General features: G+C 50.9%; 1 protein-coding gene across 2 annotated transcripts; it reads left to right on the top strand.

The window, feature by feature from the left end:
- Positions 1 to 27,589: 27,589 nt before the first annotated feature.
- MEOX1 (mesenchyme homeobox 1) lies at positions 27,590 to 48,873 on the top strand. 2 transcript variants are annotated; one of them, XM_072780757.1, is made up of 4 exons: positions 27,590 to 27,608; positions 28,626 to 29,143; positions 45,430 to 45,602; positions 47,231 to 48,873. In XM_072780757.1, the coding sequence occupies exons 2-4, from the start codon at positions 28,675 to 28,677 to the stop codon at positions 47,351 to 47,353; spliced, it is 765 nt and encodes a 254-aa protein (XP_072636858.1). In that variant the 5' UTR covers positions 27,590 to 27,608; positions 28,626 to 28,674; the 3' UTR covers positions 47,354 to 48,873. The 2 variants fall into 2 exon arrangements, with proteins under 2 accessions (XP_072636858.1, XP_072636859.1); XM_072780758.1 differs by lacking the exons at positions 27,590 to 27,608; positions 45,430 to 45,602 and having other exon boundaries at positions 28,229 to 29,143.
- Positions 48,874 to 57,104: the final 8,231 nt, after the last annotated feature.

The raw sequence follows: 57,104 nt of genomic DNA, 5'->3' as shown, positions 1-57,104 counted from the left end.
GAAGCATTTTCCAGGGATGGAGAAGAGAGAAGAGCAAGAGAATTGAGTTCTTCATGCAAAGTGGGCGGGGGGAAAGGGGGTCCCATGGAGAGGAGACCCAGAGTCTGGAAAGTCCAAGAAAGCAGGTTAGAATGAAGAGCAGAACCCTGAAAAGGCCCCAGGAGGCCCCAGCTCCTTCTTCACTTATGAACTGTGTGACCCCAAGCGAGTCTCTTGGCCTCACTGAGTGGCCCTGCTTCCCCCAGGAGAATGGGCACTGCCACACTTTGTAGGGAACAGCAGGCACGACAAGAACCCTTTGTAAACTGTAAAGCTCAACACAAATGGGAGGGTGTGCTGCCCTCCTGTACGAGGCCCTACTCTGATGGCTCACATCTGGTCTAGGCACTGAGCCTCTAGGGGACAAGGACCACATGTATTCATATTTCTCCTCTGTGCCCTCTAGTGCCCAGCACCGAGCAGGACAGCAATACAAACACATTTGTTATGCACCTACTGTGTGTTAGACACCCTGTGGCATCTCAGATGGAAGCCTGGAGCTCAGGTCCGCCCTCCACAGGACAGGGAAAACCCAGGCTCAGGTGACTTGAGCTCCCAGGTAGTGCCAGGGCCAGCACTCACCCGGATGGAGTGAGTGAAACAGGGAATACACGAAGTGAAATGGGGCAACAGTCAGCACGATCAACAGCTAATCTCTGGTGAGCCTTCACTTTGATTCTGCTCAGTGGCCAGAGCAGCACCACTATCTCTCCCTGGCTCTTAGGAATCCCCAAGGGGCCCCCCCAAGGTGCAGGGCATGGAGGGCAGACCCCAGGGCCTGGGTGTGGGGGGTGCTGGTGGGCTGCATAGCTTTGCTACCCCTGCTCCACGGGCTGCAGCCTCTCCCCCAGGGCACAGGACGCCACTCCTGGCCACCCTGGACCAATTTCTTACAGGCTGCTCTGGGATGGCAGCGTCCCAGCTCTGCTATAAATAGTGTCTCTCTTGGGCCCCAGACGGCCAGTTGGCAAACACTGTAATTTGCTGAAAAGTTTGGAATGTGTCTAAAAATGAAGAAGGCAAATGAGACCAGCCTTGAGGGGGTGTGACCGGTGTATCCATTTCAGAGGGGGGCTGAGCAGTTCTCCCTCCCCACGCCAACAGCTCTACGAAGGCACTGCAGGCCAGGCTGTGGGGAGACGGAACAAATGCAGTCTAGGAAATAAATATTATCATTTCCACCACCAGCGGCCAGGTCCTGTATTGGCCCTCACCCCTGACCTTCCTGTCTGAAGAAGGAGAAGGGGTTACTACCTCTGGGAAGGAGCTGCCCGCTGCTTAACCCTTTCTGGGGCTGTGCTAGCGACATTGAAGGGCTTGTGGTGACCATGGAAGGATGGTGAGAGCCAGAAGGAAACTCCCCAATCATTTTATCCAACTCCCCAAATTTGCAGACGAGGAAGGAATTTGACAAAATCTCACCAGCAAATTATGATAGAACCAGAACTCAGCCTAGCTCCCTGGGCTCCCAGTTTGGTGCCAAGTCTTGGTCCCAGAGTCCCCTATGAAGGACCACCTCTCTTAGGAGCTGGGGAAGGGTGCCGTAGCTTTCCAATCACGCTGAGCGCTGACACCTGTCACATCGCTATGCCTTTCCGATGTTCTGACCGGAGCCCCTTTGCACTCCTGGAGACTCAGCCACTGTTCTCCTCATGGCCCCAGGGATTCAGACTCATCCTCACCCACAGGCCAGAGAAAGTGGAACTCACCACTCTGTCCCCAAGCCAGGATCAGGGCTTTTCCCGACTTCGAGTGGAACTCACTGCCTCAAAAGCCATCTTTTACTGTTCTTTATGCTATCTTCTGAGGTTTTGGTGTTCCTAAAGGAAGAATCAGAAAATTGAAAATAGGAGTAGACTAAGAATGAGGAATTCTGAGATGGATCCCAGGATCCAGATTACTCAGATTATTCATATGTGAAACTATAAAAACAACAAAAGCTTCCATTTCCACACATTTGTTCTCTTTGTCCTCCTAACAACTGTCCACACAAGATACAGTCTTATCCCATTTGACAGATGAAATTGAGGCAGAGAGTAAATAACTTGTCCAGGACCATACTATGTTTTTAAAAGTTTGCAGCCCACTGTACTGGATGTTCTAAGGTCCCTTTCAGCCCTAATAATTCTGTCTTTGGTGGTTCCACACACAATAGGAATCAGTAATAGCCCAGTTGGTAGCTTTCGGCTCATGTCTGCTGAGAAGCTTGGTTTGAAGCAAGGACAAGCAGGGAGTAGGGACAGTTCACAACTGTGGAGACACTGTACATCTAGAAGGAGCCAGGATGCCACGGACTTGACCCATCAGCCAGGGCCCATCAGCGACAGCGAAGGCCCAAGCACCTGCCTCCCTGCTGGTCCACCCACTACCTGGCGGGGAACTATGGCTGAAAAGCGACATCTCGTGGTCAATAGCGAAACTGCACCCCAGCAGAACGCCGGGCTTAATTTCTAGCCTGGCTCAGGAGGACGATGAAAAATGGGGGGAAATATTATATTAAATACTCTGGACTTGAATGGTCCTCTAAATTACTTGTAGAGCTTCAAAGACACACAGGCACCAGGGTCTCACCCCAGACCGAGAGACCCAGAACCTCAAGGACAGGAAGGGCGGAATCTGTTTTTTAGGCCAGGGGCTAGCTAAGAATCCCAAATATAGATGGCTTTTAAGGGGGTGCCAGAGTGTTGGTCAGAACCCAGTTGCGGACTGGTGTTTTACTTCTGTAGGAGCTACCAGAACTTTCTAGGCAGCCAACAAAACTAAATCTTTTAGGCATCAGTTACAAAACGAAATTTAGCTGTAACTTCAGTTTGATTTGGTGCTATGTTAAGAAATAAAAGGCAGCTAGCAAAAAAAAAAAAAAAAGAAATGTTAATATGGAAATGGAATTGGTCATTTTAGATCAATGCCAATGAAATTTAGTCCACAAGCAGAGAATACAGAAGTCTCAACTGGCTGCGATTTTGTCCCCCCACCGCCCCCCACCCCCACCCCCAGGACACTTGACAATATCTGAAGACATTTTTGGTTGTCAAGACATGGGGGTGCTACTGGCATCTAGTGAGCAGAGGCCAGGGATGCTGTTGAACATCCTACAATGCACAGGATATGACAAAGAATGATCTGATCCAAAATGTCAGTACTGCAGAGGCTCAGAGTTCTGTTTTAGTTAGCACAAAAGGCTCAGTGGCTTCAGGCTCCTGAAGGTAGGGACTCTCAGACTCCTTCATCCCCCCCCCAGCATGACCTGGGGGCAGGTTGTCAGTACATACTGGAGTGGAGGGACAGTGACTTTGAGGAAAAGTATTTGATGTGGACACATCTGAAAACCTCTTCAATGTGCAATTCTGGGTGCATTGCTACATGACACAGACTTCCTAAAGCTGAAAAATCTCATTCTCTAGTGGGGGCAGTGCCCAACTAGACCAAATACGACCTGGGATATGGGGTAGAGTGGAATGGTAAGGAAAGTTCTGATCCCAGGATCAAGCAGGTTTAATCTCAGTTTGTCCAAGTTGTGTGACCTTGGGCAAGTCACACAACTTCTCTGGGCCTTAGTCTTCTCTAACAAGAGGCTAACACACCTCCTCAAAGAGTTAAATGGCATCGTGTACAAAACACGCTAAGCCTGGAGACTGACCCTGTAAGTGCTCATTAAAGGTTACTTGGTGTTACCATTATTCTTGCCTGGACTTGGCAGTGCGTGGCTATTGCCAGAGACAAGCTGTTACCCACGTTGTATCTGAACATGAGCAACCGTGAAGCATTACTAGCAAACGCAGCAGATAGAAGCAGAAGGCTCCTGGACCCACTGATTCAGAACCTCTGCAGGAGGGGCCTGGGAATATACATTTGTGATAAGCTCCCAGGAGATTCTTACAGCTGGGCACATCTGGGCAATCTGGCTTTAGAAGGACTTTGGAATGAGTCTGCCTGGCTTCACATCTAGGCTCTGCTACTTACTGGTTGGGTGATCTCAGGCAAATCACTTAATCTCTCTGTGCCTCATTTCCCCCAGCACTACTGGAGCATCCGGCAGGACGCAATAGATGACAGCTGCACCCCTCCCCTTCTCTAGCTCCGATGATCACTGATTTCCACCTTTATCTTCTACACAAGGCCTGGCTCCTGGTCCCAACATCTCCCTCGGATTTGTCCTTCTCTCAGCCCCCACTGGCCCAAGATGGGTGTATTTGTCACCTGCTGGCCTCCTCATGGGCCTCCCCAGCTCTCCTCCCCATGCTTCGGTGAGCCCATCGGGCAGTAGCAACAACAGAACCCGCGTTGAGGTTTATGATTTTCAAATCACTTTTCACCCCCTTTGCCTAATTGATTCCTCCCAATTGTCCTGAAGCATCAGCACCATGATCCTCCCGGAAACAAATAAGCCTGAGTCTGAGGCTTGGGGCAGTTTTGAGTGTCCCAGGCCACAAAGCAAGTTAACAGGAACATCTGTGACAGTTTTCTCATGTGAGCTGCAGCCTCTTGCCTCCTCCTCCAAACCCTAGCTGGATTCTCATCCCGCCCTTCTGCTATTCTAGCTCCCCTCCAGCGTGATCAAGTCCAAGTGCACAGGCCTGGTTTCAAGATCCATACAGCATGAAAGCATCTTCGCCTCCTGGCCTCTCCCTTTGCCCTGCTGGGCTCCTCTCTCTCCAGCTCATCCTCTCTGCTTATATTCAAGCTGTTCCCCTGCAGAGCACCCCCTGGAGAGAAAAGATAACACAGGGAGGAATGGAGGCAGAGGACTTGGTGGGTCCCCTTCATAACACCCTCCAACCCACCCCCACCACATCAGGTCTCACTCCTTCAGCCTCTAACAGCCCCTCCACCTCCTCCAGGAAGCCTCCCTGCCTTGGTTGAATATTCACTGCTCAGCAGGGCAGTCACAGGTTCTCTGGGCCTCCTTTCTGCCCCACACAGACACCTCACACAGACACCTGCCATTGGCCCTTTCTGCCCGGCTCCTTCATTTTTTTCTGAGTTATTTCCATTTTCCCATCTGTCACATAAGGGAGTGAGTGGAGAGTGGGTGCCCCGTCCCTCTGTGCTAGAACCTACTCTGAGCCCATGAACAGAACACGCCACCTCCTGCCACCCCACCTGCCAAGGCATTGGCTGAACTCATGGCTGGCTACTCTGACCTCTAGGGGCACTTGTCAGCACTACAGAGTGACCCCAAGGTCTGCTTCCCGGGTCTTGTCACCAGTGTCTCCCTGGGCAAACTGTGAATCCCCAAGTCGGTCCATCTCGTGCCCCCTTAGGATCCGCCCCCAGCCCCCATGGGCAATCAGTGTTAAACACACGGGTAGATCCTGGGGGTGGTGGCCGGCTGCACAGTGCTCCAGTGTGGGAGTCGTAGACTAGATGTGATGCAGGAGCTTGAAAGCTCTGTTTCTCCAATGACAGCTGGCTCTGGTGGCATTGGAGGGCTCCCATCTGTGTCTCCCTCTGCCACGTGGGAGCTCCGCATTTCTGAGCAAGGGGCCTCACAGCTGTGAAGTGGGAGTGACCTCATCAGAGCCCCTCTGAGGTCAGGGGGCCCCCAACTGGGAGTGAGGGGCTGGGGGGAAGGCGCTGAGGAGCCGGGGACATTGCCAAGCGCTGCACTCAAACCAGGCTCTCACAGCGCCGGACCAGATAGTCTTACCCACACCCTCCAGGGGAGAAACTGGTGGGTGGGGGGCCAGAGGCAGGACTGGAACTCACAGGCAGCCCTCCCTGCCTTCACTGCCTGAGCTCGGCCCTGAGGCCAGGGGCTCTTGGCCCTGGCAGCACAACAGAACTAATGGGCAGGATGGGGGGGAGTGGAGAGCTATAAACACCCCAAGTCCTAAGCAGGGGTGGGGCGGGGAGATGGGGACCCAGGTGACAGTATTTTTTTTTTAAGATTTTATTTATTTATTCATTCACGATAGACACAGAGAGAGAGGGGGCAGAGACACAGGCAGAGGGAGAAGCAGGCTCCATGCAGGGAGCCCGACACGGGACTCGATCCCGGGACCCCAGAATCACACCCTGGGCCAAAGGCAGGCGCCAAACCGCTGAGCCACCCAGGGATCCCAGGTGACAGTGTTTTTAAGGGTCCCAGGTGAGTCTGGTGTGCAGCCACAGGGAAGAATGAATGCTGAGAGCTGTGACAGCATTTTGCAAACCATCCCTTCGTGTCATGTGTCATCGTGTAGCTTCTTATCTGCCCGGAGCCTCTTTCCTCATCTGTGAAATGGGGAGAGTTGGGCTGCCCTGAGCTGGTGAGTTCAAGTGCTCCCCTGATTAACATCACAGCCCGGCCCACGCTGTGCCTCTGCTCCCTTCACCCCGCCCTGTTTGCTAAAGCCCCTCCCTCTGCAAATGTACCCCATCTTTTCCTCATTTGTGGTGCTCGTGTTTTCCCGCTTGAGCAGCATCTTCATCTTTGCTTCATTTTGGGTTTTGTGCTGTATCCCAATCAGTAAGCGACACACCCAGCACTTGGCACATAGTAAGTACTCAATAAATATGTGTTGAACTACCGAGTGAGTAAGTGAGTGACTGAGTGAGTGAGTGAATCACTGTACCTGGCACCACAGCAAGCCTCTGAGAAATGTCACTGTTATCGTTGCTGCCACCATGACTGTGGTCCCCAGTCTTTGAGCCTGAACTGCTCACCTCCCAAGCTGTTCAAAAATCTCAGGCTACCCCGAAATCAAGCTGAGCGTTCCTTTCCCCTGGAAACATGCTTCCAGGCCTTGGTCCTCAGGACCTCTCCATCCCGCTGATTCCCCTTGGCCGGACAGTGCCCAGGCACCAGCCAGGAGAAGCAGCAAAGTTTCAAGATACCATTTGTAATTCTTTGCAGATGAAATGTCAGAAATATTGGAAAGGCAGAGTCATAAATCTGATCCTAATATAGCATAGAGCTTATTAATGAAGAATAAATCACAGAGGGAACCCTCCCCGGAGTGCTTCACCAGGGCCTGTGGGGAGGATGGCATATTTATGTGTGAGTCTATGGGGTCTTTTACTTTCTCAGATATATGGCCAAGGCAGATTTGTCAGGGCAGTAGCCTTAACATCAACCAATTATATTTTTTTCTTGTAAAAATTAATCTATTCTAGAGAAATCTCTTAAGCATTTATTGGATTAGGACCATATCCAAATGTAGAGAATTAAACATACACATGCACAGCCTGCAGCACGCGCCACAGTAAGATTTTGCCAGGCTCTGAACTGGAATGACGATACACCCTCCCCCGTGTGCTCCCCCATAAGAAACTTAAGAGCCCCACCGTCGTTGCACAGGTGGATGTCCTTACTCATGCTCACCTGGATTGAAACCAATGGGAGACAAGAGCCCTGGGTTCTTTTTTTTTTTTTTTTTAAGATTTTATTTATTTATTCATGAGAGACAGAGAGAGAGAGAGGCAGAGACACAGGCAGAGAAAGAAGCAGGCTCCGCAGGGAGCCCGATGCGAGACTCAATCCTGGGTCTCCAGGAGCACACCTTGGGCACTAAACCGCTGAGCCATCCAGGGATTCCTGAGCCCTGGGTTCTTATTCCCATCCCCCCAAAGATGACCACATCCGAATCCCCTAAATTCCCTAATGCGAATATGTTACCTCACATGGGAAAAGAGACGGTCCAGGTGTGATTAAATTATGGGCCTGATTTTTTTTTTAAATGATGGGCCTTAAGATAGGTGATTATCCTGGATGGGTCCACTATAATCAAAGTGTCCTTAGAGGGGAAAGAGGGAGGCAGGAGAGCCTGAAGAAGAAGTGACACCAGAACAGAGGCCAGAATGATATGGAGCCCTGGGCCCAGGACTCCGAGAGCCTCTAGTTGCTGGAAGAGGCAAGGAAGTAGATTCTTCCCTAGAGCCTCCAGAAGGAATGCAGCCCGGCTGACACCTGGAGTTTCAGACTGCTTACCCCAAAAGCGTAAGATAGTGTATCTGTGTTGTTTTCAGCCACCAGACTTGAGGTAATTTGTTGCAGCAGCGAGAGGAGAGTACCAGTGTTAGAGAGAAGCTTTGTCACAACAAAATTCACCCGGGAGTGCCTTGCAGGCATTCCTGGGGGGGGGTGGGGACTCCCCACCCTAAAAGTCACCCCACATCATCCCTGGCAAGGGCAGCACCTGCTGTGGGGGTGTGCATGAAACCATTCCTCCCACCTGCTGCCCCCTAGTTTGTGACCCCCTCCCATTTCAAACTGCGCTGTAATGGGATGGGGGTGGTTCTTCCATTTTCTTGGTCCTTTGCAGCTTCTCTGCAGCCTGACCCACCAAGGTCTTAGGAGAAGAAGCCACTCCCCCCAGGGGTTATCACTTCACCCTCACCTCTCCCACTTCTTCCCAAGGACTTCTCTGACCTCAGAGAAGCCACAGAAACAGCAGCCTTGTCCAAGGGCGGGCCCCCCACCCCACCCTCTCCCCTTCTCAGCCACTATCTCCACCACCCCTCATGGCCTCGGGAGCCAGAGAGTGGGGCCACCCGTTCTCAGTTCAACTTTGGGGGTCTGGATTCCTCTCTCCATCCCTGGGCCCGCAGAAGCAGACATGTGGTCAGAGAGCACCCAGGGGGAGCACCTGGGGAGCGACCCAAATGGAAGGGAGGAGGGAATGTGGCCATTTGTGACAAAGAAGCCAGCAGTGGCTGCAGTATAGTCTTTCTCAAAGTTTGGCTGGTGGCCTGCCCAGCCTGGCTGGCAGCTCATTAAAGCACATATTCCTTAATGCCTTACCCCATAAATGCCTTGCCAGAGTGGAGTCTCAGGGAGGTGGGGGGAGGGATGTGCAGCTTAACACACTCCCCGGGTGTGTCTCACTACACAGAAATTATGGAGCAGAGGGGCGCCTGGGTGGCTCAGCCAGTTAAGCATCTGCCTTCAGCTCAGGTCATGATCTCAGGGTCCTGGAATCGAGCCCCGCATTGGGCTCCCCACATGGAGCCTGCTTCTCCCTCTGCCTATGTCTCTGCCTCTCTCTTTCTCTGTCTCTCATGAATAAATAAATAAAATATTTTTTAAAATTATGGATCAGAAAGGGCAAGAATTGTGGAGCACCCTCCTAGCTGGGCTGAACCCTCCTAGTGTGGGGAAGTTATTGAACCTCCCTAAGCCCCGGTCTCTTCCATAAAGCAGGAGCTCTGATATGCACATGATGGGAATTATGAGGATTAACACAAACCCATTCAGCACAGAGGCCGAGGCGGAGGCTGTGGGTGCCTTGCCCATATCCTCAGGACTCCATCCTGTTGGAGCTCACAGGACCAGAAGTCTGACTCCCTGAGGGCCTGGAAATGCCAGAGAACGAATGCCCCCATCCCACTCAGTAGGCTTACCCTGTGACAGAGTAGAGTTGGTCTATAAATCCCCCAGCTCCCTCACCCTTCAGGTGGGATAACTTGGAGGTGTGGCTCCCACACTGGCTCCCTGAGCTTCCCCCTCTACCCCCCACCACCCCATGATGAAGCCCTAATCACCCACGGGAACAACTTGCCTAATATCAGGCCTTTGTAAGATGCCTTCCCTTCCCTGCCACACTTTCTGCTCTCCTCCCAGAGTTTACTGTGAGCACCTCTCAGATAAACAGCTTGCCCTTAAATATTTGTCTCAGGTCAGCTTCTGGGGGACCCCAGGCTCAGGTGAGCCTTCATACAGAGTCTGACAGCCAGGAAGTGAGTCCTCTTTGGCTCTCGATGTGGACACCAGGTTAGCCCAGCCCAGGAAGTCACCACAGGGCCTTGGCTAGTGCTGTGGCCTCATAGAGAGGAACATGCCATCAGTGCTGTCCAGGGCTCAGCAAGGCTGGGCACCCACCTGACTGGAAGGTGGCCATCGTGATCTGATCCCAGGGGAGCCAAGTGGCCCTTTCCTCTCCCAGATCCCCAATACCTGCTAGCTGAGGGCACAGAGCTATATTCCAGCTCTAATAATCCCATCTGCCCTCATCCTGAATGCAATCACCCCAACTTCGACCATCTCTCATCCCATCTCCTCCTCCTAGTTCCTCCAACAAAGCAAACACCCCTTAGAGACACCTCGCCTCTAAATCTTGAAGCTGCCACACCAAGCCCCAGCTGCCTAGGCCCTCCGCCACATGAATTCAAGCCCCCAGGGGCATTGAGGTCACCTCCCAGAGAAATCCCTATGATTTCATCTTCTATTTAATCTTTATTTCTTCTCATACTTTTTAGAACTTCAAATAATTTCTCATTTGTAGTAACTAGGAAGCCATAAATCGCCCCTTTATGTCTGAGGAAAATCAATTGTTATTTGACATTTTACCTTAATATTCCCGACTTCCTTCAACTGTAATAAAGCTTCCATCTGCCTTTTATTTTACAGGCAATTAGTAAGTCACCTTTTAAAAATTTCTCCACATTTTCTATCAAATGAATGCCAGGATCGAAAGGGGAGAGCTGTTTTATGGGATTGAACTCACTGAGTAGAAGGGGTTTATCTGTAGCCTTCGAGGTACCAACACTCATTAATGGGTTTTATTGATTCGGGGGCTTTTTAACCCTTAGCAATAATACAGGTGTCACCCTGGGAGGGGGCGGGGATGTGGGAGGAGCAGGGAGAAAGAAGCCCACAAGGTTCTGAGCTCTGGGCCCACGCTGGAAATGTCGAGAAATGAGTTCTAACCCTTTGAAATGTGATCAACCACACTCTCAGAGGTAAATCACAGTGCAGATACCCTCTTTCTCCCTAGAGAGAAAGGGGGTTTTGTGGGGGTTTTTTGTTTGGTTTGCTTTGGTTTTTCTCAAATTACCCAGGGGAATGTGATACTGTTGCCCTCCCTGCCATGGGATCAAAAGAAAGGCTGGTTTGGGGGTCCAAGGACCTACACGTGGTTCCTAGGTCTGCCTCTTTGAGCCCCGGGGCTTTGGGCAGGTCATGGAAGGAAACTCTGAGGTTCAGTCTCTCTGACTGCAAAGTGGGGGGAAGAATCTCCTCCCTAGCACCCTACAGAGCCCCCGGGTTCTGCCCAGCAGACCACATTTGTGAGGAATGCTTGGAGCCCTTTGTGAGGCATAAGAAACTATGTAAGGAATTAGCTGTAACTCTGGTCACAAGCAGGAATCTCAGTCCACAAACTCTAGAGTGACACCTCCCTTGGTATTCTAGAACTAGCCTAATCTGTTCTGCACCTCCATTCCACAGGGTTGGTAGAGCCTTGGCCCCCGCCTTTCCCCAGCAGGTTCTCCAGAACCTCCAGCAGCCTTCTCTCCTCATCCACAGCACCCCTTCCTGCAGGCCACCATCTGATCCTGGAGCCCGGGAGGCCTTTCTTGGGCCAGAGAGCAGGGCCAGAAGTGTGAGAGCTGTCAGCAAGAGATGTGAGTCCAGTACCTGAGAACAGCCCAGAGTGAGTGCAGGTAAGGTGGCAAAAGCCTCACCATAGATATGCAAGGAAGCAAGTACAGGAAGGGTTCATGGTAGGTCCATGTAGGTAGCAGGTGTACGACGTTGACTCTAAAATTCTTTGGACATTGCTATATCCTTGAACTTTTTAACTAAAATGTTGGTGGGGGAAGAGGCTGGGGCAAATTCCTCACATGGGGGGGCCCTGCATCACATGACAAAAGGGAGCTGGCGTGAGCAGAGGAGGAGGAAGGCAAGGGACCTTCAACATCCAGAGGAATCTGCTCACAGGAACTGCTACATTATTTGCGGGTCCAAGTACGAAATGAAAGCGCAGGGTTCCTTCTTCATTATAAAAAATATCAAGGCGTACTTGGGTGACTCAGTCGGTTGAGCAACAGACTCGTGTGGTTTCTGCTCCAGGTCATGATCTCAGGGTTGTGAGATCAAGCCCCGCCCTGCATACTCCTGGGGGCTCTGAGCTCAGCAGGGAATCTGCTTCCCCTCTGCCCCTCCACTTCTCCCTCCCCGCTTGTGTACACACACTCTCTCACTCAAATAAATAAATGAATCTTTAAAAAAAATCAAGATGGCAACAGCAGAGCATTAAACTAAGTGTGAGGCCCTTCTAGGGTGGGGCCCTGTATGCCTGCACAGGTCCCTACCCATGGAACCAGCCGTGTCTACTTAGATGAGAGATCTATTTTGAGTAGCACTTTCCACCCATCTCTTTATGCCTAATCTTAAAAGAACAATACTCTGAACCTAGCATCTGCTGCAAGTGAACAATAAGTGAGTAGTTGGGGCCTTTTCTAATAACAGTAAGAGCTAATTAATGTTCATGTAGCCCTCACCATGCGCCAGGCACTGATTCAGCTTAATACAACTTGAAGTTGTATTAAGTCATTTAATCCTCCCAGTAACCCCATGACATAGGACTATTATTACTCCCAGCAGGGTGCCAGTGAATATCATCACAAGGTGTGTTAGGGCAGTAGAAGCGACAACTGCAGGTCTAACCATATTAACATGGGATTGAACCAGCACTGATTTTTTTTTTCAAAAGCAATGATTGCTGTTTCCTGGACTCCCTCGCTCAAGGCAGCTGCTTTGGGGACACGACTGACACCTGGTGGCCGTCCATGAAATTGCAGACCCAGTGTCTGGGAGGTGTCAGGCAAAAGCTTCCCATAAAGGCTAGCCAGGAAAAGGACTATAATCCCAACCCAATCATCCCATCTCCCCTAATCCCAAATCTCTCAGGTGAAAACATCCCCTACCTACTACCTTCTCAAGCTCCATCTCCCTTTCCTAGCTCCTCAGATGGTTCCTCAGAGCCATTTTCATTCTTCAGAGTCATCTTGCCTCTAAATCTTAAAGCCACCATACCAAAGGGTCCTAAATGCCATCACGGAAAGAAGCAGGAGCTCATCTGTACTTGGGTGAGTCAGAAAACCCCTTCCCCAACCCCCCCAGGGAGGAGCACGGGTAGGAGTTGCAAAAAGGGTACCCAAAAAGGGTACCCTTTTGCACGGGTAGGAGTTGGCCGGAGAGACAATAGGGGAAAGACATACAGGAAAAGGAACAGAACTTGAGCCACTTTGAAAGGTTGTAAGAAAAGGACACAAGGCGGAGTGCTGGGGTGACTCAGTTGGTTAAGCTTCTGCCTTCAGCTCAGGTCATGATTCCAGAGGTCCAGCTCCCCATATTGGGCTCTCTGCTCAGCGGGAAGCCTGCTTCTCCCTCTCCCTCTGCCTGCCACTCTGCTACTTGTGCACTCTCTCTGTCAAATTAATAAAATCTTAAAAAAGAGAGACAGAAAGGAGAGGACACAAGGCATGCTTTGTACCAGGATACACTCCATGATTATTTCATTTCACCCTCACAAACAACCTTGCCAGGGAGCTGTTGTGGCTCATGCTCTAATCCAGCTAAAGGGCCAGCTTGTCTTATGTGAGTTGTGGAGGATTTGAGCTGGTAAAGGTCAGGAAGATTTCTAGATCACCCACAAAAAATAATAATCAATGTGCAGGATGGCTTTCAAGTGCCTTCCTTGGTACTGAAATCTGCCCAGTCCTCCGAGGCCCTGCCAGGATGGATCAGGGCCCATCAAAGCAGCTGGCACTGGCTGGGCTGTGCTTCCACGCAGGACAGAGAGGGCCGCAGAGACTGAGATTTACGATGGCCATGGCCTTCATGACTTAATGGTCAGGAGTTGAGCTATTTTATCTCATCTTATGGTTCTGCCTAGAAATAGCTGCAAACCTTCATTTCAGGATGGCTTTTGGTCATGAGACGGTGACCTGTGTATCTCCTAAATCATATTAATACTCAGGGAAGCAGGCTTGTGCTTCCTCCCTCTGCAGAGTCTTTCCCCACAAGCCAGCCATTTTCTTCTCTGGAGGGAAGTCTCTCTGGGCAAGTTCTCTGAGCAGCACAGAGGAGGGGCAGGAAGGCCACTCTGGTGGGGCCCAACTCTGAACCATGTGCCCACCCCAGCAGAGCTAGGCTAATGGTGGAGGAGCAGCAAAATTGCCTGACGTGTCCCCACACTCTCTGAAGATTGACATACCTCCACCCCTCTCTCTCCACCTTCCTCCTCTTTTCTCCCCTCTCTTCCCTCCTCACTCTCTCAGCCTCACCCAGCTGCTCCTCCCCATCACCCTCTAGCTCTTCCCTGGAGTGGGAGCAGTTCAGATGAAGGCATGACCCTTCCTTCCTGGGGCTGAACTCTTGAATTAGAGGATTCCCTGTGTTCCCCAGAGACCTCGTCCCAAGTACAAGTGTGGGGACTCCTTCCCACAGCCACAGCTTGCTTTAGGGCTCTAGGGGTCCAGGGAATGGGTGAGAATAGAGCCAATCTCCCAACCTGGACGCAGACTGGACAATTCAATGGCAGGGCCCTGGGTACTGGCAGTGCATGGGACAGTCTCTGCCGTGGGCACTGGCTAGTGATGACTCTTGCAAAAGTGTCTTCACTGGTCCTTCTCACTGTCCACTCACCAGCCATATCTAACTCAGGAAGGGGCCTCATGAGCCACCTGCCCATATCTGTCCCTCAGTCCAGCACCCCACCAGCACCTCATTATTTACTCATTTTCCCCAGAGGTCCCACCCCACACCCTCTTGGCTCTCCACAGAAAAAAACTCCTTTACTCCTCTTTCTTGATGGCCCATTAAAAGCCAAATCCAAATCATTAGCAGCAGACTCTTGCCCTTCCTTAAAACCAGGGAGGGCTGGTCTTCAGACCCTCCCTGGGAGGGTAGATGCATTTGTATCCTATCCCGTTGGAATCGTGCCCTCCTCAAGTCTCCAAATAAGCAGTAAATAAAAGGAAGAAAAACAAGAACAGACCAGTGTCCATAACAAAACAGAGGATGGCTCCTAACAGCCCCCAGAGGGCCCACCGCCTCAGGAAGTATTAGTAACACACCAGCTGCCTTACATCAACATTTGTTTATTTTTTGACCTTTTTAAGAAGTATTCTGGGGCCTCATCTCTTTTACAACCAACACAAGGTGGACATTATTATTAATAGGAGATTAAAAATCACCCATTGGGGGCTAGGCGCTTTCCATATGTTCTGTGTAATTCTCAGGCTGACCCTGAAGAGGTGAAACTCTTATTCCCACTTCGCAGGTAGGGCTCTGAGAGGTCAGTTAGCTTGCCCCAGGTCATGCCCTAGAAAGGAGCAATGGTCCAGGTGGGTCCTCCTTCCGCGACCCGTGACGCTTGCTGATTTCTGCGGGGTTTGCGGCAGACCGAGGTCCGGCGGGGCTGCGGTTCTGAGCTCGGCCAACAGAGGGCGGTCAGGGGCCGTGCGCGGCCGAGGGGCCCGGAGTCCGCCGATTCGCCCTAAAGGCGGCTTTGCCTGGAGCCGCGACCTCCGGGACCTAGGGCTCCCCTGTCGGCGGCCACCATGGAGCCAGTCTCTGGGCACGTGGGGGCCAAACACCGCCAGGGGGTTTCTCCTGCCTCCAGAAACTGGAAGTGCCCTGGACAGCGCCGCCCGCGGCCCCTGGGCGCATCAAGCCAGCTGCAGCAGGTTCTGGTCCCAGTCGGTGATGGAAAGGCTGAGGATTTCTGGGTGCCTCTGTTGCAATCACAGGGTTAGGGCATCCCGGATCCTGAGTCCCTGCAGGCAGTATGTGCGGAGGAGAGGAGGGATTGTCCTCTGCCATTTCAGAAAACCCAATGGAAGGGACACATCCACCCTCTAGAAGTCCACCCTGAGTAACTGAGTGGCCAAGGTTGGGCACCCTGCGGACACTGGTGGCCTCTGATCCAAAACTAAGAGACATCGTAGGTGCCCAGTATGAGGGAAGAAATTAAATGCGAGTATATGCAGCTTCTTTGGTAAATAAGAATGTCAAACCAGAGTCCATGAAAGTTGGGGGTTGGGGTTGGTGGTCAGTAGAGCTGAGGTTCCCTTCCAGCTCCTTCAACCCTGCCAGTCGTTGTTCTGGCTGTCTTCTCTCTCCCCTAAGGAGGAATTGGCAGGTGTTCGGGGTCCTCCCCACTGCCTAAGCCATCAAACCTAATTATTAGAAACAGGGCTTTGTTCAAAGAAGAACATAATGGGGCAGGAAGGTGAAGTCCCTCAGAAGTGGCCTCCACTGGAGGACAATCAGGATGAATGGTTGGGATGTGTCAGCGAGGAGCCCCAGGCATTGACTTCCAACAGCCTCCCCCAGTCAAGGAGGGATTCAAAGTGCAAACTCTTCTCCAGGGGAGAGACAGATGACCCAGGCCTCTTGCAGCTACATGGACAGCGGTGGGGAACCAGAGGGACTTAATGTGGCCTGGGACCCAGGAGCAGTGGCCACGATATCTTCCTCTGGTGGAAGAAAGTAGTTGCAGATGCCCTGGTCACCTCAAATACTTCCTGCCACACCTGGGGACAGCCTCTGCCTTGGCTGCCCAGGGGCCTCCGAGCCTCCCGGGAGCTGCCTGGGAATCTGCCCCTCCACCCCAGGGAAGCAGGAGCAGCTCACCTATTATAGCCTTTCACCTTGACCTTTCACTGCAGCCTGACCCCTCTGAGGCAAGGGTGAGCACAGAAGCACCAGGAAGAAGGTCTCTATCAGGAGAAATGGCTTTTAAACAAGGGAGGTAAAGCCAGCTGGAGAGTGGTAACAGCCCTCTTGGGTTGTGCAGCCTGTGTAGCCTTCAGCGTGTCCTCCAGCCCCAGGCAGCGGGCTCCCAGGAGTCAGGGGGCAGTTGCAGAGCCTGACCCTGGTCACAAAGCCCGTGATAGGCAAAGCTAGGCTTTGAACTTTCTTTTCCTCTTTTTTTTTTCTTTAGGATTTATTTATTTGAAAGAGAGAGAGAAGGGAGGGCCAGAGGGAGAGAGAATCTCAAGCAGACTCCTCTTGCCAAGTGTGAAGCCTGATCCCCCGACCCTGAGATCACGACCTGAGCTGAAATCAAGAGTTCGACGTTTCACCAACTGTGCCACCCAGGCACCCCAGGCTTTGAACTTTCTTTGCTGATTTCCAAGTCAAGAAAGAAAGAAGCGGGGAGGGAGATAGTGAAAAAAGAAAAGCAAGACATGTTAGAGGCCCGAGTAGCACCTACTAGCTGCTTCCATCTCATGCTGGGGGGGGGGCATGGGAATTGACTCTGTCCTCTGTCTGCCTGGGATTTGGTTGCTCTGCTAGTTCAATGACTGTTCTGTTCCTGGAAGGTTCAGAGCAGGCTGGACTTCTCTGGTCCAAATACAGGTGCCCCCCAACCCCTGAAGTTATATAAGACCTAGAGAATAGGGATCCCTGGGTGGCGCGGCGGTTTAGAGCCTGCCTTTGGCCCAGGGCGCAATCCTGGAGACCCGGGATCGAAACCCACGTCGGGCTCCCGGTGCATGGAGCCTGCTTCTCCCTCTGCCTGTGTCTCTGCCTCTCTCTCTCTCTCTCTCTCTCTCTCTCTCTCTCTGTGACTATCATAAATAAATAAAAAAATTTAAGACCTAGAGAATAATTCTAAGAGCTTTCTGCCCGCCCAAGAGCATTCAAGTGCCAGATCCTAGAGACATGTTGAACCTGGAGCCACTTCGCCAGAAAGCATGAAAAGACAGTGTGCTCCAAGCCTCTGTCAGAGTCCTTGGGGTCCCTGGCGTCCCCCCACTGCCTTCTGCTCCCCACCTGCAGCAGCCCACCCCAGGCCACTTCTCTCCCTGATTCCCCAATGGCCTTCTTGACTGGAGGCCCTGCTTCCCCTGCCCCCCCTGGGGCAGCCCAGCACCCTGGGGCAGCCCAGCACCCTTGTGTAAACACTCATCCCTCACCCCCACAAACTCCAGCCCCTTCCACTGCCCTCCAGATTCCTTATCCAAATTCTCCATTCTGCACTCTGGCTCTCAGGGACACTGAACCTTCCCTTCTGGTTTTGTTTCTGTTCCCCTCTGCCTGGACTTCAGGCTGCCCCGTGAGCCTTCTGGCTTTGTTCTTTCCCATCTCTCCCAACACACAGCCCCACCACTTAAAGCTCACAGACTTTCCTCCCTCCCCTGGGCCTCCTGAGTCCTACCCCTCCTTCCCATCCCTGCTCCAGCCACCCCCTCTGGGACCTTCCAAGGCCAGCACTGCCTGGGGAAAACCCGCCACTGGAGACTTTCAGACTCTGAATCTGGTTGGGTCCTGAGACATCTACATCCTGACACACGGAACTCAGCACATGTTGGCTTTCGGCAGCATGACAGTCATTATCAACTTGCTAACACGGAATCCTTGGAATTCCAACTTGCTAACATTCCATCCTTGGAATACTACGAGATTTTTCCAACATGGAGATCTGATCATGCCTCACCCATCCCAACAGCCCTCCAGGAGCTCCCTACAGCCCGGGCCACGCCTGCCCCCCAGACTCCACGCAAGCCACACTGCTGCTCATTCACCTGTTGCCTACAGTGAGGAAGGCTCCCAGTGAGGGGCTGCGGAATCAAGGAATGATGAATCAGAGAATCTCAAACCATCCGCATTGATCAGGGGTTCCTTGGCCAAGCCAACCCTGTACCCAGGGAAGACCAGGACTTCCTCCAGTCCAAGGGTCTGCCCTGGCAGTCATTACCTCGAGATTCAGGGGGAAGATGTGGCCACTCTTTGATGGTCTATCTAAGAAACCCAAGCTCCTTGGGTCACATTGCAGTATTTTAAACCAGAAAAATACATTATCATGTTTCATTCTCAAACTTAGTCCTTGAATTTGGTAGGACAGGAATTCCTTTTTCCATATTAGAGATGCATCTTTATGGTAGGTATTGCTGTAGGAGCTTTCTTTTATGTGGGCATGAACAAGGTGAAGGCAGGCTCTGATAGCATCTGCCTTGCAGCTATACCACTGGGTCTCACTGGCAGGGGACATCGCAGGGCTGTACTGAGGACAGTCAGTCCAGCCCATTGGCTTTCACATGTCTTCCATTTAAAATCCAGAAAATAGAAGCTGGGGCAGACAGAAGTCTGAGGCTGTGTTGGAGGAGAGGGGTTCGCTAACCTGCAGGTAATTCTCTCCCCACCCTCCACGTCTTCATGCAAGTATGAGGCCACAGGGGCCACAGAGGCTTGACCATCCTAGGGTCAGGAGCAGGTCCTCACACTCTGGAAGAGGTTGAAGCTTGGGCCCCGGCTCATTGCAGAATGTGCTGTCATTCTGCCTCGGACCACCAGATGGCGCCTCAGGGCCCATCATTTTGTTTCTAGCGCTAAAATGTTTCAGGCTTAAATTCTGGAACCGGGTTTTCTTCCTCTTCCTCTCAGTGTGGGGGGAAACTCCTCCAGAGGCCATAAGGCAAGACCCTTTGACCGGGAAGTGAGAAGCTTTGAACGTCCAAGAACTGGGACATTGGGCACCAAATGTGGGAGCTGTGATAGTGAGTTAAGCGGACAAATACTGTTGCAGACTAACCCAAGGCTGAGGACGTGCATCAGTGTGTGCAGGCGTGTGTGTGCTGGCACGTGTGAGAGGCCAGAGAGCCTGTATGCCTCAGAGTTTCAGAGCTCATCTCTGTGTCCCACTGTCAGAATTTGAACTGATAAAACTGTACCCCACGGCCCCTGGTAATGGTGAACATCCCTTTGTGTAGAGGGAGAAGGATGTGGGGACACTTCTGTCCTGGTGTGCGTCCTAGCACGTCTATCTGTGTGTGTGTGTGGTTGGGAGGACCTTGATCGAGCATCTGTGGCTATGCTGTGTGTGCACCTGCCCCAGGTGACAGGGGCGTTGCCACAGGGGTGAGTGAGTACTTGCAGCAGCATCCCTGAGAGCTTCTGTCACAGACACACGTGCGGGTGCTGGTGCCCTGAACCTTTCTGCCATTTGATTTTGTGTGACATACAGTCCGAATATCTGGGCTTCAGATAGGGAGACTCGGGGCCCAGGCAGGAGGTGTGTGCATGTGTCCCCGTGCTTCGAGGTGTCGCATACCCCTTGCGACCTGTCTGGCCCGGGGCTCAGGCGAAGCCGACTTGCTCTCCATCTCCTCGGACATGTTACTTCTCCGCAACAGAGTCCTGCCAGGCTGCGCTGCTCCCCTCCTGAACACTGCACCTGCCTTTCTCCGTGGCCGAGCATGCCTTAGGGGGGATTGTTTATTTCTTCAATTAAAAGGAGAGAGGCCCTGGGAGGCTGCACACTCGAAATTACCACATTTTAAAATGCTTCGACATTCATGAAACCATAAACCTCATGGTGGGTTCACCACCTCTCTGGACTTGAACAGCCCCTCTCCTGAGGCCTGGGGCGCTCTGGCCTTCAGCTCTCTGTGGCCGGAGAGCTCCTGGGTGTCCCTGTTTGCACCTGTCACCATGCTAATCTTTCACTTCTCATAGGTCTCTTTGGCCTCAGTATGGTGTTCAGGAAAGTCTAGGAAGCTGGAAACCCAGATTGAAGCAGTGACCTTGGGCTAGACCATAACCTCTCTGGGCCTCAGCCTCCTTGGAAGTAAAATAAAGCTAGTACACATTACGATGGGAAGCTCCTTCCCGCTCTGATACCGGAGATCGGAGGCCCTTTGTTAGGTAGAAGCTTGTATGGTAAGTACAGAAGGAAGTTGGCATTAGCTCCATTTTACAGGAGAAGACGGGGAGGGTTGGCAAGATCCCTGCTGGGACACGGCTCTTGCCACCACATCGCCCTGAAAAAGACAAAGACAGAGCGAGCAGCACAGAGCAGACATGTGCTCTCCGCCCCAAACAGCCAGGGGGGATGGATGAGAGCTTGTCTCCCAGCCCTACGCAGTAATTATTGGTGTTCATAACGATGCCCTGAGGCATTACATTCCGTCAGAATCATCAAAGAAAGATTAAACCATGCCTCGTATAATTGCTCTTTGAAATACCTCCTATTCTCTTGCTTGGAAAATTGATAACCTATGGATTTTCAATTAACTTTAAGTTACGACGAATATTCAGTTTACCCAAGTACCCCATCCATTTTCTGTTCCTTGTAGGAGGAGTTTATTATCCATCTCGGGCCATATCCCACAAGGATGACAGAGTGTGGGGGTGGAAAATTGTAGATCTGGAATTGGAGGCTCTGGCTCCAGCCTTTCCTGACACTGTCACTCGGCCAGGCCCCCTAGTCCCTCTGGCCTTGGCCTCCTCACCTGTAAAATAAATAAAATAAAATAAAATAAAATAAAATAAAATAAAATAAAATAAAATTAGAATAGAATTAATGCTGGACTCACTCCCTCGGGGTCATTGCCAGAATCGAGTCGGTTATGGATGTGTTTGTCAATGGCATGTCTGTACAAATGAGAGATGGTCAGGAAGCACTTGAGAACTGCCTGGGATGACTGTGGGCTCGGCCAGCAAGACTGCTAGCTTGAGCGAAGAGCACTGGGCAGGTTTCCTGGCCCTGTGGTTTACCCCCGGGGCAAGCAGTACAGCCTTGGGGGAGCCCCTAGGCCTCCCTGGACCTCAGCTTTATCATCTGTAAAATGGGAAGCAGGCAGACTTGGAGAAGACCAGACATTTGGCAGTTCGAGAACTAAATTGTGCCCAAAGGCCTTTCTTAATTGACCAGTAGGGTTTTAAATTCATTAGCAACATTTAAAAATTGAGAGATTACTTGTAAAAATCTAGAATCACGGCTTTTTTTTTTTAATGGCAAAAATAGGCCTACATTCTTGCAAGGCAAAATGGGCAGTACCAAGTAGCTCTTGAGACCCCTCCATCTCTCACTGCACCCCTCCCCCTTCCCCCTAGCTTATGGCTGCCTGCCTGGCTCCAAGTGGGTTCGTGACCTCTAGAACTGTACAGATCTGTGAGGCTTTAGGCCTCACCCATCCCAGCTGCCCCAGGGATGCTGGCCTTTATCCCAGGGCAGGGGGAGCCATCAGGGACCTGCGCCACCTTCCCACCTAGCCCCTGGCTGGGGAAAGGCACATGCCTTCAGCAACTTCCAGGTCCATGCAGAGCAAAGCACTATGAAGGAGGCCCCCACCGCCCCCCCCCCCCCACAGCCCTCACAGCCAGAGCCAGTAACTCACAGCTGTGGTTACCCTCGCGCTGATTTCTGTTTTAAAAAATACTGCTGGATAAACAGTGAGGGAAATCCGAGCTCTTCCCACACCACATAAATCCCCAGTTTGCTGTCCTATCTGGTTAGCTGGTCCCCCCCACCAAAAAAATAATGGCACTGCTGCCTCATAGGCAAGGGCTGGAAAAGTGCACCCCGGGAAGTGGGCGGCTCTGGAGTCTCCAGGGCTGGCGCCCAGCCCAGCACTGAGGCCTCCCTCCTTCTCTCTTTCAGCACTTCCTGCCCAGGGGCACTCACCTTTGTCCTCACTCCCTCCACCTGAATGTTCTCCCTCCTCCTTTCTGCTTTGTCTCACCGGAAAGGCCTCCAAGGGAGACCATCCTGGGAGACCCTAGGCTCCTCCAGCAGTCAGAGGGCCCCAGCCAAAGGCAGAGACCTACTGCCTGCCTGCAAAACCTCCCCCTGGCACGCTCCCTGATGGAATCCTTCCAGAGAGCCTTCTGTCAAAATGCAAACATCTTGGCTTAGAAGGTAAGGCCAGAGCCCTCTCCGGCCCAAAGATGAGTTTTGCCTTAGATTGAGGTTGCCAGGGTAGCCCGGGTGGTGCAGTGGTTTGGCGCTGCCTTTGGCCCAGGGTGTGATCCTGGGGACCCGGGATTAAGTCCCGCGTCGGGCTCCCTGCATGGAGCCTGCTTCTCCCTCTGCCTGTGCCTCTGCCTCTGTCACTGTGTCTCTCATGAATAAATCAACAAAATCTTAAAATAAATAAATAAAATGTAAAAAGATTGGGATTGTCAGATTTGGGTGGGGCGGGAAGGGGGCGCCCTGTTAAATTTAAATTTTAGATAATCAACAGATAATTTTTAGCGTATGCATGTCCCAAACATTGCATGGAACATACTTAACTGGGCACCCTGTATTTTATCTTAGCTGCTCCACCTTCACACCTTTCTCTGAGGAAGGAGGGGCTCCGCCAGGGAAGGAGAGACAAGGGTTGGGGGAGCCAGCCTCCCTTGAAACTATAGGTAGCCAAGTGACTAGTGCCAGCCAATGAGGCTAAAGAGCAACTGTTGACCAGGATTTCCAGAAAGCCTCTCTGAGTGGGGCAGAGAGATGAACTCTCATTTGTCCTTCCTCCTTTCCGCCACTTGAAATGCCAACATGACAGTTGAGCACGAACTGCCAGGTGGGTGAGGAGGCCCTCTGGGGCATGAGGTAGAAAGAGTGACAGTGCGTGTGCCCCTGATAACTCTGAAGAATGGCCATCCCAGGCTGGACTGCCACCTCTGACTCCTGTTCTTGGAGAGAATGATAGACTCTGTACATTTCCTCTTTTGTTATTTTGATAAAGCTGCCTCCACTCCTAAGTGACACAAGTTCCCCTGTCCCCTCTCTGCCAGGGGCACCATCCTGCACCTGTGCGAGTCAACAGGCCCCTAAATCCTTCAGGCCCAGAAGCCCAGAAGCCCAGAAAAGGCTGTTTCCTGAGTACCTTCTGGATGTCTGTACATCATCTATTCGGTGAGCTTCCACTTTTCAGCTAGGGAAACTGAGGTCACCTCACCTTCAAAAGGAGGGTCCAGAGGCAAGCCACTGTGTGTACTATTGTGTTTTCCAGTCATATGCTCATAATCTTGGTAGCAGACAAGTGATGGTCAGCGCCAAAAGTTGAAAAGAGATGCACACAAGAGAAAACTTTCATCTGAGGTACCTAGCCTATTAAACTCAGTGTTTTCTGGGATGTAGGAAAAGACCTCATTGTTGGTTCCCCAGGGTGGAATGTCTTGGTCTCACCTTGCAGGCTTCACAGGGGCATCTGTGACAGTCATGAGAACTATACTCTGGTTTATTCACTTCTCTCCCAACCATCCTGTTATTTGAACCTCACAAAAGTCCCATAGGGTGATAGTAACCCTGCTGCCTCAAATCTTCTGAGAAGTAGGGGTGCCTGGGTGGCTCAGTCAGTAAGCATCCAACTCTTGATTTTGGCTCAGGTCATGATATCAAGGTTGGCTCTGCACTCAATGGGGAGTCTGCATGACTTTTTTTTTCTCTCTTTCTCTCTCTCTCCCTCCCTCTGCCCCTCCACCCCACTCCTGTTCTCTCTCTCTCAAATAAAATAAATAAAATCTTAAAAAACAAAAAACCTTCTGAGAAGCAAAGGGCATATACATTCCAGATATATCTCAGGCCCAGGAGCAAACATCTTTAGTCAGAATGATTTCTGCCACATTCAAAACTTGTCAGTTTCCTGTCCCATCCCTTGAGGTCTTGCTTAGGAATAGGCATCTTGGGTATTCACATATTCTACTATGTGAGTAAATGCTAATGGCTTCATCTTGTCCCCCAGGGTGGCATATAAATATTTCTCAAGGCCTTCTCCAGTTGTCTTTAAGACATCAATCACAGGATCATCACCATCATCACCATCATCATCATCATCATCATCCAGATACTACCACTAAGCACTGTAAACCAGTATATAGCGAGAACTTTCCTAGATCACCTCAAACATTTCTCTCAGTAACTTAATGGAGAAAGAAGTGGAAAAGTTTATTCCCACTTTACAGATGAGGCTCAAGTGATAAAGTGAGTTGCTCAAAGCCATTCCGTTTATTCATGGCTGAGTTGGGATTTGAACCCATACTCTCCTGGATCCCAAGCCCAAGTTCATGATCCTCTGTTGTGTTGCCATAGAACAAGGTACTGAGGGGCTCCTGAGTGGCCCAGTCAGTTGAGCATCCGACTCTTGGTTCTGGTTCAGGTCATATTCTCAAGGTCCTGGGATTGTTGGGCTCCACACTCAGTGGGGAGTCTGCTTAGTCTTTCTCTCCCTCTTCCTCTGCCCCTCCTCTTGTTCTCTTTCTCTCTCTCTCAAAATAAATAAAATAAAACTTTATTTTTATTTTTTTAAAAGATTTTATTTATTCATTCATAGAGACACACACAGAGAGAGAGAGGCAGAGACACAGGCAGAGGGAGAAGCAGGCTCCATGCAGGGAGCTCGACATGGGACTCGATCCAGGGCCTCCAGGATCACGCCCTGGGCTGCAAGCAGTGCTAAACCGCTGAGCCACCACGGCTGCCCTAAAATAAATCTTTAAAAGAAGAAGAAGAAAGAAGAAAGAAGAAGAAGAAAAATAAGAGGAAGAAGAAGAAGAAGAAGAAGAAGAAGAAGAAGAAGAAGAAGAAGAAGAAGTAGTAGTAGTGGGGGAGTTGGAGGAGGAGGAGGGGAGGAGGAGGAGGAGGAAAGAAGAAAGAAAATGGTATTGAGGGGCTAGGCTGGACCATCTTCATCCTCCAAGGAAATGTGACCTGCCCAGTGTTCCAGCCAAGTAAGGAAAGACAAGGCATAATGATCCTCACGTGTGCCACCCGTGACTGTCAGCCAAGTCTTGTCACAGACATCAGTTCATTTATCCCCCAACAGCCACATGAGGCTGAAACTGTCATCTCTCTCTTGCCGGTGGGGAAACTGAGGCTCAGAAGAGGGATGTGACTTGACTGAGACCCCCCACCTTGTGCCCAGTCTTCTGCCCCCAGGCCCCAAGCTCCCCTCGGTGGCCCTGCAGCTCCAGGCCCAGGTGGGTGGGGTGGCCAAGCACGCACGCACGGAAGCAGGTCTGTGGCGCCAAGGACGCGCCTGCCTGTCGCGCACAATGGGGGAAATTCCGAAAGTTCCTTGGGATGGCTCAGGTGTGGCCGCCGCCGACCATCCTCCTGACGCACGCTCTTCCTCTTCCTCCTCCTGCCACCCCAACAACAACCAGAAGCGGGGTCCCCTCCCTTCCTGAAAGCCCTGCTCCCCTTGGCCGCGCAGCCACGGGCCTTTCTTCCACCAACAGCCGCCTCCATCCATCTCTGTCTGGGGCCCGCGGGGCCGGGAGGGGGAAATGCTGACTTTGAGGAGGTTAAAGGTGCCGGTGCCCGGCCTTCATCTAACAAATGGGCTGCCGCGAGGGGAGGGACTGTTGTTTTTTCCTGGCCTCCGAAGAGGGGCCTGTCAGGAAGATGTAGAGGCCAGCGGCCCCGGCCGCGCCCCGCAGGGCGGCTGACAGACGCGGGCAGCTGCGCGGGCGCCGGGGTGCAGGGGGCGCAGGGGGTGCAGGGGGTGCAGGGGGTGCCGGCCCGAGGAGGAGCGCACCGCACCCCCCGCCGCGCCTCCCGCTGCCCCCCGACCCCTCGGCCCGCCCCTTCCAGGGGCCAGGGACCGCGGCTGGGCCTCCCCGCGCTGGGCCTCCCCAGGGCCAGCTGCGGAGGCCGGAGCAGGAGTCCGGTTACAGCCGCTGGGGCCAGGCCCCCGGGAAGGTTTGCCTGGGGAAGCTGACAGGCCAGGGCTTCCTCCCAGCCTCCTGTGGATCCTTCTAGAGCCCCCACGGCCTGGAGCCCCTCTAGGGACCGCACAAGGAAGGCTGTGCTGTAGAGTTTCCTCAGCGCTCCTCCCTCCGTAGGCTTCTTTTTGGAATCCTCCAGTTAGGGAGACTGAGATAGGCAAGGAGGGGAGGTGTTTATCTATTACCTACTCAGAGCTCCACTTCCCAGAAATGACTCACTGAGATTCTCAGATGTTTGTGGGGTGAGCGTTCTGATGCAGCAGGGCTGGGCTGCCCGGGTTTGAAGCCTGGGACCTCCACCTCCCAGCTGTGTGTCCCCGGGTAGGTCACACAGCCTGTCTGTGCTTCTGAGTCCTCTTCTGAAATGTGGGGCTGATGAGAAAAGCACCTGCCTCACAGTGCTTTTGTGGGGATCCCTCGGGAGGTTATGTGTGAGGTGCTGAGGTCACTGGGTGAAGGTCAGCAAGGACGATCGTCCCAGAGGAGGCAACAGAAGCTCGAAGAGATGCTGTGACTTGTCTCAGGACAGGCAGCTGGGAAGTGGCAGGCCGAGGATCTGAACTCACACCTGTCGAACACCTCAATCCGTGCTCCTTCCTCTGTGTCAAGCTGCCATAGACGGGATGCCCGAGGGCAACTCCTGGTTCTGCCCTTTTGGAGCTGTGTCATTCTGAGCTAAGCCTCATTTTTCGTTTGTGAAACATAGAACGTAATTCTTAATTTACCCATAATAGGAAAGTCATTTCGGAGGAGAAATGTGTGTGCAATAGCTAAGTCCCAGGCAAAGCAGAGAGATGAGTCTGGTTGGTGGCAGTGATCCCATCTCCTCTCCTGGCCTACGATACCCTGCCCATTCCAGAAACTCTTTGCCAATTCCATGAAGTGTGTGCGGCCTCCAGGCTGCTGGGCAGAGGCCCATGGGCCCTCCTGGCGTCTTTGGAACCAGCCAGCACACGGTTATGTCCATGCGCATGTCGGCTCTGATCCTGCTGCTGTGGGCCGTGGAAATATTCAGTGGGAGGGGACCTCTGGCCCGTGTGCTTGGAATGTCATCCTCCCAGAAATTATATTAACCCTCCTGAGAGACCAGCAGGGCACGGGGATCAAGTAGATGGACGGATTGACCGATTGAAATGGCAGTTGGCCCTCTTGTGACAGGCACTGGCCAGGAAGGCCACACGATAGTTTGCCAAAGAGAACTCCTTCAGGAATGAGAATCTCTGATTCCTGTTTCCATGCCCCAGATTCCACAGAAGCCGTGGCCTCTGGGGCTGGGGTAGGGGAAGCAGGTGTGGGTAAAAGTTAGAGGGCCTAGGGAAACTTCAAGAGCTTTCTCTAAGAGCCTTCCCTTTGCCGTGGAGAAAAATGACCTGAAAGCCCCCTAGAGAAGAGTGTGGCTAATTGGCATGTAAGTCGGGGTTAAAGAACGGAAGGAAGAATCTGATTGTTTTTTTAAGTTACTGAGAAAGTGAGAATGTCACTTTGGGCAGAGAGAAATAATTTTTTTCTGGAGTGTGTCTTTCTTTATGCTGCAGACCCTAGTGGGCCGCTGAGACTTGCAAAAAAAGATTTCTTTTAATCCACCTTCCTTTTTGCAAGCAGCAGTAGAAGGGCCTTTAAATCAAATGCAATCAGCAAACTTGTCTCTTGCACTTATTCCCCGCTTCACTCCCTGGAATTTGGCACTTGATGGATTCTGGATCTGACTTAAGGCTTTTTCCAAATCCAAGACTTGGGGAATTTTGTTAACAGTGCAATAAAATAACTTCATAGCGTACAGGAGGCCCATTAAAGAAGTGGTGTGCGTGTGTGTGTGCTGCACTCTCTCTCTCTCCTTAAAATTAAAAAAAGAAATACAGACAATGTTTCTTTAAAAGTCTCCATCTGCAAATCCCATTAGATGTGCATATAAGGTTTCTGATGATTAATAGTTGCCTGCTCGGGTTTTGGTTGGAGGGGATCGTGTGTGTGCTGGTTAACCCCTCCCTCTCCTCTCTCACGTTTCACTTCAGAAATTTGTCACTCTCTCCCCACCACAGGATTTAAAAGTGTGTCTCACAGCCCCAGTCCAGCCCTCTGCAGGCATTTGCTGCGGGCTCCAGGGCAAGCACTCATCAGCTGGTGCATCTGGGCTACAACAGTGAAAATGTTTAGTGTCATCGGAGACAAATACATGTACAGGGGACCCCAATAGGCAGGCTGGTGTGTCGGGGGGGCAGGAAGCCAGGAGTAAAGTCTGACATAGGTGTGTGCACACACATACGTGTAGCTGGCCACATGTGTGCATACTCCAAGGAGAGACTTTAGTTTTGGTTTTTGTTTTGGTTCCTGGGGTGAATTTTCTACTGAACATCTTCCCCTCTTATTTATTTATCTTTTCTTTTTTTTTTTTTTTTTGCATTTTTAAAATTTTGAATATAAAAAGTGTAAGAATCAAAACTTTGAAAAGACGGAGGCTCAGCGGCAGACGGCAGATGGATCCTGTGGCCAGCAGCTGCATGAGGAGCCCCCACCCCCCAGCCCCAGGCTGGGGCTGCCTTCGAAACCCCCACTCTGAAGGCAGTGGGGCCTCAGGGCTGCCCCATTACCCGCCAACACCGTTCTCCTTCCACCAGAAACCAGACTTCCCGGCGACAGCGACAGCAGCATACCCCGACTTCTCGGCCTCCTGCCTGGCAGCCACCCCACACAGCCTTCCCCGGGAGGAGCGCATCTTCACTGAGCAGCACCCCGCTTTCCCACAGCCCCCCGACTGGAACTTCCCTGTCTCAGAGGCCCGGCGCAGGCTCAACCCGGGCCCAGCTGGAGGCTCCAGGGGCATGGGGGCCAGCAGCCCAGGCCTGGTGGACACCACGGGAGGCCCGGGCGAGGACTACGAGGTCCTCGGGAGCACTCCCAGTGAGATGGAGAAGAAGTCATCCAGACGGAAAAAGGAGAGTTCAGGTATGTGGCTGAGGAGCAGCTGAGCATTCCTTGGTTAGGTTGCTTGCCCTCTCTGAGCCTAGCTGCCCTAATCCTGAATTGCAAACATTATCTAATCTACTCAAAGGCTCAAAGGCAGGAGCTACCTTTGGGGTTTCTTCTATTCAGAGTTCTAGGATTCTCTGGTTGCATCTGTGCCTCCCAGAACTCCCGGACCCCAGACAGGTTATGCCAGCAAGTGAATGAAATAAGATCCACAGAGATTGAGAGGACATGTGTGATGGAGCCTCGGTGCAGGCCGGCAAGGACTAGAGAGGAGCTTTCCTGAATCTGGGCGGCCTCTGGGTCATGTTTCTCCCCACCCTGCCCTGGCAGGCTGCAAATGGTCCCAGAGCCAAAGGGTTTGCTCACAGGAGAGTGAGCTGAGATGGGAGCTTGGAGCACTAGGACCAAGGCTGGGACCCTCTGTCTCCAGGAGCCTAGAGGCTGAGAAGCAGGCCTAGGGCTGGGATGGGAGAGGCAAGGGGCAAGGAGGAGATGGAGTGTGGAGATTTGGGGCAGATTGCCCACGAGGTATCACTGTGCCCATGCCTGGGCCAAGAGGGCAGCTCAGCGTGCTAAAGTCTGGGCGACCCCCAGGGGAGGCATCCCCTGAGGGGTCCTCCTGAGGGATCACCAGCCTTGGCAAAGTCAGGGAGGCTGGCAGCCAAGGACTAGCACTGCACCTCAGAAAGCAGGTGGAGCCCCGCTCCGTGTTGGAGCCCAAGAGGATGGAGCCAGCCTGCTCATTAGGATCCTAGCTATGGGGCAGCCCGGGTGGCTCAGCGGTTTAGTGCTGCCTTTAGCCTAGGGCCTGATCCTGGAGACCCGGGATCGTGTCCCATGTCAGGTTCCCTGCATGGAGCCTGCTTCTCTCTCTGCCTTTGTCTCTGACTCTCTCTCTCTCTCTCTCTCTCTCTCTCTCTCAATGTGTCTCAAATAAATAAATAAATAAATAAATAAATAAATAAATAAAATCTTAAAAAAAAAAAAAGATCTTAGCTATGTCCATCTCCTCCCTGCGGTGGTGACTTCTCATTTCCTCACCTCCCCATGACTTCTTCTCTCTACCTATTCACCTTCTATCTGGTTCCTTGTCCCCTCCTTGCCCAGAACAAGGCAGCGTCCATTCCTGCTGTCCCCTTGGCCCACTGTGTCCTCCTGACAGCTACCTCCAGAGCAGCCTGTCTGTCTTTCTGCACCTAGAGAGGACTTTTCTCACAGGGCTAACCAGAGGCAGGCAGGAAATGAGAGTGCCAAGCAACCAATGAGAACACTCTGATTTGCTTTTCAACGTAGCACAGATTTCCTGAGCATCTTCTTTTTGCCAAGCACTGGCCAAGGCCCCCCCCCCCCGCCGTGGAGGGGGGAGGGCGATGAGGAGATGTATATGGAGGCCTCTCTCCCAGGGGGCTCAGGCTGAGAGGGAGGAGAGGCCCGCGGATGCCTGTGTGGCAGTGGAAGTACTATGATCTGGGAGGTTCACAGTGCTGCAGGAAACACACATTAGCTTTTTTAGGTCCCACCGGTGTGCAAAGTAAATACCGCAGGTCTTACCAGTATCTCTGTCCTATATGCATGGAAAAGGAGAGGCAGAGAGTTTTGAGGACACTGCTAGGATGGGGTCGAGGTAGTGCCCTGCTCATCGGGATTTGCCCAGGACTTTTCTGAGTTTAGCACTGAAAGTCCAGCGTCCCAGGAAACCCCTCAGCCCTGGAGCAAATCAGGACAGTTGGTTAATCTTGGAATGGAGCTCAAACCCTGGACGTCAGATCCCAAATCCCCCACCTTTCAGCAGATTTCAAGCATAATCCTCATTTTGAAATGTTTGGTCTCCATGCTTAAAGGTGCTTACAGTGGATGGCCACAGCCTTCTTGGCTGCCTGATAGGAGGGCCCTTTAAGTCCCCAGCTGATGAAATCCTCAAGTATTCCTAGCCTTGGCTGGAGACGTGGGGAGATGGGGCACTTTCTGCTTCTCCTCGCTCTCAGTGACTTGGCTCTGCGCCTAATTGAAGAGCTCTCCCCACCGTGGCGCCTGCCCCCTTGCTCCTCCACCTCTGCCCAAATCCCCTTCTGCAGCATCCAGCCACTTCCAAGGGAGCTGGGAGCCAAGGCACTAGAAGGCACAGGCAAAGGGCTGGGCTTAGGCAAAATCATTCTGTTCCAGCAAGACCCACATGTGCCATCTTTCCTTTGGGTCAGTGGCCTGTGGCGCTGCATTAGGGAGTGAGCCCCAGTGCCAAGCAGCTGGCCATCCCAAGAGCACAGGAACACCCTGCACTGAATGTCCTGCAACTCTTCATAGGGTCAGCCACCAGTGGGGGCGGGGGTGTGGGGGTGTGGGGGGTGTGGGGTATTCTTATCCAGGAGCAGCCCTGGGCTCCACTCCCCTCCCGGGCCCCCTCAAGAAGCAGTAATGGCAGCAGACAGGCAGGGCAGGGCAAGCTGAGTTTCATTCATTCTCTGGGATTCCAGACCTACTCCCCATCTAGCATGGGAATCTCTGTGTCCCAGCTAGATGCTTGAGTCTTCCCTTGTAATTTAACTGGAGGGGGAGGAGGCAGGAAAGATGAGCTGGGTAAAAGCTGGAAGAAAAATAAAAGTAGAGAAGGCCTACAACCAACTCTAGGAATCTGGAGTCCAGCTCACAAGAAACAAACCCATGGGAAAAAAAAAAAACAAAAAAAACAACCCACTCCATCAGTCGAGTCACGCTTAGATTCTCTACGTAACATTTTGCTATCTTGTTCATCACAGAATTTTTGGCATCAATTTTGATTTTTTAAAGCAATGCGTTACAATGTTACTTCTTTTGGTGACTGAGGACTTTGACACCACTTGCATTTTGTGCCCAGCGTGAGTGTGTCCCATTTCTCACCTGGGCCCTTGCTCAGCTGTCTCTGAATGTTAACCAGCCATCGATCAGAAAGGTGTTTTTCATAGTTCTTCACGGGCAGGCCAACAGGTTGGCATGTCGGCACCACGACTGTGGGCTGGGTAACTTTAGAAAACTTCTTTAAAAAAAAAAAAGAAAACTTCTCAATTTCCTGGAGCCTTCATTTTCCCAGTTGCAAAATGGGATCATAACAAAAGCACCTTCCATACAGAGTCACTGTGAAGATTAAATGCAGTGATCCATGAAATTAGCACTGTGCCTGGCATATGAGCTCAATAAATGGCAACTGTGAATGTTATTAGAACGATATTTCCAGAACCAACCAGGGGAAGGGGAGTGGTCGGTGGAACTGAATATTTCAAATCCATTGACTCAGGAATTCCTGAATCTGGAGTATAACTTCTTGCAGTTATCATTGGTCCTAAAAATCCAGTTATTTGTCATCGGGTAGGAACTTGGAGCCCAGAGATCTTCTGGAGAGGTTGGAGGGTGAGATGTGCCTGGCAAAAGGGTCCCATAGTGGTTGTCCGAGGAGGCTCCAGTAACAGAAAGTTACTAGAAGTTTGTTTCAGAGAGGAAAGTTCTCTCTTCCCCCCTCTCCTTCTGCCAGCCCCAGCAGCTCCCCTGTCATTCCCGCTAGAAGTGGAGCTGATTTGCTCAAATAAATGAATAGGAAAGTGGGGGTCCCTGGCTCCCGCTCAGAGACCTTCTGTTGGTCCACGGCACAGAGCTGATTTAGGAGACCAGTGTGATGTTATCTTACCGCAAACACTCCCAGCCCCGGGGCCCATGGGTGTTAAAGACCCCTGCTGGCTGGGACAGCTGCGAGGCCACTGCTGTTTGCCCCCAACCTGTCGATCTGTCTTGCTACCGTGGTTGTCTTTAATTTATGGGAATGAGAGATTTCGCGGTGATTTCCTGGTGGGGTTCAAGGGAAGGTCGCGCGTGATCTGCCTGGCTGTAGGTGAATCCGATCGCCCCCCTGGGAAAGCCCCCCGTGCTGGGGCTCAGCCCTGCTCGCTGGTGCTCTCACGTTTTTCCCTTCCTCAGACTCGCTTTGTCCTGTCTCTTTCGCCTCCAACACACGTGCCCCCCAGGGCTGAGCCTTCACTGATTTCTCCCCTGCAAAACATGATCCCCACCTGCCCTTGTGCAACCACACGCACCCCCAGTTTCTCCTGAGGTTTATAAACCCTCCACAGATCAGCCCCTTTCTCCCACCTGTTCGCCTGCAGGCCACCCTTCCCACCTCCACCCCTGCCCCGCCACACCAGTTCCGCTAGCCTTTTGCAAACACACACCCTTTTTCTTCACCCAACCCCATTTGCCAAAGCACTTTCCCTTGCTTCAGGCTTCCTTCCCTCCCCCCACTCTCCTGCCTGTTGAAGTCCTTATTTTCACAAGCTGCCCCCTCCAAGAATCTCTCCTCTTTTTTTTTTAAAATTAATGGCTCTACGTGTACGTAGCATCATGTCAGTGAAAGCTGTAGTGAGGAAGTTTCAAGTCTCAGTAGCCACTAGAACCTGTGCTGATCTTCTAAATAAATATCTCCTAATGTCATAAAGGAGCTCTTCTGAGATTTCTTTTTTTTTCTTCTTCTTCTTCTGAGATTTCTTATCCTGGGACATCTTATATTTGAAATCTCCTTTTTTAAAAATTATGACCAGGGGCATCTCGCTGGCTCAGTCGGTGGAGCATGCCACTCTTGATCTAGGGGTTGAGTTTGAGCCCCACATTGGGTGTAGTAATTACTTAAAAATAAAATCTTTGAGAAAAGTAAATAAATAAATAAAAATTATGATAAAAAAGACATAACAAAATTTACCATCATGATCGGGTTTTAAAAAATATTTTTAAAAAGTTTTATTTAGAGGTGCCTGGGTGGCTCAGACAGTTAAGCTTCTGCCTTTGGCTCAGGTCATGATCTCAGGGTCCTAGAACTGAGCCCCGCATCTGGCTCGCTGCTCAATGGGGAGTCTGCTTCTTCCTCTCATCTCCCTCTGTGCTCTCTCTCTCAAATAAATAAATAAATAAAATATATTTTTTTAAGTTTTATTTATTTAAGTAATCTCTATACCCCACACGGGGCTTGAACTCATGACCCCGAGATCAAGAGTCACATGCTCCTCCGACTGAGCCAGCTGGGTGCCTGAAATCATGATCACTTCTAAGTGGACTGTACAGTACTGTTAATGATATGCACATTGCCCCAGAACAAGTCTCTAGATCTTTTTCATCTTATAAAACTGAAACCCTACCCATTGGAAAATAACTCACCTTTTTCCCTCTGCCCAGGCCTGACAAATAGTGTTCTACTTTCTGTTTCTAAAAGTTAGACTTTTAGGTTAGGTTGCCAGTCTTCCTCAAGCTTCACAGGGGTGGTGACCAGGGGAACAGGGTTAATATGTGACTGTATCATTATATCGGATGAGGAATAAATCTAAACAGAACACAAAGTAGCTTTAGGTCAAAGGCAACCCATCTTACTTTGCCTTTTAATATGAAGTTTCTCTACACCCTCACCAATACGTGTTCTTTTCTGGTGTTTTTTTTTTTTGGGGGGGGGTTGTTTCTTTGATGCTACCCTTCCGAACAGACATGAAATGATACCATGTTTTGATTTGCATTTCCCTAATGTTTGGTGATGTTGAGCATCTTTGCATATGCTTGTTGGCCAGTTGTAGATTTTCTTTGGAGAAATGTCTATTCAAGTCCTTGCCCACTTTTTAGTTGGATTGTTTGACTTTTGTTGTTAACTTGTAGGAGTTCTTATATATTCTGGATATTAATCCCTTATTAGTGTGTAGCTTGCAAATATTTTCTCCCACTTTGTGGGTTGCCTTTGCATTCTGCTAATTGGTCCCTTTGCTGCACAGATGTCTTTAAGTTTGATGTAGCCCCATTTCTCTGTTTTTGCTTTTGTTGCCTGTGCTTCTAGTGTTATATTCATGAAATCATTGCTAAACTTAATGTCATGAAGCTTTTTTTTATTTTTAAGATTTTATTTATTCATGAGAGACACAGAAAGAGGCAGAGACATAGGCAGAGAGAGAAGCAGGCTCCCCACAGGGAGCCTGGTGTGGGACTCAACCCCTGGACCCAGGATCACACCCTGAGTTGAAGGCAGATGCTCAACCACTGAACCACCCAGGCATTCATGTCATGAAGATTTTTTTCCCCATGTTTTCTTCTAGGAGTTTTATAGTTTTACATATTTTTTAAAGACTTTATTTATTTATTCATGAGAGGCACAGAGAGAGAGAGAGAGAGAGAAATACAGACACAGGCAGAGGGAGAAGCAGGCTCCACTCAGGGAGCCTGACGTGGGACTCGATCCCGGGTCTCCAAGATCACACCCTGGGTTGAAGGCGGTCCTAAACCGCTGATCCACCTGGGCTGCCCTATAGTTTTAGATCTTATGTTTAGGTCTTTAAACTATTTTATTCTAGAGACAGAATGTGTGTGCTGGGAGGAGAAGCAGAGGGAGAGACAGGATTAGCAGCCTCCACATTCAGCTCATAGACCAACTCAGGGCTTGATCTCACAACCCTGAGATCATGGCCTGAGCTGAAATCTAGTCAGATGTTTAACCAGCTAAGCCCCCTAGGTGCCTCTTTAAACTATTTTGAGTTAACTTTTTATATGCTGTAACATGAGGGTCCAACTTCATTGTATTGCATGTAGATATCCAGTTTTCCCCACATCATTTGTTGAAGGTTGTCCTTTCCCCAATGTGTAGCTTCAGCACCTTTGTTGAAGATCATTTGACCATATATATGAAGGTTTACTTCATAAGTATTCTGTTTCATTGTTCTATATGTCTCACTTTATGCCAATACCATACTGTTGTGATTATTGTAGCTTTGTAATATGTTTTAAGCTAGAAAGTGTGAGACCTCCATCTTTGTTTCTCTTCCTCAAGATTGTTTTGGCTGCTCAGAATCCTTTGAGATTCCATATGAATTTTAGGATGATTTTTTTCTGTTTTTGCAAAAAACGCTGTTGGGATTCTGATAGAAATTGCACTGAATCTGTAGATCACTTTGAACAGTAAGGACATTTCAACAATATTAAGTCTTTTGATCTATAAACATAGGATATTTTTTCATTTCTTTGTGTCTTCTTTCATTTCTTTCAAAATGTCTTGTAGGGGTTTTTTTTAAGATTTTATTTATTTATTTGAGAAGAGAGAGAGAACATGAGTGGGGGAAGAGGCACTTGGAGAGGGAGAAGCAGGGTTCCTACTGAGCAGGGAGTCTAACACAGGGCTCGATCCCAGGACCCTGAGATCATGACCCAAGCTAAAGGCAGATGCTTAACCCACTGAGCCCTGTTTTGTAGTTTTTAGTGTACAAATCTTTTACCTCCTTAGATAAACTATTCCTAAGTGTGTTTTTTTTCTTTTTGATGTTGTTTTCAATGTAAATTGTTTCCTTAATTTCCCTTTCAGATTGTTCATTATTCATGGATAGAAACACGCTGGTCTTTGTGTGTTGAGGTTGTATCCTGCAACTTTGGTGAATTCATTCATAAGCTCCAAAAGTTTTTTTGTGGAATCTTTAGGGGTTTCCATGTACAAGATCATGTCATTTGCAAACAGAGATTATTTTACTTCTTTGTTTCTGATTTAGACACCTTTTATTTATTTTATTTTGTGTTTTTTTCACCTGATTGCTCTGGCTAGGACCTACAGTATTATGTTGAATAGAAGTAGCAACAGTGAGCATCTTTGCTTGTTCCTGGTCTTAGAGGAAAAGCTTTCAGTTTTTCATCATTGAGTACGATGCTGGCTGTGGGATTTTCATATATGGCCTTTATTTTTTAAAAAAATATTTTATTTATTTATTCATGAAAGACACAGAGAGAGAGAGACAGAGGCAGAGGGAGAAGCAGGCTCCGTGACGTGAGACTCGATCCCGGGTCTCCAGGGCCTGATCCTGGGCTGAAGGTGGCGCTAAACTGCTGAGCCCCCCAGGCTGCCCATATATGGCCCTTATTAGGTTGGGATAATTTCCTTCTGTTTCTAGTTTGGTGAGTATCCAAGGATCCTCCCTCTCCTGACACACAGATCATGCCTTATTTGTGCCTCCATCTCCACATCAAACCCAGTTGCCTTTCATCCAGAGTTACAGCATATGGCTGCCTTTCTCCTGAAAACTGAAGTGTCTGGAGGGCCAGAATGGTCTCTGATTCACTCTGCAATCTCCATCACACTTAATGGAACATTTACCCTAGGAGGAGCTCATTCTTTTTTTTTTTTTTTAAGATTTTATTTATTTATTCATGAGAGACACACAGAGAGAGAGAGAGAGAGAGGCAGAGACACAGGCAGAGGGAGAAGCAGACTCCATGCAAGGAGCCTGAAGTGGGACTTGATCCTGGGTCTCCAGGATCACGCCCTGGGCTGAAGGTGGCGCTAAACTGCTGAGCCACCAGAGCTCCCCCAGAGGAGCTCATTCAATGTCTAATGAATAGCCTCCATTACAGCCTGGCATTCATTCATTTATCTTCTCCCCTTCTTTCTGAGAGGGGCTCCACTACCTGGCCTGAGGGTTCCCACCATGTATGATGTACTTCTGTAAAATGCATCAGGACTTTTATAGTCTCACTCATGAGAGTGTGCAGACAGCCCGATTTCAATCATAAAACCAGCCCAGGTCAGGGCTAGTGCTGGGGTCACATAAACACATAAACACATAAACAGTCACATATGCAGGCTGGGCTGACTACATGATCCCCCACGGGGTACTGAGGTCAGCTCCCAAGTACCAGGGCCACCATGGCTGCTGTGGCTGAGCAATGAGGTGGACCCACCATGGCAGGACAGTTAGAGGGGCTGCTATGGCCGGGCAGCCAGAGGGCCCAGCTGTCATAGGGACACGTGGCTGTTTTTCCGGTCTAGAGGAAAGGGCACATTTTTCTAATTTGCAGAGAGGTTTCCTGTGGACAAGCATCAGCCTTGCCAAGCACCCCTCCTGGACTCACTCCTTCTCCTTAGTGGTGAGCACTGGCTATGAAGATTTGGCAGCGGGGGGTGGCGGGGGGGGATAGGAGAGTGTCTTAATCCACCGAGGTTACCATAACAAAATACCATAGACTAGGTGGCTTAAACAGTAGATATTTATTTCCTCATAGTTCTAGAAACTAGAAGTCAAAGATCAAGATGACAGCAGGTTTTGTTTCTCTGGAAGCTTCTTTCTTTGGCTTGTCCTCTTCTTGCCATATCCTCACTTGGTCTTTCCTCTGTGTGTGGGCATCCCTAGTGTCTCCTTATGTGTCCTAATCTCCTCTTCTTATAAAGATACCAGTCAGATTGGATCAGGGCTGCGTTTTAACTCAATCATCTCTTTGAAGATACTATCTCCAATACAGTCACATTCTGAGACACTGGGGTTAAGACTTCAACATGTTAATGGGGGAGGCAATTCAGCCCATAAACAAGAGTTCTAGGGACAAGGACAAGGTTCTAGAGGTGGTATCAATGCTCCAGTCAAACACTCCTTTAGTGAAAGCATCTCAGAGGAGTGCATGACCTCAGAGCTTTCCTGGCTCTGGGTCCCTTCAGCCACTAGGGCTTTCCCACACAGAGCATTGTTTCTGGCTACAAACAGATCCCTGCATTCTTATCTTATACACACAGAGAAAGCCCACTATAGGAATGTATCTAAAGAAGTGGGCTGTTTGACAAAGGAAGAAGGAAAGGAGATGATCATTAAATAAATGGACAACTTCAGTGTCACTTGGGTAACCAGAGTGACCCTGAGTACTGTGCTCGGTGATCTCATATCCATGCCCACCATCCTTGCTGGGCTGCAGCCTAGTGAGGTGAGAGGGGGGCAGGGTTCAGGGGCAACTGTTAAGTGCACCAACTGGGCAGATCTGGACCAAGTCCCAGATCCACAGCTTCCCAGGCTGTGTGAGCTCAGAGAGTTCTCCCCTTCAGAGTCCCCGTCTCTGAAAAATGCAGATCACGATGTCTACCTCACAGGAGTTGCTATGGGACAAGATGAGATCATAGACGTAAAGACACAGCCAGCCCCTCAATCCATTGTTCCCAAACCCACACATGAGCACTCCTCTCTTCAAAGTCTTGCCTGATCCTGGCTGCATCCCAGGTGGCCTGTGCTCAAAATGTGGCAAGACAGTGACCCGAGGTCAGAGGGAGCCTTTGAAGCCTGCCACCAGCTGGGCCTGCCTGTCTCTGCAGGCTCACTGGTCTGGGGTCGGGGCATTGCCGGTCAGGGTGTGGTTTGTAGGGCACACGGCTGGCCGGCCACTGGAGCCCCTCTCATTCCAATTCCAACCCCAGAGCCCCCAGTGAGGAAGAAGTCTTAGGGAGCCAGAGTGACCAGCGTGGACGGAGAGACAGGAACTCCACATTCTTCCTGCCTCCTGCTTAGGGCTCCTGCCCCTCACTGTCAGGCAAAGACTGGGGCCTTGACCACTGTCTGACTCAGAGGGATCAGCACAAAACTTGTGTCTGAACCCGCTCAGGCCCCATCCAGATACAGTCTGAAAGTTTTGCAGAAAGTCAGTATCCACCAAAGCAGTAACATTCTGACCAGCATCTAAGACCTAAGGGTCCAGAGAGCCCTTGGGCTGTAAGAATGTCAGTGGGGAGGCAGCCTCAGCCCTGCTTGCTGCCCTGCCAGGCTAGGGGCTTAGGAGTCCCACCCGACTCACCTTTCCTCTTTTGAGTAAGTCAGGGCATCTGGGCCCAGGGAAGTGGGGATGATCCCAGAGGCAGAGCAGCTCTTTCATTTTGAGGGCAGGACTTGAGGCCCCTGTGGGCTCTGGGAGGCAGCCCCTTTCCATGCTCCCCCTCCCTCCCCCCCGTGCCCCCCCCCCCAACCTTTCTGTTCACTGAGCTGGGCTTCCCTGGCCTCTGGCCAGGATTCCTCTCCCACCCCCCCACCCGCCACCCCCAATCCCAGCCTTTTCTATTTCATGTTTTCCCTGTTTTCCTTGAACACAGTGGTGGAGGAACAGTGTGAGCAGTGGGGGCTGGTCCTGCGGCCCACACTTCCTTTGGTGACAGCTGAGGGCTACATCTGGAACATATAAACACAAACAAAGCCCAGAGCTGCCTATGCCTCCCCCTAGCCCATTTCAGAGGCTCACTGTGGCTCCCCACCTTCATTTCCCTGCCTCCCTCCACCTTCACCTTTCTGCTCCCCTCTTCCAAGCTCCCTCACACCCCATTTAATTGCCCATCCATTCCCTTCTCCCTCCATACTGCAGGGCCTCACTGCTCCACCCCACAGGGGACCTCAGCAAAGACTACTGTAGCACCAGCCATTTCCATTCCAGAAGAATCTGCTTCTCTCCCAGAAAACATACTTTGAATTCCCCAGCCCCACTGCTGGGTTCCTCAAAGAGGCTGGGAGCCCTCCCAGTGCTCTTCGGGCATCTAGCAGACAGGGAAAGGGCCCAGTGAGAAAGGAAGCCAGGGAGGTCCTAGGTGCAAACGCCCAAACTGGTCTTGGGCTGGTTCCATCTGGGTCCTGTCTATTTTGAAGGACTTTGACTCCTCCTGAAGTTGAAAGTATCAGAACTAAGAAGGATGCAAAAGGCTGGCACCGTGACAATCTAGGAAGCCACAGACACAGTTTTCAGAGGGTTTGCCAAGGTCTCACCTGCTAACATTATCCCCCAGGTATCCCCTCCACTTCCCCGCCCTGGACGCACACATGGACACACCCCTCAGGTGAGCACAGCCTCTATGCTCACCCCCAACCCCAGGGTAGTGTGACATAATAGCTGTAGCCCCAGACTGGTCCCAGGGAATTCCAGGAAGCCTTTTCATCTCTGGGTCTTCATTTCCTCCTCTGTTGAATGGGCTGATGTGTACCTTAACACCCTACAGTACACTTTAGAGGACACAACAGGAAAAAGCCTAAGATGTGGGAATAGCCTCCCGTCATGGCAATCTGGGTTTGCAGTCCAGTGCTGTCTTGAGGCCCTCTCTCACCTACTCTGGGCTCCCCTGTAAAGTGGAAAGGTGACCAGAGATCAGTTCTAAGCCCCTTCCAGCATTACTATTCTATGATTCTGTAATATATGAAACCCCTAAAGACGTTTATCTCTGGGGAAAAGAGATCCATTGTCATCTGGGAAGTGTTATTTGAATGTACAGCATGTGGCTTTCTATCTGGTCTTGGATAGAAATTTATGTAAGACGGCTGTGACAATTAGGGAGTAAGGATACAGGCCTCCAAAAAGGCGTGTTCCCCAGCGTCTGTCTGAACTTCCTTGTAGCTCTGATAAAGCTGTCTGCTAACTTGAGGAAGGCCTGCCAAAACTGACAGCTATTTATGAAATAATTTACCTTGGATGGTGTAAAAGCTCACAGTGGAAACCGCAATCACACATACATCCTGTTTGCATTTCTCTGGGCACGACAGTTCCATCCCAGCCCTGCTGGCTGGCTCTGGCTCCGAGGGTCAGGGGTCGTGCAGGGGCTGAGGCAGGGCGGGGCTGCTCCTCCTGAGCCCCGGGGGGCAGCCCACTGAGCACCAGCATCCTCCCTCTGCAGTTCTGGAAGAGGCACCCCTGCCCCTGAAAGAGAAGCAGGACCAGGACGGCTGAGATGTGACTCTCTCTGGTCAATGCCAGTTACTGTGCCTGGAATCATGCCCCCGCTGGAAGGCTGACATAAGAGTGGCCAGGCGCACAGATCAGAGCAGAGATGCAGAGTAGTAGAGAAGGGAGAACAGTTAAAAGGCCAGACATTGAAAAGACACCCCTTTCACACAGCTCCGGAGATGAGGTACCTTGGCAGGCATCGTCTCTAACCATCGTCAATCAACCTCTGCAATTCCATCTCCAGGAGAACCTCTCCGTATGGTGCTCCAGGCACTGTGCTCGGGGTTAAGACACATTACCCATGGCATTTGACCTCTCTGCAGCCTTCTGATCACAGTGCATGCAGCTATTCTTGTTTTCCTCCTCTGCATGCAGCAGAGGAGGAAATTGAAGTTCAAAGAACTCGAGACACTTGCCCAAAGTCAGAGACGTCCTTGGAGACTGCTAGGGCCCAGATTCTCCAAGCACTCCTCAGACACAATTCCACCACTCAGCTTTGTACATCAGAGGGAGACAGAAACGCTCTGGCATAGCCCTGACCTTTGAGTCGAGGACCTAGGGAAGGCTGAGGAGGGCCTGGGGACAGAGCACACAGCAAGACCCCAGATCTGACTGAAGAACTAGAGGCCCAGACAAGAACCTGCAACTGGAGAGGCCTCAGGTTCAAGACCAGGAGTTCTTAACAGAAGAGAGAGTAGGGAGAGGAGAAGAGGATGTCAGGGCTGCATACTGGGAAAGGACTCTGACACCAGCTCCCCCAGGTGGGGGGGGAAGGAAGACCCAGCCAGTCTCCTGCTCCTACACATAGGGAAACCGAGTCCCGGAATAGGAGGGAGGCACGCCAACAGAGGTGTACTCTGTTGGGATCAAACTATCCTGTGGGTAATGTGCAGGACTTTTGGGGGACTGCTCTTTTCTGGGATTTTATAGGCATTCGTGTGCACCTAAGCAGGTCTGGGAGTAGGGGAATGTGGGTGTGGGCATCAATCCAAGACAGGGCCCCCAGGAGCCCTGGGTGTGGAGACAGGCAGAGCTACCATGTGCTGGGTCAGCCCTCGGCCCTGAGCCTGCAGATGCAGATGGAGAACCCCAAGGCCAGCACTGACCACCACACCTCTAGCCAGATGAATCTGGGTCCCAATCTCAGTTCTGCACCACCACCATCCCAAACTGCTGGGCACATCAGGCAAGTTCCTGGACCTCTCTGAGGCTGCTTCCTCCTCTTACGCTAAGTAGGATTTAGCAAACATTTAGCAAGTACTGTGCCAGGTACAGTAGCAAGTGAGAAAAGTTTTATCTCTGGGGGGAGAAAGAGAGCCCTATTAATCAAACTATCACACAAATCCACAAGACGATGCTAAAGAGGACAATAATGGTACCTCCTCCTAGGAGTGCTTTGTGGAAAGGATTAAATGCCTCTGAGTACATAGGTGCCTTCAAGACACCACAGCTGTTACTATCTATCCCAGTCCCTCAGATGACATTTCCCGGAGTCGAAGAATTGGAAGAATGCTTTTTATTTGTCAAGAACTTCAAAGTTTTAAAAGCATTTTCCACACCTAAAAGCTGGTCCAGTCTTCCCAATAATCCCGGGAGGCAGGTGCTTTATTTTCCCCAATTTTTTGATGGGGCCACTGAAGCCCAGAGAGGTTAAGTGACTTACTCAAAGGTCCGCAGCAGGAGATCGCGGCCTCACACCTGGGCGCGCGTCTTGGTTTTACCCTCCCTGGGTCGTGAGAGGGATCAGCCAGGAAGCACCCTGAGCCCTGGGGCACGAACCGGATCTCCGCCGGCCGCGATGTGCTCCCGGAAGGCTGGCCTCCCTCCCCGGCCCGCGGCGGCCAAGGCCGCGCACTCCTGGGGATCCCCGGCCCGGGGCTGCGCGTCCTTCCCTGCAGCCCACGCTCCGGCTCCCGCTTTGGGGGGTGGGGGGGTCTGGTCCGGCCTTCTCCCAGCCAGCCGCACGGCAACGGGGCGCCCCCTTCCTGCCCCCGCCCCGCGCGCCCTTTCGGGCGGCAGACCCCGACCCGGCAGCCCGGCATCGGGGAGCCCCCGGGTGACAGCGCCTCTGCGCCTTCTCGGGTCCCCCCGGGGAGCCCCGATCGTTTTTTTTCCGTGCGCCCTTCCCCGCGCCTGGAGCCGCCACTCCGGCCTCTCTCCCCGGCTCCCGGGCGGAGGGGCGCGGGGACCCAGGGCCCGAAAACTGAAAGCCAGGGGGACTGAGTGAAAAGCAAAGAGAAGCAACTGCGGAGAAGGGATCCTGCGGGCTGACGAGGGGTCCCCACCTCCCCACCCGCTCCGCCCTGTGGCTGCTTGGGGGTGGGTTGGGGGGAGTGGGAGCGTCCTCCCTGTCCTCCCCCACTCCGTCTAAAAGCCCCAGCGCCCCCCATCCCGGGGCCAGCCCGAGACAACAGAGACTCCCCTGGAGAGAGACACACACAGGCTGGGATGGGGTCGTTAAGGGGACAGAGGATGGGCACACCGCTCTCAGTAAATCGCCTAACTCTGAGCCACCCGGCCCCAGGCCTGTAAAAGGACAATGAAACGAAAGGCTTCCAAATTTTAGAGCCCTGCAGGAAAAGCGGTTCCTGTAGCCATTCCCCGGACACGTGGCGCGCATTGTTAATTGTGTGGGTGTCTTGGTCTCCTTCCGGCGTCCCTCCCCACCCCGACCCCACCCCTGAAGTGGAGGCAGAGCCGCCTCTCAACTTGCTCTTGCTCAGGAAACAGCACAGTCTCTGTCATTGGCACGGCACTCTACAGTTTGTAAACCCACCGTGGATTTTACTTGAAACATATGTGAGTCACACTGCTTTGGGTTTGCTTTCTGCCTCCGCCAGTCACCGGCTGGATGAACTGGAGGAACTTGAACAACTTGCTTTAAAAGTCTCTGTTTAGTTTTCTGGTCTCTACAGTGAGGCTGATACAAGAACTCCCCTGGCTGAGTTATTGGAAGGATTAAGTGGCTGATACATGTAAGGTGCTTGCTCCCTGCACCCCTGTTAGCAGTTATGATTGAGCCCCTGCTGTGTCTAACTCAAGCCCAGAACTTTCCAGACTTGGCCCCTCCCGGTATCAAAAGGGGAAAGAAGCTTAAGGCAGCACTTCTCAGCTTACATGTGCACACAGCTCCCCTGGGGATCTGGCTAAAATGTGATTCTGATTCAGCAGGTCATGGGTAGGGCCCAAGATCCTGCAAGTCTGACCAACTTCCTGGCCCTGCTGCTGGGGCCTCGGCACCCTCTGAGAAGTGAGGCCTTAAGAGCAGTGGTTTGTAAACTTGACTATAAGTCACAATCACCTTGAAGGCTTGGTAAAATCCATAGCTGGGGCCCCACCCCCAGAGTTTCTGATTCCCTAGGTCTGGGATGGGGCCCTAAGCTATGCATTTCTGACAGTTCTCAGGTAATGGTGATGTCACTGAGGACAGAGAGCCTCTGTTTTAGAACCTCTTGCCCCATATGTTTATAGCCACTATTAATATCAAACTGGGGGAGCAGGGCTGGATCATAGAAATCATTAAACAACCAAGAGCAGATTCTCATGCTTTGGGGATAAGAAAAGTTTGGGAGGGGGGTGGATGCACCTGAGGTTGGGAGCCAGAAGACTCCCCGTTCATAGGGGTTAAAGCGCCAGAAAGAATGATCAAGGGACAGGGTGGGTTCCTTCTCAATATCCTTTTAAAAAACTAGAGAGACAAGGAAAGGCTGCCCTGACTCTTAAGGACAAAAAAAGAGGGAATGTCTGCCGCTCACATCTTCCTGTTTGGGATGTTTTCTCCCCAGACAACCAGGAGAGCCGGGGGAAGCCTGAGGGCGGCAGCAAGGCTCGCAAGGAGAGGACCGCCTTCACCAAGGAGCAGCTGCGGGAGCTGGAGGCCGAGTTCGCCCACCATAACTACCTGACCCGGCTCCGGAGATACGAGATCGCTGTGAACCTGGACCTCTCCGAGCGGCAGGTGCGGCCCACGGGGGCCTCCTCTTCTGGCCATCCTTCCTTTCCTCTGCTCTCTCAGTCCCTTCCCTTCCCTGAACCTTCTCTTCTGTCTTCTCCCTCTGCCCAGTGCAGTGGTTCTCCACTGTGGCTCTACCTGAGAATCACGCAGTGGGGAGTTTAATAACAATGATGTCTGGGCTCCACCCCGACGGATTGTTTTCATTGGTCTGGGATGGAGTCTGGGCATCAGAATTTTTCAAAGGTCCCCTAGGTGCTTCTCACCTGCAGCCAGGGTTGGAACCTCTAATCTGGTTACTCTCAAACTTGGGTGTACAGTGGAATCACCTAGGCCCTCGTTTAAAAGGCAGATTCAAAGGGGTGCCTGGCTACCTCAGTCAGTGGAGCAGGCAACTCTTGATCTTGGGGTCATGACTTCAAGCTCCACGTTGGGTGTAGAGATTGCTTTATTTATTTTTTTTTAATTATGATAATCACAGAGAGAGAGAGGTAGAGACATAGGCAGAGGGAGAAGCAGGCTCCATGCACCAGGAGCCCGATGTGGGATTCGATCCCGGGTCTCCAGGATCATGCCCTGGGCCAAAGGCAGGCGCCAAACCACTGCGCCACCCAGAAATCCCAAGATTGCTTTAAAAATAAAACTTAAGGGCAGCCCGGGTGGCTCAGTGGTTTAACACCGCCTTCAGCCCAGGGCCTGATCCTAGAGACCTGGGATTGATGGAGCCTCACATCAGGCTCCCTGCATGGAGCCTGCTTCTTCCTCTGCCTGTGTCTCTGCCTCTCTCTGTATCTCTCATGAATAAATAAAATCTTAAAATAATAATATTTGATAGCTTTCAATTGATGAGGGACTCTGCCAGAGTACTCAGTCTACAAAACTAAGATTCAGATCCTGCCTCTACCACTTCCTAGCCCTGTGACCTCTGGGACTGTCTCCTAACCTCTCTGGGTCTCCATCTGTAAAACAGGGTCATGACCCCACCCTGCAAGTAATGCTGAAGCTCAGATGAGAAAATACACAGACCAGAGCTATCTAAACTGCCAAGAGCGTTTTAAATGTGCCTAAGGATGAGGCTGGTGATTCTCTGCTCCCAGACCCCTGGGTTCTAGAAGCTAGAGGGAGGAGGTGTTGGCACAGGAGAAATGGGGCATGTGAAAGCGAGAGGGGCCAAAGGCCCAGTGACTTTTAGACCCTGCCACCAAACTGTCAGGCTTTCAGACGCAAAGACAAGGAGACTCAAGACAGGCCTCTGGGCAGATTGATGTGTCCTCCCTTCTGTCTCAATGCCCGGTGCCTTTAGAGAAGCAAGGCAGCACAAGCAGGGGTTCAAGCTGGGCCCCCTGGAACTGCAACCTGCTGTCTTGAGCATCAGTATGGGGAGGTAGGGACTGCCTGGGTGGCTCAGTCGTTTAGCACCTGCCTTTGGCCCAGGGCATGATCCTGGAGTCCTGGGATCAAATCCCACATCACGCTCCCTACATGGAGCCTGTTTCTCCCTCTGCCTGTGTCTCTGCCTCTCTCTCTCTCTCATGAATAAATAAACAAAATCTTAAAAAAAAAAAAAATATATATATATATATATATATGGAGAGGCAGTTGAAGTGACCGGGTTCCTCTGATTCCTCCATCAGGTCAAAGTGTGGTTTCAGAACCGAAGGATGAAGTGGAAGCGCGTGAAAGGGGGTCAACCTATCTCCCCCAGTGGACAGGACCCCGAGGATGGGGACTCTGCTGCCTCCCCAAGTTCAGAGTGAGATTCTCCATGGAGAAAGAAAGACTGACTGAGACCCGTACCCAGCTCCCCTCATCCCAATCCTCACCCCAATCCCGCCTTTACCTTCTCCCATCCCTACCCCCCCAGAGCAGCCTCTCCACATCTCTCAATGACTCTTCAACACAAAGCAGTCTGGCATCTCTGGGAGCCATGAAGTTTCCCAGAAAGTTCTATCCAGCTTTGCTCTGTCTTAGCAGTCTCTTCCCCAAGGCGTCTGCTTCCCGTAGCTCTCATAGCATCATACAGCAGCCAGACTGGACCCAAGTGAATCTGGGGAACAGCTCCAGGCATACTGCTGCTTGGGGTCTCTCGGCTGCCACCCACCCATCCTGCTACCACCTTCCTCCCACACCAGCCAGCCCCCCTCCAGGTCTAGACACCACCTGGCCTTTTGGGAGAGGACTCTTGGGACCAGCTAGTGACCTGTGGAAGCAAGTGCTCCAAAGGAAGGAGATGACTAGAACCCCCACACCCCTGGATCACCCTTCCTTTCTCGGCTCTGTATCTGAGGCTCTGGGGAGCCTTCAGTTGTCCCAAGACCCCAGGGAGAACTAGTATGAGGAGGATTGAGGATGGAAGGTCCTCAGCTGCTGCCAATCAGAAACCCAGTCCTTATCTTCCAAAGTTGTTGGCTGAGTGGGCAAGTTTATAACCCTGGCTGGAGGAAGACTGTGGGAAAAACAGCCAGGGTCCCTATATGGACCCATTCACACTGGCTTGACTGGGTGGCTGAGAACGGACCTCTTCTTTTCGAAGTCACTTCGGGGATATAGCTGGGTCTGCTGAGCCGCGCCCCTGAGCAATGGACCAGCTGTTCCTTTAAATCCACAGTTTTAGGATTGAAAACCTATCCAGATGCTCACATTATTGAGCTGAGGGCTGGAAAGTGTCCCCTGTGTTCCAAGGATGAAGAGATCATACTAAGCCCAGTGAATGAGCGCCTAGAAATGTGGAACCCTGGAGTGGAAGTATCCTGTGTTTTCAAGGGACTCTCTCTGCAAAGGAGGACAAAAAAAAAAAAAAAAAAAATCTCTCTTTCTCTGTGGGATGCATCTGAGCCCTTCCAATGTGTTCCACACTTGCTGTTATGACAGGAGGAGCTGCTAAGTTTATGTACATGGACCGCCCAGATCTTCTGGGGTGACACTCCAGGAAAGATGGCCAAATAGCCTGGGGTGACCAGAGCCTTGGAGAGAGACCCCCGCCCGCCTCAGTGCTCTGTTTCCCAACACCAGCTGGTGTTGCACAGAGGTCAGGAAGAGTTTGGAGCTCTTGTGTATAGATTTAATCATTCACATTGTAAAAAGAACCCCACCTCCCCATCCCGAAAGGACAAACGCTCTGGAAAATGATTGCCAAATGAGATGGCTGGTTAGAGCATGTGTAATTTTTTTCTAAAGCGTATTTCATATATTTTCTTAAGATTACATCAAGTTAACTGTGCAAGATTAAGTCACTTAGTAAGAAAACTCTTGGAGAAATAAAATCAATAAAAAGCAAGTTTCCAAGGCCTTTTTCTTTGCAGAGCTAAGAACCACATTCTATATGCAACCTTCTGGTGTTCGTGTGATGATCACCGGGACTGTGTCTGAAAACAAAGAAAAAAGAGAAGAAATCACTTAGACCAAGGGACCCCCTTTTAGGTTCTTCAAAATGGGGGGGGCAGATGTCATCATTGTAAAAAATACGTTGTTTCCAGGCAACTGCATTGTTTTCATTTCCTCTTATAAAATTTTAGCTATCGGTTTCCCCCAACCTGTGGCATATCAAATAATCGAAGTTCTGTAGATAAAAGATGAATTCTTTTTATTTTTTTTTTTTATTTTTTTTTTTTTTAATTTTATTTATTTATGATAGTCACAGAGAGAGAGAGAGAGGCAGAGACACAGGCAGAGGGAGAAGCAGGCTCCATGCACCGGGAGCCTGATGTGGGACTCGATCCCGGGTCTCCAGGATCGTGCCCTGGGCCAAAGGCAGGCGCCAAACCACTGCGCCACCCAGGGATCCCCAAGATGAATTCTTTTTAATAAAGGAATCTTGACCATAAACTAACTACCCCTGATTTGAAGGGGGAGTGAGAAGCAAAGGGAGAGGGAGAGAGAGAGAGAGAATCTCAAGCAGACTCTGAGCCAAGTGCAGAGTCTGGATCAGGGCTTGATGTTACGACCTTGAGATCACAACCTGAGCTGAAATCAAGAATTGGCCACTCAGTCGACTGAGGCACCTGGGGCACCCCTCTAATTTTTAAATTCAGAGTTTGGAGGTTTTGTTTCTCAAGGTAAAACAATAAACACCAATAGTAATAACAATGCCACAAGAAGAAATGTCCTCAGTCCTGTGCCTTTTTAATTTAAAAAGATTTATCTCACCAAGATGTTAACCATGGACAAAATAGAACTGGCTATGGAGAAGGGAGGGAGGGATCCAAGAGAAGAGACCAGGCCAAGATTTGCCCTTGAAGCAGTCTGGGCCCAGCATGGGCATTGGCCAGAAATGACATCATCAGGAGCTGGTGAAGGAGGGCAGACCCACAGAATCACGGGGCCATAGAGATTCAGGTTCAAAGACAAGCAAAATAGACACCCTCAAGCACTCCAATACTCCCTTCTCACCCTACTTCCCTGGCTTCAGAGGATATCAACATCTCCTGTTTTTCCTTGTCTATCCAGAATGTTCCTTCTCTGTCTCTCATGCTTTAGCACCCACTGCTGGTTCTTGAGCTTTCCTCCTTCTGCCTACCACCTTCCCTACTCTTCACACTCTACCCAGATAATCCCATCTACCTACATTTTCTTATTGGGGTAAAATATGCATAACATAAAATCTTAACCATTTTCAAGCACACAGTTCTGTGTCATTAAGTACTGTCCCAGTGTTGCACAACCATTGTCACTATCCCTCTCCAGATTTTTTCATCTTCCCAAATGGAAACTCTGTACCCATTTGAGAAGGAGCTCCCTCTTTTCTCCACCTACATGTATATAGTGCTTACTCTGTACAGTGTTGGACACTATTCTAAGTGCTTAACATAACAATCCCAAGAGGTCATACCAAGTATTCCTCTTTCACTGATGAGGTGACCAAAGCAGAGAGCAGTTGAATAAACCACCAAGGTTTTATAGCTGGTTAGTGGTTGTGGTAGAGCATATGATTGGGCCCAATTATTTCCTCCCTTCTTTGTTAGGGGAATACAGCTCCCTGATCACTGCCATATGCTGTACCTCCCATAGGAGGAGTGTACTTCCCCACTTCGTTGACCCCAGGCTTGTCCAGGTGTCTGGCTTTGGCCAGTAGAATGTGAGCAGACGAGCCAGGTGCCCAGTTAGCAGAAGTTTTAGAGTCACTGTGTCTCTGTTATTGCTCTTTTCCCTCTGCACAAAGCTGAGATGGGGATTCCACCATGAGCCTGGGATCCAGAATGAGGAAGATGTGGAACAAAGCCAAAGCCGATGCACAACGTTCAGCTTGGAGCGAAGGTTGTCAAAGAATAACCTGGAAGTTCTGATATACAGGGACTCAACAAGTATTTGTCAAATAAATGAATGGACCCATGGACCCAGATTGAAGGAAACATTCTTATCACAACGCTTCGTCATGGGGAAGCTGGTGGACAAGGAAGTCTGACTCTGGTCCCGGGGTTGCATCTCTTTTCTGCACTGTGTCCCAGATATCTGGCCCCCAAGACATGTTGTCAGCAGTAGGAGACTCTGACCCAGGTGCAGCCCTTGGGCAAGAGACCCTGTCGGGGCTCAGACTTGGAGTGGTAGCTGTGCATAAAGGGTTCCTGGAGTTCCTTAGAGATGGATCCATGTGGCGGGAACAGGGGGAGTATCACAAAAAATCTAGAAGAGAAGATGAGGCCTCAACAGCAGAGCAGCTGGAGAGGAGATTGCACGTTTAAGGAATATTTAGAACGTAAATTAAGCAGGACAGGTGATGGATTGGTTTTTCAAGGGAAGCAAACTGGGGCATCAGGGATGATTCTAAGGCTTTAAAAGAATTAGTGCCAAACCATCTGTTTCTGGCTTGCAGATTCTTCCAGTCTATGGAAGTGAAGACATATGTCAGAGAAGACATAAAAGTTTGTCTTAAGCCATTAGATGTGGGGATCATTTGTTACTACTGCACCACCTTGTGAGAACTGACCAAAGCTGGGATTTGAACCCAGGCATTCTGGCAGCAGAATTCTAAGCTCATAGATCTACCAGGATATGGGAGCTTAAGTTTTTATATTCCACTCCCTACTACTCATACCACCTGGGTGACTACAGGCATCTCAAACTCAAAATATTTAAGGGACAATCTCCATTACCCTGATACTCTGAATTCCATATTCTGTATTCTGAATCCTTCGTTTTAATTGGTGACACCATAACCTACTCATTCACTCATACCAGAGACCCAGGATGTGTTGGTGACACCATTTTGCTTTGCAGAGCCAGTCAATAGTCAATTACTGGGTCTTGCTCATTTCACTTCCGTGTCAGTATTCCTCATCCCTACAGCATTCTTTGTCTTCTCACTAGCATTGCCTTTGTCCAGGCTGTCAACATCTTTCACCTGAATTAAAGCCCTCAATAGCTCTCCCTCCTTCTGATCTGAGACTTCTCAAAGTCCATCCCCTAGAACAATCACCCACACACAAAAAATCCAACTTTGTCACCCTAGATTTAAAATCTATCAATGGCGTCCCATCGTCTACAAAGTTCAAACTCTTCCCAGCCTCCAAGGTTCCCATGCTCTGACCCCTGCCTACTTCCACCACCTTGTCCCACCACCTCTGCCACAAATTCTGTGCTCCAGCAACACCAAGCTGCTCACTCTTCTGTGTACACACACTGGCCCAATGTGTGATTTCTCTCCTGCATTCCTTGTTAATTCCTTTCCTAAGGACTTAAGCATCTAGGAGCACTAAAGGGACTCCTGGAAAGGAACACAGAGCACATTTTAATGTATAAATATAGCCCAACTAATTTTCAACATCAGACAGCAATATGAACATTAATTTCCAAAATCAGTAGGAAAAAAAGGCTCAAATGTAAGAATTTAAATTTCCCCAATAAACACAGTTAAGAAGTTTGTTGAGGAAAGTCTTATGGAGAAACTGGAGGTACATTCACACATCAATCAAGTGTTTTCTGGTTTCTTTTGAACACTCCCTGCGCTCCTCCCACATTTTAGCATTGGCATTTGATTGACCAGTCAACAGTAGCTGGGGCGGCTGCTCCTCAAGTGAGTAAAAATCCTTTGCTTTGTCTTGGGTACAAAGCTGTACAAGAGAAGCAAGGCCACCCACTGGCGACTCCCTGATGTGAACCAGTGATTGTGACAGAGATGGTGACTTGGTAGGAATCCAAACAGCCAAGAATTCCCATACAGTAACTTCTCGGTAATGGTTTTCGCCATCCTTGAGAGAATATCAAGGACAAGCAAGTGTGTAGCTGCCCTTCAGAGAGAGGCAGAAAGGAAGCAAAGCGAGTAGGGGATCCATTTCCCAGTGAAAGGGACTCAGTGGGGCTCAGGGCTTCAGAAATCTACCTGCCTCAGCCCGGGCCTTGGGAGGGATGCCTGCATTTCTGAGGGCTTATCTATTCAAAGAAAAGAACGGGTGTGTGTCCGGCAGGGATCCATGCTTTCCTATCTGTTCCCCTAAATCACCATAGTTCCAGTAACCAACAGAGCTCATGGTGGGTGGCTTTCTTTCCTTCCCTTGAAAGCTATATATTCTCCAGCCAGGCAGAGGCCCTGTGCCAGCTAATCCCTTATAGTTACCAATGCAGCAATTGCCAATCATGTCATCTCCTGGTCACCACAGCACTGGGCTGTAACCATGTTCCTTCTCTCGCTGGTTGCACCCTCTCAGTCCCATTTGCTGTAAACCCTGAATAGACACCTTCAAAAATATCTTGACACTTTTCTCCATAGCCTCTCCACACCGTTCTCTACTGCTACATCATCCCCGGCCACTACTATCCTTTTATCTCTATCTTCCCACTTGTGTTTCTTCCTTGGTGGCCATTGCCACAATTTATAATTCTTAGATTTGTTGTTTGCTTATTCATTTGTGGTCTGATTTCCAAGCTGGAGAGAGGAAAAGATGATGTGTTTCTCTGACAGTTTTTACTTCCAGCTGCTAGCATGACGCCCAGCACATAATAAATGCTCAGTAGATCGTTATTGCATGGTGGACAAGTGAGTGCATGGACGCATAGATGGAAGGATGGAAGAGGGAATTGTTAAACTAATGGTGTCACCTAGCTTCTCAGCTCACGAATGACCATTGCTGGCCACATGGCCCACGTAGGAGAAGCTGTGGCCCAGAAGTGAGTTAGACTGGCTGGCTTAATGGAGTCCCAGTCTTTTGAGCCCACCAGGTCCAGCATGCCAGGCCAAAAGAGGGACACTGGACACCTACCTTGTTTCTGTGACCCAGGGAGCTATCTCTGATTCTGGCCAAAGGACCAAGATTCTCTGACACCCACTCCCCGACTCTCAGCTCCAAGCCTTATCTGAAGTCTAAATGAACTTCTCCCCCTTGACCTGCAGTTGGCAAAGAAGCAGCACCACGGCTCGGCCTCTGACAACAGCAAGCTCAGAGGCATGCCTGATAAGAACCTTGTGAGTTCACGCTCATTTCTGAGGGTGATGTTTAATAGCTTGAAGGTGACATCAGGGTTGAGACTAATATCCGATTGAACAGAAAGAGACATGACCTAACTCGTCTCTCACCGTGGGCCTGGCTGCAAGAGCTTCTCTTTCTTTATTAATTTCCTAGCCGGAGCTGCTGGCTCAGGACTCCAGCCCGTCCCCAGAGCTGGGGCCTGTGGCTGGGCTTCACTCCAGTATTATTGGGAAGGGAACAGGCCCAGCTGGGTCTGAGAGCCCCCACGAAGAGCTGTGCTCATCTCAGCCCGAGCCCTGCAGTGGGATTTCTCTACCATCCCACGGATTTACCGCACTTTGAGAAAATCCAGTAGGGCAAATTCAGAGTCTCTCAAGAATCCCTCATGGTGTAGAAGAAAATGAGCTACAGCCTTCCGTCAGCTGCAGGCTTCCCCAGTGTCTATAAAGGATGGTTTTATTTGTGTTTTCAAGAGTGATTTAAAACCAGTTTTCCAGGAACACAGACCCCGTCTAAAGTACCCGGCACACCTGGCTGGAGAGGAGTAGACCTGTGTCTGAGTGGGGCCTCTGCCTGGTGGGACCATGCTCCCTTCACATTGTTGGCCCTTACTGCTCTCTGCATTGCTGGAGGAGGAATCCCTTACTCCTTACCACCTGCCTCCTCCATCCCCCCAAGCCATCTCACTCTCGGCCTCAGAGACTGACACACCGAAGCTCCCACCCTGGCTCTGCCACTACCTGGCTGTGTGGCTTTCACCAAGTCACTTAACTTCTCTGGGCCTAGTCTTCTCATCCCAGGGGGCTGCAGAAGTGGTGGTGCTTGAAAACTTCTGCTGAAAAATGCTTCTATGAAGTAGAGATCGTGTCTTATTCACAGGTTGATGGGAGGATTAGCTTCATTCATTCATCCATACACTCATTCATTCATTCCATGAAAATATTTCTTGAGTGCCAATTATGTGTAAAGTCCTTGCATGGTGAGTGGAGACAGAAGTAGCGTGTCCCCAGGACAGCGGGGTCCAATGTGCAGAGTGCCTAGCACAGGGCCTGGTGCAGAGTGGCCCTCAGCAAAGTCCTCTCGGTCTCTCTCTGTCTCTTAGCTCTCTTTGTCTCTGTCTCTGTCTCTCTCATACACACATACACACATATTCTACATTCTGGACAGAGTTTTCTTCTCCTTCTACAGGAAGGCTACAACCCGGCAACAACAAAGTACAAAGTAGAGAGAGGGAGCCCTGAGTCTCAGTATCGGCTCACCTACTTGTTTGCTGTGTGACTTTAAGCCAGCCAGTTACCCTCTCTGGGCCAATCTCCTGACTCATAAAAAGCAGAACATTCTAATCATGCTCTGCCTTGAGTACGACAGATAAATAGACACTTTGGGCAAAATGTTTTCGAAGCACCAAGCTGTCCAGATGAGAAGCACTGCTGAGAGGCCCTGGGGCATAGTGACAGAGGTCAAGGACATGGAGGATGCTGGATCCGTATTTGCCTCTGATGTGTTGGTCCAGAGCAAAGCCTTGTCCACTTCCATGCTGTGATCACAAACAACACCCCCAAGTGCACCCTAGGACAGCAATTCAGCTATTAAAGCATCTCCCCAGCCAACACACACATACTTCCCGCGGAAGGCCCCCCCGCCAAGACTTGACCCAGTGGCCTGGCATCTGGAGAAGACTAGCCTCTTGGGAGGTGTCCGCAGGAGGGAATCAGAAAGTGGACACCCAGAGCACTGCTCGCCCGCATTCTTGGAAGTCTTGCAGTGGCTCTTGACCCCATGGCCCCCTCTCACCAGCCACTCTCCCTTCATCTTGTCGTGCCTCAGCACTGCCTCCCAGGACCCCCATTCCCTTCCCAGAGTGTCCAGCCTGTGAATGATCAGGAGCAGGGAACACCAGGTACAACTGCCTCTTCCCGGCAGCCTGCCCTGAAGGCCCCCACAAGCCTGCAAGTGCCCCCCAGAAGGAGACATTAAGGGCTTAAGGCCACATTTCTTCCGGGAGAGAGTAGGGAGACCCCAGGCCCCTCCAAATGCTTTCTCATCCTCAGCCACTACCTTGTAAATGTTTTCCTCACCCACCTCTTCCCTGAAGACCTAAGGAGAAGCTATTCCAGAGCTTGGGGGTTGGGGAGAGGGCACGGAGGTTCTGGAGGACCCCGCAGTCCGCTCCAGGCTCTTTCCGCTCAAAAATTTGTGGCCCTTATGGGGGATGTGGCGCCTTCATCCCCCAAATCCCCTCCGTGCATCCCCCGACGGATCTCTGTGGAGCAGATGCCAGGGGTAGGGAGGAGGACACAATGCCCCTCTTTGTTGGGGGGATCTGGGCCAGCAGTCAGGGGAGGAAATTAGAAGCGCTCCTGACAGCAGGCTCTGTCTGGGGTGTCTGTGAAATATGGGCCAGAGGGGCTCCTTCTCCAGACCCGCTCCTGGTTGCCGACCCGTCCCCACCCCCACTTTGGGCAGAGAGGACACTGCCTGTTTGGAGAGAAAAGATATATGACACCCAGCTTCCTTCCCTCCTCCCTTGAGGGGCTTGAGGGGGCTCTGAGGGCTCAGGGGAGCTCATTTTTGCTCTTGGGAGGTGTGGATGAGTGTGCATGTGTGTACACACACGTGCATGGTACGCATGCATGCATGTGTGCACATGTGTATGTGTGTGGGGGTGTATACCTCATGTGTGTGTTCACTCTGTGAGTGAAGGTGTGTCTCCCCGTCTGTTCATTCTACAGCCAGAAGAAAGAGCTCAAAATGCTGCCCCTCCCCACAAAAACCAACTAAACAAACAACACGCTGGCCAAGACGGCTCCCTCCCCGACACGCCTGCTTTGGCCCACAGCAGCACGAGGGCCTTTACGACCCTTTACTTAGATCCTTACTTGGGCAAACTTACTTAGAGACCCTTTATTCTAAGCAAACTTACTTAGAGAGTCGTGCTATGAGGAGAAGGAAGGCAACTTACGGATCCCAGGCCCTCGGACCGCTTCCTCCCAGTGGCCACCTCACATGTAGGAGCTGTTCTCAAGCTGAGCACAGCTCCTGCCTCACGGAGGCTCCGGGGAGCGGCCTAATCCAGCCACAGCCCCCGGAGCCTCCAGTGGCCCCCGAG

Source organism: Canis lupus, chromosome 16 (assembly GCF_048164855.1).
Source record: "Canis lupus baileyi chromosome 16, mCanLup2.hap1, whole genome shotgun sequence".
Lineage (NCBI taxonomy): Eukaryota > Metazoa > Chordata > Mammalia > Carnivora > Canidae > Canis > Canis lupus.
This window is presented reverse-complemented; position numbering and strand designations above follow the sequence as displayed.

Bases quoted from the DNA above. Each gene is read 5' to 3' on its own strand.
- MEOX1 (XM_072780758.1), top strand. From the start codon at position 28,675: ATGGATCCTGTGGCCAGCAGCTGCATGAGGAGCCCCCACCCCCCAGCC. The intron at 29,144-47,230 runs GTATGTGGCTGA...TTCCTCCATCAG, and splicing joins ACGGAAAAAGGAGAGTTCAG to GTCAAAGTGTGGTTTCAGAA.